The sequence below is a fragment of the Triticum dicoccoides genome, chromosome 4B (genome assembly GCF_002162155.2).
Source record: "Triticum dicoccoides isolate Atlit2015 ecotype Zavitan chromosome 4B, WEW_v2.0, whole genome shotgun sequence".
Classification (NCBI taxonomy): domain Eukaryota; kingdom Viridiplantae; phylum Streptophyta; class Magnoliopsida; order Poales; family Poaceae; genus Triticum; species Triticum dicoccoides.
The window spans coordinates 337,421,298-337,493,386 of NC_041387.1; positions in this window are offsets into that span (position 1 = coordinate 337,421,298).

Here is a 72,089-nt window from a genome sequence, read left to right on the forward strand (position 1 = left end):
GAAACATAAGCCGGAGCACATAACAAAATTTGTCACCTCAAGGGGAAGTTAAAACAACTCCAGCCCCCGAGCCTTCTAGCTGCCTGGACCCATCAAAGTGAATAGTCCAATATGTGTTATCTGGCTTCTCCTTAGGTGCCTGCAATTCTGTCCAATCATTGATAAAATCCACCAAGGCCTGAGACTTAATAGCGGTATGTGGCATATATTTCAAACCATGAGGCCCGAGCTCAATAGCCCACTTGGCGACTCATCCTGTGGCCTCCCTATTCTGGATGATGTCTCCCAAGGGGGCACAACTTACCACAGTTATAGGATGACTTTGGAAGTACTGCTTCAATTTCCAGTTTGCCATAAACACTCCGTAAACAAGTTTTTGCCAATGTGGATACCTTTGTTTGGACTCAATGAGCACCTCACTGATGTAGTAAACCGGCCGTTGAACCGGATGCTCCTTGCCAACTTCCTTACGCTCTACCACAATGGCAATGCTGACGGCTCGTGAATTAGCAGCCACATATAACAGTAACGGCTCCTTATCAATGGGAGCTGCAAGGACCGGTGGCTCAGACAACTGTCTCTTTAAATCTTCAAAAGCAGCATCAGCAGCATTACTCCAAACAAAAGTGTCAGTTTTCTTCATCATCTGATACAGCGGTAGGGCCTTCTCACCTAACCGGCTTATTAACCGGCTTAAAGGAGCAACATGGCCCGCCAGTCGCTGAACATCATTGATGCACGCCGGTTTAGCCAGAGAGGTAATCGCCTTGATCTTCTCTGGATTAGCTTCAATGCCTCTGTTTGAGACCACAAAACCCAAGAGCTTGCCTGCAGGTACACCAAACACACACTTGGTCGGGTTAAGCATCATCTTATAAACCCGGAGATTATCAAAGGTCTCTTTCAAGTCCGAAATCAAGGTTTCCTTCTCTCTGGACTTCACCACGATGTCATCGACGTAAGCATGAACATTGCGCCCAATTTGATCGTGTATACAGTTCTGCACACATCGTTGATAAGTCGCCTGAGCACTCTTGAGACCGAACGGCATAGATACATAACAGAAGGCTCCAAACGGAGTGATGAAAGCCGTCTTCTCCTGGTCCTTAACTGCCATTTTTATCTGATGATAACCAGAGTAAGCATCCAAAAAACTCAAACGCTCACAACCCGCCGTAGCATCGATGATTTGATCAATACGGGGGAGAGCGAAGGGATCAGCCGGACAAGCTTTGTTTAAGTCCGTGTAATCCACACACATCCGCCAGGTGCCGTTCTTCTTTAGCACAAGCACCGGGATAGCCAACCACTCCGGGTGAAAAACTTCAATGATAAACCCAGCCGCTAAGAGCCGGGCAACTTCCTATCCAATAGCTTTCCATCTCTCTTCGTTGAAACGTCGAAGAAACTGCCTGACCAGCTTATACTTCGGATCAATATTGAGAGTGTGCTCAGCGAGTTCCCTCGGTACACCCGGCATGTTAGAAGGTTTCCATGCAAAGATGTCCGGTTCTGACGGATGAACCCGATGAGTGCGCTTTCCTATTTAGGATCCAAATTGGTACTGATACTGAATTGCTTAGAAGAGTTGCCTAGAGTAAAGTCAACAAGCTTCGTCTCAGCGGCCGATTTAAACTTCAACGGCGGGTCATGCTCTGTAGTTGGCTTCTTCAGGGAGGTCATATCCGTCGGGTCAACATTATCTTGATAAAATTTTAGCTCTTCCACTGCACAAGCAGACTCGGCATAAGCCGCGTCGCCTTCTTCACACTCCAAGGCTACCTTTCGACTCCCATGCACAGTGATGGTGCCCTTGTGACCCGGCATCTTGAGCTGCAAATAAACATAACACGGTCGTGCCATGAACTTAGCATAGGCCGGCCACCCAAACAGGGCATGATACGGACTCCTGATTTTAACCACTTAAAATGTCAATTTCTCAGCCCTGGAGTCAAACTCATCTCCAAAGGCAACTTCTAGTTCTTGCCAACTGGGTAAGCCGACTTACCAGGAACCACTCCATGAAAAACAGTGTTTCATGTCCTAAAATTCTTATCAGTTAACCCCATGCGTCGAAAGGTCTCATAATAGAGGATATTGATGCTGCTACCTCCGTCAATGAGTACCTTAGTGAATTTATATCCACCAACCTGAGGCGCTACCACCAAGGCTAACTGACCCGGATTATCAACCCGTGGAGGGTGATCTTCTCTGCTCCATACAATGGGCTATTCTGACCAGCTCAAATAACGAGGAACCGTCGGCTCAACAGAATTCACGGCCCTCTTATGAACCTTCTGATCACGTTTGCACAAGCTAGTGGTGAACACATGATACTACCCGCTATTCAACTGCTTCAGATGGCTTTGATAACCCGACTGCTGCTGCTATTGTTCTCCTTGGCCAGATTGCTGTTGATTATAGTTGCCTTGATGTCCCTGAAAGCCGGAGCTTGAACCGCCACCCAGGCCATGAAAACCACCCGCTCCTGAGCCGCCGCCTGACCCATGATTGCCATCAAACATGTTGGAATTCTTGAAAGCCTTCATGATCGCACAATCTTTCCATAAGTGGGTAGCGGGTCGTTCCCGGGTGCCGTGTCTCGGGCAAGGCTCATTGAGTAGCTGCTCAAGAGATGGGCCTGACCCGCCAGATCTAGGGGGCGGTTTTCCCTTACGTCTCTGATTATTACCCCGCGCATTGGCATTAGCCACAAACTCCGGGTTACCCTCCGCCTTACGCTTATTGCCTCCTTGATTCATCGGGTTATGCTATTGGCCCTTTCCATTGCCGTTCTTCTTTCCCTTCCTTGTCTTTTCTTCATCAGACGCGGGATCCTTGGTACTATCAGAGTCGGCGTATTTGACTAAAGCTGCCATCAGTGTACCCATGTCGTTGCACTCACGCTTAAGGCGCCCCAGTTTCTGCCTCAGCGGCTCAAAGCGGCAATTCTTCTCCAACATGAGGACTGCAGAGCCGGCATCCATCTTGTCAGATGAATGTATTATCTCCTTGACCCGGCATACCCAATGAGTCATGGATTCACCTTCCTCCTGTTTACAATTTGTCAAGTCCACAATCTCATAACTTTCAATCCATGCTCCGGGCTGTAAGTCGGCCGTGTAATTCGGTACCTTTTGAGGTCCCTTGAAGTCTTTGGGCAAACGTACATTACGCAGAGCCGGTACCAAACCAGGAACACCGCCGGTTCTAGTAGCTACTCCCATCTCAAAGGAAGTCGTCGGATACTCTGGGAAGTCTTGATGAGCCGTCTGTTGAGCCGCTAGCTGAGCCGCCTGCTCGTTCTCCTGATGCACTCGGTCTTGCACCGGATTATAGCCACCGGGTTGGTTGCGGCGCTGGGCGTTGCTTGACAAAGCTTCTGACTCCATGTGCCTGCTATAACTCAGACTCCGGTTTTGACGAGGCGGTGCTAACCAAGGCGGAGGAGTTGAATGAATCATGTCCCGGCTGTAAGAATAAGTTTCTTGCTGAGCCAGGGCCGTCTGGAGAAGTTCTCTGACCCTCCGGGTCTCTACCGCTGTCGGGTCATCACCGTCCACTGGGAGAGCCTCCAAGCGCACCGATGCTGCGATTAAATTCTCCATGGGGTTGGAAAAGTGACCCGGCGGTATCGGCACGTAACGGGGCGGTGCCATACTCCCATGAGGAGGTCCCATCTCCCGAGACTGAGCCGGTCCTCCTGTTCCGGTTGTCATAAACTGATTTGCATCTGGCAGGTTACTTGGGCCGGCTCCGGGTGTAGCAAAAAGATTCTGAGGATCATAAATCGGAGGTAAACGGGACTGGGATTTCTGATGTGTCCTCCTCATCACCTCGTTAGACGCGTTTAGGCTCATCGTGAGCTGGTAGGCTTCTGACTGTAGCCGCTGTACCCGCGCATCCAAAGCCGCCCGTTCTGCGGCTAACCTGGTGTCCTCAGCTGCCAAGGCCTCCTTGGCCCGAGCTATCTCCTCGCGCACCCGTGCCACCTCCGCGTCATGCTCATCCTTATTTGCAGGAATAACTGTGGCGGTTAACAGCGTCGTAAGCTTGTCCATGAGATTTATCAGCACCTGAGCTGGCGGGTGCACAAGGCCTCCTGCCCCGGCTGCTCCTGTCCTGGACGTTATTGCCGTAGCGGCTGTAGAGTTTTGGCCGGGTTGAGTCCCAGCAATGAAGACTCCTGCCCATCTCGGCGGCTCATAGGGGTCCGGAATACTAGTGCCATCGGAACAGCCCCCAAGCACGTCGTCTTGCACTTGGTACAGCGAATCTGTTGAACCGGCGGATGAATCACCGTTCGAGAGGACGACCGTCTCACCACCATCTTCAGATCCTTCAGAAAGTTCCTCTCCATGGATGCAGCCCATGAAGGCACGCTTCATGACGGGTTGAGCTCAGGCCTTTCTCGCATGCTGAGCCATCTCGATGAGGTGGGTGCAGTTGTCCGGCTCAGGGCCCGGCTCACCAATCCGGCTGATGAAGACATGGATTCCGTCGAAGGGACCCGGTACCCGTACTCAATTGAGCCGGCGTCGGGGCCCCAGCCTTCGTCGTCGATGTAGATCCTTCCGCGACGACTCTTGGTCATCCGGCCCACTACTTATCCCTTGAGCCCTTCGGAGTTACCCTTCAAGAACTCAAATCCACCATGCGCTGGCCCCATGGTGGGTGCCAACTATCATGGAATTATCACGTCAGATGTCCTCGTGAAAGGACTTAGTTGTGGAGCCATCGCAACTAGGAAGCTTGAAGGGGTTAATCGGGACAAAGGACACGAGAGGTAGTTCGTCCCCTTACAGTGAAGGTAAAGCCTACGTCTAGTTGGGTTGGTATTGATTGATGTTTCGATGACCAGGGAGCGAGATACGATATGCCCGGCTCTCGATGAGTTATTTCTTTCCCTAAGTCGTCAGCAAGTCACCCCCTTATATACACGGGTGGATGCCCTGAGGCCTACAGAGTACCGGCCGGCTCATAGACAGTGTCCGGCTCGGTGACTAGTCAAATCTACCTTATGTTACAAGTCATACCATTATGGCAGTTTACTACTACGGGCCTTAAGCCGCCTGTGGGCCTTAGACACTGATATGAACCGCCATCTTCATGCTTGGTCTTGGGCTTCTTCTGATGAGTCTTCTTTGCGTAACCTGGCCCCTCCTGGGCGGCTTACACAAATAGTTATATCCCCAACAAGCCCCGAGGAGGAAGTGTCCAGACTGCAAAGCGATGTTATAAAGGAACTGGCAAAGCTACACGAGCGTGCCCGGAAGGCCATGAAGAATATGGCCAAAGCCTTATGGCCCGTCGATGTCCCTCCAGAAAGTATGGAGGGGTTGGCAGATATATTCAAGGGTGCTCGGCGTTGCTTCGAGCTGTGGAAGACGTCTGCATGCCGTGAAGGTGCACGAGAGGCATGGGCCATGGTGAAGACGCGCTATACCGGACTTGATCCGAACCATATGGCCCGAGTTGGACCACAAGGACCTGATGGGAAGGAAATTCCTGTAAGCTTGGTATACGACCAAGTGATGACAACGACGAAATTTTCCCATCAAGATTGTAAATTAGATAGTCTGCTAGTTGGCGTAGAAATAGAGTAGGCGTTCGATGCTATGTAACAATGTACTTTATGACCGAACTTATCTCCAGACGAACTTTATAATTTTTTTGTCATCACAGACCTTTGGCTTCCACCTCCGAACCGAGAAGTTGGAGTGTTTCCATATACCACGTCTAACTAAGAAACATTTAGTATCTTTGGAAACCAGGCAATCAGGTCATATTGCTCGAACAGACAAAGTAGTTGGGGAGTTATGTTATATTACTCTTTAACATAAGAAACATCTTCCAAGAAAAATAGTTCGGTTAGGGGTTCCTTTCCTTGGGCTAGGCTCGAATCTGAAGTACAGGCAGCCAATTTGATATTATTTTTTTTCAGAAACAATCTGTTGTATATGTGTCGACCAATTATTCCATTAAGAATGCTAGCTTTCGGCTTCACTCGTCTAAGGTACAGGTCCGGATAACCCGGTTGTAACAATAGCAGAGGTACTCCCTTTACACCCTAGCCGAACAATTGGGAACGTAGGGTATAAACATAGGAGCAAGGCAACCCATCTTGGCAAAAACTTAAGTCATAGAGGTGCATAAAATGGCAGAAACAACAACCATTATGGATGAAAGGAGCTTGTAAGCTTTTCAATAAAATGCTTCTTTAAAAGAAGCCCCCATGTATGGTGGGGTGTATACATTTAAAGATGTGTACCCCCAACATCGCGGTCGATCTGAACATACATTTGAGAAGAATAGGGAAAAATTAAAAAGGGAGAGAAAAGAGAAAAAACCTAGTGTAAAATAAACCTAAGGAGGCCGAACTATGCATAAAGTCTTCGGAGCCGGGCAGTGTTCCATGGATTCAGCTCAAGGGTATTATCCTCTGCATTGCGAAGGCGATAGGCTCCTCCAGTAAGGACTTCATCTATGATGAAGGGCCCCTCTCATTCGGGTTTTAGCTTATCCTTTTTCTTCTCAAGGAGGCGTAGAACAAGTTCGCCGACATTGTATGTTTTAGCCCGCACTTCTCTCCTTTGGCCTGGCCTGTTGTTGATCGAATGCGGAATGGGCCTTAGCAACGTCACGCTCCTCATCGAGTCCATCTAGGTCATTCTGCCGATCTAGTTTGGCTTCTTTCTCTTCGTACATGCACACTCCAGGTGAGTCATGAATAATAAGCAGAGCAATATGACCTCTGTGCCGTACACCATAAAAAATGGTGTGTATCCGTTCGTTCGACTGGGCATGGTCCGGAGTCCCCAAAGTACGGAATTGAGTTCCTCAACCGAGTGCTTATCTGATTCTCGTAAAGAGCGCACTAGTATGGGCTTAATACCAGTCATGATCAAACCATTGGCCCGTTCGACTTGGCCGTTTGTTTGAGGGTGGTATACGAACGCATAGTCGAGTTTAATGCCCAACTTAGCACACCGGGTTTTTACCTCATCAGCTGTGAAGTTAGAGCCATTATCAGTGATGATACTGTGCGGGACACCATAACGATGGACTACTTCGGATATAAAGTCAATCACTGGTCCGGCCTCAGCTGTTTTTACTGGTTTGGCCTCTATCCATTTAGTGAATTTATCAACCATGACCAACAAGTATTTCTTTTTGTGGCTTCCCCCTTTAAGGGGTCCAACCATGTCAAGCCCCTAGACTGCAAAGGGCCAAGTAATTGGGATTATTCTTAATGTGGTGGGAGGCATGTGGCTTTGATTGGCAAAAAGCTGGCAACCCTCACAACGTTGGACAAGGGCTTGAGCATCTGGTCGGTCCGTGGGCCAGAAAAACCCTATCTGGAATGCCTTACTTAAGAGGGCTCGAGCTACGGCATGATGACCACTGAGGCCAGCATGTATTTCTGCCAAGAGCTGCCTTCCCTCTTCTTCGGAGATACACCTTTGAAGGACTCCGGTAGTACTTCTTTTATACAGTTCACCCTCATGCACTTTAAAGGCTTTAGAGTGTCGAACTATGCATCGAGCCTCGTTTTGATCATCGAGGAGCTCTTGCCTATTAAGGTAGGCCAGGAATGATTCGGTCGAGGGAGCGATAACCGCCATGATCTCATGACAGAGGGTGTTATCTCGATATCCGGTCCCCCGACGGTGTCTGCATTGTGTTCGTTGGCTGGGGGTGTGATCAGATCCATATTGCCTTCTTCGCTCTCACCCTGCCACACCACAGATGGCTTAAAGAGCCTTTCCACAAAGGTGTTGGGTGGCATAGGGTCGCGTTTAGCGCCCATACGAGCGAGGATGTCTACTGCCCGATTACTCTCTCAAGCGACATGATGAAATTCTAGTCCTTCAAACCGAGCCGATATTTTTAATATGGCGTTTCGATACGCCGCCATTTTGGGTCCTATGCGTTGAACTCCCCATTGACCTGGGAAATTGCGAGGTTGGAGTCACTGCGCACCTCTAGGCGTTGTATACCCATGGAGACAGCCATGCGAAGACCATGTAGCAGCGCCTCATATTCGGCTGCATTGTTGGAACCCGTATACATACTTTGTAGTACACAGCGGATTGTGTCCCCAGTGGGGGATGTTAGGATAACACCAGCCCCCAGTCCAGCCAGCATTTTAGAGCCGTCAAAGTACATAATCCAATTGGAGTATGAGCTATACTCTTTGGGAAGTTCGGCTTCCGTCCGTTCAGTTATAAAATCGGCCAATACCTAGGATTTAATAGCCCGGCATGGCTTGTATACGATTTCGAACAGTAAAAGCTCGATGGCCCATTTGGCTATGCGGTCAGTGGCGTCCCTATTATTGATAATGTCATTGCGTGGTACTTCGGATGCCACTATGATCGAGCACTCTTGAAAGTAGTGTCGCAGTTTAAGGGATGCCATGAAGACTGTGTAGGCTATATTTTGGTAGTGGGGGTATTGTGATTTGCAAGGTGTAAGGACCTCTGATACGTAATAGACAGGTTTTTGGGTGGGGAAATTATGTCCTTCTTCCCCTCATTCGACGACGAGCACAACACTAACCACTTGGTTAGTCACCAGAATATATAACAATATGGGCTCTCCAACACCTGGTGCAGCTAGGATTGGTTTGCTTGCGAGAAGAGTTTTAATCTCTTCCACACCGGCTGTGGCAGCGTCCGTCCATTTGAAGTTGTATGTGTGTCGTAATAACTTGTAGAGTGGTAGCACTTTTTCTCCCAATTTGGAGATGAAGCGGCTTAAGGCTGTGATGCAACTCGCTAACTTCTGGACTTGCATTAGGTCTGTTGCTATGGCCAATTGTGACAATGCTCAGGTCTTGGCTGGGTTTGCTTCAATTCCTCTAGGGGAAACGATGAACCCAAGCAGCTTTCCCGCCGGAACTCCGAAGACACATTTTTCTGGATTAAGCCATATGTCGTATGTTCGGAGGTTGTCGAAGGTGAGGCCAAGATCGTCCACAAGCGTCTCGACGTGCTTTGTCTTGATGACCACGTCGTCCACATATGCTTCGATAGTTTTGCCTATTTTCTTTTCCAGGCAAGTTTGAATCATGCGCTGGTAGGTAGCCCCAGCGTTTTTGAGTCCGAAGGGCATAGTGTTGAAGCAGAAGGGACCATAAGGGGTGATGAACGCAGTTGCTGCCTGGTCTGATTCCTTCATCTTAATCTGATGGTATCCGGAATAAGCATCGAGGAAACGCAACGAGTCATGCCCTACGGTTGCGTCAATTATTTGGTCCATGGGAGGCAATGGGAAGGGGTCTTTGGGGCAAGCCTTGTTGAGGTCCTTGAAATCGACACAAGGGCGCCAGGATTTGTCCTTCTTTGGTACCATAACCAAGTTGGCCAACCAATCCGGATGTTTAATTTCCCTAATAAATCCAGCCTCTAACAATTTGGTTAGCTCTTCTCCCATGGCTTGATGCTTGGGTTCGGAGAATCGCCGTAGTGTCTGCTTCACGTTTTTGAATCCCATGATTATGTTAAGAGTGTGTTCGTCCAGTCTTCGTGGGACGTCAGGCATCTCTGAAGGGTGCCAGGCAAAGATATCCCAATTCTCTCACAGGAATGTTTGTAGGGCGGCGTCCACTTCCGGATCCAGCTGTGCTCCAATAGATGTTGTTTTATTAGGGTTCGTCGGGTGCACTTGGAATTTTACTATTTCCTCGGCTGGTTTGAAAGAGGTGGATTTGGATCTCTTATTGAGGATCACATCGTCCCTATACACCATGGACCGTAGGGTGGTTAATTCCTCCACCGCTAGGGCTTTAGATAGTGCCGCGATGGCCAAAGATGCAGTTTTGTTTTCGACACGAAGGACTTTGTCCGGGTCGCTCGAGATTGTCATAATTCCATTAGGACCGGGCATTTTAAGTTTCATATACTCATAATGGGGTATGGCTTGAAAGCGTGAGAAATTGTCCCGGCCAAGGATGGTGTGATATTCGCTGTTGAAGGGGACCACATGAGAGAGCAACTTTTCGGATCTATAGTTCTCAGGCATGCCGAACACCACATCCAGTTTAATTTTTCCCGAGCAGTGTGCCTCTCGACTAGGGATAATACCTCGAAAGGTGGTATTGCTTTGCTCGATGCGTGATCTATCCATCTGCATCTTATTGAGTGTATCCTCATAGATGAGGTTAAGTCCACTGCCGCCTTCCATGAGCACTTTAGTAAGCCGAAAACCATCAACGATGGGGTTTAGCACTAAGGCAGCGGGTGCTCGGACTGACCGCCTTTGGTTCGTCTTCGGTCGTAAAGGTTATTGTCGTGTCGTTCCATGGCCTCGGTGCGGTGACTTGATGGACTTCGGCGAGGTTGCGAAGCGCCCGTTTACAATGATTGTTCGAAGAAAAGGTCTCAAAGACTGTGAGGACGTTAAAGCTGTCCTTCTCCGGTGAGTATATCTTTGGAGTTGTGGCGAGGATGGCCTCTCCACTTTTTGCTACTTGTCAGAGTACCTAGCATGCTCGGAGGCTATGTGTTAGGACTGTGTGCGGAGTGGCGTGAATCGGGCAGGGCTTGTCCAGCAGTTCATCAAAAATGAACCTATGTCCTGTGAAGGGTTTGTTCTTCCTGCCCATGGACTGGTGGTCGGGTGACCCGCCAGGATGTATTCGTTTGGTCCGGGCCGCACACTGCATCAAGGAAGTAGGCTCTAGTTGAGTTTTCTAGGCCCTCCATGTGCTTTACATTGCACAGTACTTTCGTACTACTTGCGATAATTCTGTGAAACTCTGTATGTGGCGACGGCCGAGGGCAATCAATATTCCTTCGTCGGTGCAGTTGCGGTGGAAAACTGAAACTACGTCGTCATTTGAGCAGTCTTTGATCCTGTTTTTAACAAGCAGGAATCTGGCCCAAAAGTGGTGGACCATTTCTTGAGGCTGCTGCCGCACATACATCATTTCTTGAGGCTGCTGCCGCACATACATCTGGTCATATATATCTGGGGGACCTGAGTTGCTTGGAGAATATAGATTGTGGTGGGTGGGTGGATTAAATTTTGGATCATGCCCCACATCTGTGTTTGGAGCCAGAATGGTTTCCGAAGTGATGGGTTCAGGTCCGGTTAAGTGCAAAGGCTCTGGCAATCCTAAACTTGAACCAGAGTTTGGAGGGCATAAGGTCCCGTCCAAAGGGGAAGTATCCGGCTCAGGGGATTCGGGGACCCAAACATACTTAGTTTTCAATATGGGGAGGGAAGTGTATGTGGCTGGTTCCTCAACGACCGCCACGAAGTGGGTGATCGGCGGGTGATTAATTTCCCTCTGGTCGGGCTTGAGCCCGATATGATCATAGTCCGTTGAGACCCCCAGGGCGGCGATGCGGTCCAGCAGTTTGTTTAAAGATGAAACATTTGCCGGATCCAATTTTCCAGAGTACTTAGGGCCAATGCGGGGACGATGTCCGGCGGCCATGGAGGGAGTTGCATGCTCGACGGCCACGCATGCCCTTATGGTGAAACCACCGAACTAGAGGGTCTGCCCTGAGCTAGGCACCCTCCAAAAGTGATGTTGTTGTTGACGACTAGGTGAGCCATAGATCGCTTTTTGCAGATGGCAAGGCAGAGCTCTCATTGAAAGCACCAATGTCGGTGTCAAAACCGGTAGATCTCGGGTAGGGGGGCCCAAGTTGTGCGTCTAAGGATCAATGGTAATAGGAGGCCAGGGGACACAGTGTTTACCCAGGTTTGGGCCCTCTTAAGGGAGGCAAAACCCTACTCCTGCTTGATTATATTTGACGAGTATGAAGATTACAAGAGTTGATCTACCTCAAGATCGTAATGGCTAACCCTAGATGTCTAGCCTATGAGAATTCCAATGACGATGAAGAAGTTAGCCTCTACAGACTAACCCCTCAAGTTTATATACACACCGGAGGGGCCTAAGGTTTGTACAAGGTCAGTTCATCAGGGAAGGAAGCTTCCAGACTCTATTCTTGTCGTCCACGTATTGAGAAGTTCCACCTGGACACGGTGGATAATCTTCAGCTTGATCTTCTACGGCCCATCCAACCCGGACCATACTCCTGGGCCAGACACCTGAGGACCCCCAAATACAGGACTCCCTCAGCCTCGGCTCCCGCCAAGGAGGAAAGAAAAGTTAAGAAAACGGGCAAGGACACTGACAAGGACCCCAGGAAGCATGCCACTTTAGAATGCGCTACGCCCAGCAGTGACTTGCCAGAGAGTTTGGCTAGCAGAATATCTAAGGCTGCCCCTCCAGCAACCAAGAAAGTTCCGGCGCAGCAGGATGGCACTAATGATACTTTCACCATTAGTGCAACCCTTAATGACAAATAGAAAAGCGCGCTCGTTACCTACCTACGGGCGAATGTCGATGTGTTTGCCTGGCAACCATCTGACATCCCCGGTGTTCCCAGGGAAGTAATCGAGCACCACCTTGTTGTCTGTCCTCACACCCGTCCCTTCAAGCAGAAAGTTAGGAAGCAGGCCTTGGAGCGGTCGCAGTTCATTGCTGAGGAGATTAAGAAGCTTGAGGCAGTAGGTTTAGTCAGAGGAGTACAGCATCCAACTTAGTTAGCAAATCCAGTTGTGATACGCAAGGCAAATGGGAATTGGAGACTTTGTATTGACTTCACTGACCTGAACAAAACTTTTCCAAAGGATCCCTTCCCCTTGCCATGCATTGATTAGATTTTTTACACCACCTTAGGATGTGATTTGCTCTCCTTCCTTATTGCATACTCTGGTTACCATCATATCTTCATGGCCAAGGAACACGAAAAAAAGACCGCCCTTATTACCCCATGCTACCTCTTGAGCACTACGTTGGTTTTCCCTTGAAGAGGAAAGGGTGATGCAGCAAAGTAGCGTAAGTATTTCCCTTAGATTTTGAGAACCAAGGTATCAATCCAGTAGGAGGCTCCTCAAAAGTCCCTCATACCTACACAAACAAACAAGAACCTCGCAACCAACGCGATAAAGGGGTTGTCAATCCCTTCACGGTAACTTGCAAAAGTGAGATCTGATAGAGATAATAAGATAATATAAATATTTTTGGTATTTTTATGATATAGATTGGAAAGTAAAGATTGCAAATAAAGATAGATGGAAAACTTATATGATAAAAGATAGACCTGGGGGCCATAGGTTTCACTAGTGGCTTCTCTCAAGATAGCATAAGTATTACGGTGGGTGAACAAATTACGGTCGAGCAATTGATAGAAAAGTGCATAGTTATGAGAGTATCTAGGCATGATCATGTATATAGGCATCACGTCCGCATCAAGTAGATCGAAAAGCTTCTACATCTACTACTATTACTCCACACATCGACCGACTCCTGCCTGCATCTAGAGTATTAAGTTCATAAGAACATAGTAACGCATTAAGCAAGATGACATGATGTAGATTGATAAACTCAAGCAATATGATATAAACCCCATCTTTTTATCCTCGATGGCAACAATACAATACGTGCCTTGCTGCCCCTGCTGTCACTGGGAAAGGACAACGCAAGATTGAACCCAAAGCTAAGCACTTCTCCCATTGCAAGAAAGATCAATCTAGTAGGCAAAACCAAACTGATAATTCGAAGAGACTCTCAAAGATGACTAATCACACATAAAATAATTCCAGGGAGATTCAAATATTTCTCATAGATAAACTTGATCATAAACCCACAATTCATCGGATCTCGACAAACACACCACAAAAAGAGTTACATCGAATAGATCTCCAAGAAGATCGAGGAGAACTTTGTATAGAGATTCAAAGAGAGAGAAGAAGACATCTAGCTAATAACTATGGACCCGAAGGTCTGTGGTAAACTACTCACAACTCATCGAAGAGGCCTTGGAGATGATGTAGAGGCCCTCCATGGTCGATTCCCCCTCCGGTGCAGCGCCGGCGAAGGCTCCAAGATGGGATCTCGTGGATACAGAAGGTTGCGGCAGTGGAATTAGGTTTTCATTGTGCTCCTGGATGTTCTCGGGGTACGTGGATATATATAGGAGGAAGAAGTAGGTCGGTGGAGCCACGAGGGGCCCACGAGGGTGGGGGGCACGCCCACCCCCCTATGGCGCGCCGGGCACCCTCGTGGCCGCCTCGTTTACTTCTTGATGTCCACTCCAAGTCTCCTGGTTTGCATTTGTTCCAAAAAGATCGCTCCCGAAGGTTTCATCCCGTTTGGACTCCGTTTGGTATTCCTTTTCTTCGAAACACTGAAATAGGCAAAAAAACAGCAATTCGGGTTGGGCCTTCGGTTAGTAGGATAGTCCCAAAAATTATATATAAGTGTAAAGTAAAGCCCATAAACATCCAAAACGGGTAATATAATAGCATGTAACAATCAAAAATTATAGATACGTTGGAGACGTATCAAGCATCCCCAAGCTTAATTCCTGCTCGTCCTCGAGTACGTAAATGATAAAAACAGAATTTTTGATGCGAAATGCTACCTAGCATATTTCTCAATGTAATTTTCTTTATTGTGGCATGAATGTTCGGATCCAAATGATTCAAAACAAAAGTTCATATTGACATAGAAACAATAATACTTCAAGCATACTAACAAAGCAATCATGTCTTCTCAAAATAACATGGCTAAAGAAAGCTATCCCTACAAAATCATATAGTCTGGCTATGCTCTATCTTCATTACACAAAGTATTTAATCATGCACAACCCCGATGACAAGCCAAGCAATTGTTTCATACTTTAGTATTCTCAAACTTTTTCAATTTTCACGCAATACATGAGCGTGAGCCATGGACATAGCACTATATGTGGAATAGAATGGTGGTTGTGGAGAAGACGAAAAAGGAGAAGATAGTCTCACATCAACTAGGCGTATCAACGGGATATGGAGATGCCCATTAATAGATATCAATGTGAGTGAGTAGGGATTTCCATGCAACGGATGCTCTAGAGCTATAAGTGTATTAGAGCTCAACAAAAGAAACTAAGTGGGTGTGCATCCAACTTGCTTGCTCACGAAGACCTAGGGCATTTTGAGGAAGCCCATCATTGGAATACACAAGCCAAGTTCTATAATGAAAAATTCCCACTAGTATATGAAAGTGACAACATAGGAGACTCTCTATCATGAAGATCATGGTGCTATTTTGAAGCACAAGTGTGGTAAAAGGATAGTAGCATTGTCCCTTCTCTCTTTTTCTCTCATTTTTTTCCTTTCTTTCCTTTTTTATTTATTTATTTGGCTTTTCTCTCTTTTTTTGGCCTTTTTTATAAAGTCTGAAGTCTCATCCTGACTTATGGGGGAATCATAGTCTCCATCATCCTTTCCTCACTTGGGACAATGCTCTAATAATGAAGATCGTCACACTTTTATTTACTTACAACTCAAGATTACAACTCGATACTTAGAACAAAATATGACTCTATATGAATGCCTCCGGCGATGTACTGGGATATGCAATGAATCAAGAGTGACATGTATGGAAGAATGATGAAGGTGGTTTTGCCACAAATACGATGTCAACTACATGATCATGCAAAAGCAATATGACAATGATGGAGCATGTCATAATAAACCAAACGGTGGAAAGTTGCATGACAATATATCTCATGATGGCTATGGAAATGCCATAATAGGTAGGTATGGTGGCTATTTTGAGGAAGGTATATGGTGGGTGTATGGTACCGGTGAAAGTTGTGCGGCACTACAGAGGCTAACAATGGTGGAAGGGTGAGAGTGCGTATAATCCATGGGCTCAACATTAGTCATAAAGAACTCATATACTTATTGCAAAAATCTACAAGTCATTGAAACAAAGTACTACACTCATGCTCCTAGGGGGATAGATTGGTAGGAAAAGACCATCGCTCATCCCCGACCGCCACTCATAAGGAAGACAATCAATAAATAAAGGGTGTTTTACATCTGTGTCCCTAACTCGAACCCACTACTCACATTTGCCCCTAATTCGAAAGCCTTCTCAAAAATGCCCCTCTGCCATCATGTTCCCTTATAGAATTGCCCTTCCGTGCCATTTCTGTCCAGTCAAGGCTGTTTGACTGGTAAGCAGCTGTTTCTTTGACATTTTTTCCCCTTCGTCCTTACACCTGGGCCCAGGTCACCGGTTCACTCTCTCCCCCTCTCATTCTCTCGCCCGAGCCGCACGCTCTCTCTTTCTCCCCCAAATCGCCTCCCGCCATAACCCTAACCCTAGCTCGCTCGATCCAGTCGATCCCAACTCCTAAGGCTCGATCTACTGATGGCGGCCATGGTGGAGCTTCGGATTTGACTCCATGACGCACTCTACTACGGCGTGAAGGAGACACAGGTGACGGGATGGATGGGGACAGCAGTTGCGGCGGCGACGAACGAGGGAGCACACTGCAGCTATAGAAGAATGCTTTGGCGGGGTAAGTATCTCTTGTAATCTGCTGCAGTCTCATGCCATTTGTAGTTCGATTTGTTCTTGTAGTTTAATTTGTTGACCTAGTTCATAGTGCTCATGGTGTTGGGATCTGTCTCTGTTTTCCATGGTCATCGTAGAATGGACCCCGATAGAGCAGTTGGGATGGATTGTAGAATGGAAACCACACTTCTAGCTAGTGCTGGCACAAAAGCATCCAACGCATGATTCTCTTTTCCTTTTGTTGCTGACAATCAATGGACTTTCAATCAGTTTAGATCTGCCATATCTGCTAAATATCCATGGGGTCTATATGATGCAGCGGAATTCAGGTACTAGGACATTGACAAATCTGCATGGGTCCCTGTCCAATGTGATGATGAGCGTGGTATCATGTTTGCAATACATTATTCTTTCCTTGCTAAACTAGAAATCTGTGTCACACAAAGGGAGAGAGGAGAGCCAGAGAGCAGAGGAACAAGATCTCAGTCTAGGTCTACAGGTAAAGGTAGAACTAGCCAATCAAGGCGCAGAAAAATAACAGCTCATAGTGGAGGCAGCAGTTCCATGCAGGCACCAGGAACACCTACTGTAGAAGTTCCTAGGCATGCAGGTCCCTCTAATAATAAAGATTCAGGTGACCCATACACTGAAGAGGGACTACCAGATGATTGGCCAAGTGATGATGAGGATGAAAGGTTGTTTCCACAGTTTGTAACAAGGAAGAAGGGCAAGGAGAAAGATGATGAGGGGGAAGATTATGTTCGACCCCCTGAAGGCATGCTTGGTGAGGCAGGTGAAGATGAGAAAGAGGAGGACAATGACATGGGGTACTCTAAAACATCTGATGAGGAAAGACCAGATGTGCAATACAATAGAGATAACCCTTCTTCGAAAGAGGGAACAATATTTTCCAGTGCTTTAGACTGTAGAAATGCCCTTGCAACCTTCTCAATAAAGACTCAAAGTGAATTTGTGATAGACAAGAGTGACAGTACTAGGTTGACAGTGCATTGTGCTTATAAGAGGTGTCAATGGAGGATGCATGCCTCCTTTATGAGACACAACACACTGTTTTAGGTATTAAATATAGCAACTAACAGTGCATTTGTAGTTAGCAGCATTGATACTGTATTTTGTTTGTTTGTTGCAGCACATAGGTTCTGACATGTTTCTGAACTATCATGGATGAAGGTTAAAGAGAACAAGACTACTCATACATGTCCCAGTGTCAACAGGAGGAAAAGATTGAGGTCAGCTAAGAGTAGATGGGTTGTTGATGCTGTGAAGACCTGGATTTTAGAAGATTCAGAAGTGGGACCAACAGAATTGCAGAAAAATTTGAAGAAGTATGGCCTGGTAGTTCCAAATATGAGAGTATTCTATGGGAATCAAATGGCACTTGACAATATCTATGGTAAGTGGGTTGACTCTTTCAGTTATTGTATACCTTCAAGGCAGAAGTGAAAGCACAAGTGCTCCCTAGGTGGTTTTGGTAATTAATGTCAACATATCTCTTGTTGGACTAACACTTTTATCTAGTATATTTTAGATAAGTTCAACATTGGAGTGGCATGGACTAAAGGATGTGGGAACTCCTTCAAGATGCTAAGGACAAAGGATTGGCTAAAGCTTCAAGCTCAAGACTCTTCATTTTACATTTCAGTGATCCAAGATCACATTGAGTCTATAGGAAAAACCAATACTATCAAGGAGGGATGAGGTGTTCCTTAATGAGCCTCTTGCTTCATGTGCTTTGTGATATGCTCCAAAACCCTCAACCACTTCCTCACATCCACATATGTCCTAAACCTAAAGTCAATCTCGGCCCCACTGATTCTTTCTATCCGGCGCCACCGAGTTTTGATGTCTTAGCCACTGCCACAAACGCTAGGCAAATCGGTCTCACCGATAGGGATCTCGGTCTCACCGAGATGGGATTGTAATCTCTCTGTGTATGTCCATTACCAAAATCAGTCTCACCGAATTTGTGTAATCGGTACTACCGAGATTACAATGCAAACTCTCTGGTTAACCTATTACCAAAATCGGTCCCACCGAGTTTGAGTAATCGGTCCCACCGAGTTTGCCTGACCAACTCTCTGGTTAGATAATTACCAAAATCGGTCTCACCAAGTTTGTGTAATCGGTCTCACCGAGATTACGTTATGCCCTAACCCTAATCATATCGGTCCTACCGAGTTGCATTTCGGTCCCACCGAAAATCCTAACGGTCACTAGGTTTACTAAATCGGTCTGACCGAGTTTATTGATTCGGTCCCACCGAGATTGGTAAATTGTGTGTAATGGTTAGATTTTGTGTGGAGGCTATATATACCCCTCCACCTCCTCTTCATTCGTGGAGAGAGCCATCAGACTAAACCTACACTTCCAACGTACCATTTCTGAGAGAGAACCACCTACTCATGTGTTGAGGCCAAGATATTCCATTCCTACCATATGAATCTTGATCTCTAGCCTTCCCAAGTTGCTTTCCACTCAAATCATCTTTCCACCAGATCCAAATCCTATGAGAGAGAGTTGATTGTTGGGGAGACTATCATTTGAAGCACAAGAGCAAGGAGTTCATCATCAACGCACCATTTGTTACTTCTTGGAGAGTGGTGTCTCCTAGATTGGCTCGGTGTCACTTGGGAGCCTCCGACAAGATTGTGGAGTTGAACCAAGGAGTTTGTAAGGGCAAGGAGATCGCCTACTTCGTGAAGATCTACCACTAGTGAGGAAAGTCCTTCATGGGCGACGGCCATGGTGGGATAGACAAGGTTGCTACTTCGTGGACCCTTCGTGGGTGGAGCCCTCCGTGGACTGGCGCAGCCGTTACCCTTCGTGGGTTGAAGTCTCCATCAACGTGGATGTACGATAGCACCACCTATCGGAACCACGCCAAAAACATCTGTGTCTCCAATTGCGTTTGAATCCTCCAAACCCTTCCCTTTACATTCTTGCAAGTTGCATGCTTTACTTTCCGCTGCTCATATACTCTTTGCATGCTTGCTTGGTATGTGTTGTGAATGTCAAAATTGTGCCTAAACTCCACTTAAACCTTAAAAAGGCTAAAAACTGCAACTTTTGTACTTAGTGTCTAATCACCCCCCCCCCCTCTAGACACCTCTTCTCAAGGTCCTACAAGTGGTATCAGAGCATTGGTCTCCATTGCTTTGGTTTAATCACCGTTGGAGGAAGATGGATGAGTCTACTTTGGGGAGTCTTAGACATAGAGTGCCTATTCTTGATGGGGAGTACTTTCATGAGTGGAAAAATGAGATGCTTGTAATTTTCAATCAATATCATTTGAACAAGTACATTGCTAGTCCTTGTGCACCTTGTGTTGATCCTATGCATCCTACCCTTGATGAGTCTATTGACATGATTAGGAATGTTAGAACTGTTAATCTTATCACTAGAGGCTTGCCCAGAAACTTGATTACAAAACTGCCTACTCTTGAGTGTGCCTACACTATATGGAAATTTCTTGAGGAACGATTTCCTGATTATTCTTTGAAAAATCTTGATGAAATTCTTCATAAGTCTATTGCCTTGAGTAAGATGAATTCTAGTGATCCTATGTTTGGTGATCGTCTATTTGAGCTTACAAACCTTATGCGTGCCAAAGGAAATGTTGGTATTATTAGTGATATTATTTCCGAAGCTATAAAAATTCATAGACAAGATCATTGTCAAAATCACTCTAACGAATCACCCTCTCTAGGATTTGATCCACCACATGACGATGTCGAACATGGATACTATGATGAGGATGATGATAGTGACTTCGATCTTGATGATGCAATGAGACATTTTGGTCTTATGGCAAATCTTTGGGGATATATGTCAGGAGGAAAGGAATGGGTCCTTGACAGTGGATGCACCGATCACATGACCGGAGATAAAGACATGTTTCGTGAGCTTGCTGATAATGATAGTCCTCGAAAGTATGTCACCTTCGGGGACAACTCAAAGGGTAAGGTGGTTGGCCTCGGTAAGGTGGCCATCTCACATGATAGCTCCATTCAGAATGTCATGCTCGTTGAATCTCTTGGATACAACTTACTTTCAGTAACTAGACTTGCTGACTTTGGTTTCAATGTCTTATTTACTGAAGTTGATTGCCAAGTGTTTCATCGAGGCATTCATAAAATGGTCTTTACCGGTATACGTAGAGGTGATCTTTACATTGTTGATTTCGCTAAAAAGGCCCAACCTAAAACTTGCTTCATTGCTAAATCCTCAAAAGGTTGGTTATGGCATAGACGACTAGGTCACGTTGGCATGAGAAACCTTGACAAGCTTATTAGAGGAAATCATATCCTTGGAGTTAATGATGTCATATTTGATAAGGATAGACTTTGCAGTGCCTGTCAAGTAGGTAAAAAGGTTGGAGGAAGGCATCCCATGAAGAACATCATGACCATGAAGAGGCCACTTGAGCTACTTCACATGGATCTCTTTGGTCCCAACTCTTACAAGAGTCTCGGTGGAAATTCTTTTGGTCTAGTTATATTCGATGATTTTTCCAGATTTACCTGGGTGTTCTTTCTCGATGATAAATCGCAGGTTCAGAAGATCTTCAAAAACTTTGCTAGGAAGGCTCAAAATTAGTTTGAAGTGAAGATCAAGAAGGTTCGCAGCGACAACGGAACAGATTTCAAGAACGCAAATGTGGACACCTTTCTTGACGAACAAGGGATTTCACACGAGTTCTCGGCTACGTACACACCTCAACAAAATGGAGTTGTTGAGAGGAAGAACCGGACGCTCATCGAAATGGCGAGAACGATGCTTGATGAGTACAAGACGCCGAAGCACTTTTGGGCAGAAGCGGTTGAGACAGCTTGTCATGCAACAAATCGCTTGTATCTTCACAAGCTACTCGGCAAGACAACATACGAGCTCCTTACCGGTAACAAACCCCAAGTTGGATACTTTCGAGTATTCGGCTCAAAGTGCTACATTCTTGATAAGCATTGTCGTTCTAAATTTGCTCCTAAGTCTCATGAAGGTTTCCTGCTAGGTTATGGCTCAAACTCTCACACATACCGTGTCTACAACAATTTCACCCGAAAGGTTGAAGAGACGGTAGATGTGAAGTTTGATGAATCTAACGGCTCGCAAGTAGAGCAACTGCCAATTGATGTAGGAGACAAAGATCCTTCGGAAGCAATCCAAGACTTGTCTATTGGCAAGGTTCGTCCAACGAAGGTGAAGGAGAGTACCTCGTCCGTCCAAGTGGAAGCTTCTACTTCACGACAAGGTGAACCAAGAGGTGATACGGAAGCATCCACAAGTGGGACACACCAAGATGAAGAAAACGAGGAAGTGCATCAAGATGAACGTCAACAACCTCGTTCTCCACCACGACAAGAGAACGACAACGCCAACAATGAAGAAGGCCAAGAAGAAGAACAAGATGAATAAGATGTTCAATGAAGATCCAAGCAAAAGCTTTCACGAGTTCGAGCAAGAATTGCTAAAGACCATCCCGTCGAGCAAATCTACAATGATATTCAAACCGGGAGAATCACTCGCTCTAAAACTCGTTTAGCTAACTTTTGTGAAAACTATTCTTTCATCTCTAGCATTGAACCTATGAAGGTCGAAGAAGCGTTGGAAGATCCGGATTGGATAAATGCTATGCATGAAGAGCTACACAACTTTGAGAGGAACCAAGTTTGGACATTGGTTGAGAAGCCCGATGACAACCACAACATCATCGGTACCAAATGGGTGTTTCGCAACAAGCAAGATGAAGATGGACAAGTAGTTTGCAACAAAGCATGTCTCGTCGCCCAAGGCTACACACAAGTCGAAGGTTGAGAGGAGAATTGAACATCATTGATGCTTCAAACTTGGAGTAGAAACTCCATTGGATACATGCAAGACATGAGCTTATGACTAATCCTTGATATTTTTCTTACGATGAAAATCTTACGTCTTGGATATATTTGTATCTTGCATGCTATCTAACCCTTGTAGGTACTTGGTTGAATCTAATTCCATGAGATTGTAATCTACTCATATCATGAGCAATCTCTACATCACCAAGTCTCCACAAAGGTGGTTGAAGACAAGGGAGCACGAAACCACTCAAACATATCCTTTGACAAATTCTATGTTAAGCTTCATGATAGTCATTTTTTTATACACAAGTGCTCTTCCTTGCAAGAACTAACCCATGTAGGTAGATGGACTCAAATTCCAAATGGTGCTCCAAATTCTTGATAAGCTACATCAACCTCGAGCAACTCACACAAGTTCAACTACATGGACAACACCACCAACCAAGGTATGTCGTTCCATCCTAGAGAAGCTTTACTCCAAGTTATGAGCTAAAGCAACTCGACAAGATGAGAATACATCAAGATGCTTCAACGAAAAATGGCAACCCCATTTTGAGCTTAAACGATGAGTATGACCTATGATCAAGTGATCTCACTTGACTCCTAAGTCAATATACTCTAACATAGGTGACTTCGTTGCCGACCATCTCTAGATGAAGTTCCCTTGTGTTTTCTTCTGTGTTTTTGCATTTGATTCATGCATATGTGTTTCCCCTTTCAAAAAAACTTCATCTAGATTTCTTTCTGTTTGCTCTGCATTTTCTGCATCCAATTCCTTGCATATCATTCAGTAAATTCTTTGCAAATCTTTGTGAGATCTTTGTAGTCTAGTGAGCTGAGGTGAAAAGTGTTTTCCCTGCGATGAACTCGGTTACACCGATTTGTTATTTTCGGTCCAACCGAACACTTTCGGTACCACCGAAGCATACCACTCGGTGCCACCGATTTCACAACAGGAAAAACAGTTTGCCACTTATTCTGTGTTTCTTCTAATCCAGCTCCACTCAATGAATCTTCTCCTTTACAAGCATCACATTTTTACCATTGCTTTATGTTGTGACTCAAGGATCAAACCCATTCACGTCAAATTCCAGAGTGAGAGAGAGAGAGATACATCTTTATCAAGCCCTTCTTGGAAATTGAAGTCAAAGGGGGAGAGAGAGATCACATCAAAGCTTATCATTTAGAGAGAGAGATCACATCTCAGAGGGAGAGAGAGAAGATCCTTCAAGAGGAGAGAGAGATCTCCAGGGGGAGAGAATACTAGTAGAAAGTATTTCTCAAGGATCCCAGATGCTTGGTGTTCAAGAGGAGAGATGCCACATGTCTTCTTGAGGGGAAAGGCATGTTCATATGTGCTTATTTGCATTAGCTTGCATTAGCTCTGTTCTTTATATCTTTCAGCTCTGATTTTTTGTTCCCTATCTTCTCCCAGTATCCCATGTTAGATTCAGGGGGAGCAAGACATCTAAGGGAAAGAAATCATTTAAATTCATTGCATATCTTTACTCTTGGGGAAATGTCCAATCAACTGTAGTACTTAGTACTCACTCTCTACATGTCATCCCAGTCTTGGTATTCTTGTGGTTTCTTCTGTTTGCTCTGGCTAGTAGATGTATCTGTGTTATCTAACCCTGTTTACACAGGTTCATTCCATCCTAAGCCTACTCAAGACTACAAGGTAAGCATATGCATCACAATCATGTGCATGAGGAATTCTTGCTGATGTACATACTGTTTGCAAGAAGGACTCATGGGCATGAAGGTATTTCCTTTAATATTTTATTGCTCTAATGCATATGGCCAAGATACATGTAACATATTTCCTGCTCTATCATGGTTATGCTCTCACATGCTTCTATATTTCATATTCACATGATTGCATACATGTAGGGGAGCCTATGCTTGTTACATGTCTTTCCAAAGCTTTACTTGCTATTCTTTATATCCTTATCTAAAGCTTTGATGTATGTTGTCATGAATTACCAAAAAGGGGGAGATTGAAAGCACAAGTGCTCCCTAGGTGGTTTTGGTAATTAATGTCAACATATCTCTTGTTGGACTAACACTTTTATCTAGTATATTTCAGATAAGTTCAACATTGGAGTGGCATGGACTAAAGGATTGGCTAAAGCTTCAAGCTCAAGACTCTTCATTTTACATTTCAGTGATCCAAGATCGCATTGAGTCTATAGGAAAAGCCAATACTATCAAGGAGGGATGTGGTGTTGCTTAATGAGCCTCTTGCTTCATGTGCTTTGTGATATGCTCCAAAACCCTCAACCACTTTCTCACATCCACATATGTCCTAAACCTAAAGTCAATCTCGGCCCCACTGATTCTTTCTATCCGGCGCCACCGAGTTTTGATGTCTTAGCCACTGCCACAAACCCTAGGCAAATCGGTCTCACCGATAGGGATCTCGGTCTCACCGAGATGGGATTGTAAACTCTTTGTGTATGTCCATTACCAAAATCAGTCTCACCGAGTTTGTGTAATCGGTACTACCGAGATTACAATGCAAACTCTCTAGTTAACCTATTACCAAAATCGTTCCCACCGAGTTTGAGTAATCGGTCCCACCGAGTTTGCTTGACCAACTCTCTGGTTAGATAATTACCAAAATCGGTCTCACCGAGTTTGTGTAATCGGTCTCACCGAGATTACGTTATGCCCTAACCCTAATCATATCGGTCCTACCGAGTTGCATTTAGGTCCCACCAAAAATCCTAACGGTCACTAGGTTTACTAAATCGGTCTGACCGAGTTTATTGATTTGGTCCCACCGAGATTGGTAAATTGTGTGTAATGGTTAGATTTTGTGTGGAGGCTATATATACCCCTCCACCTCCTCTTCATTCGTGGAGAGAGCCATCAGACTAAACCTACACTTCCAACGTACCATTTCTGAGAGAGAACCACCTACTCATGTGTTGAGGCCAAGATATTCCATTCCTACCATATGAATCTTGATCTCTAGCCTTCCCAAGTTGCTTTCCACTCAAATCATCTTTCCACCAGATCCAAATCCTATGAGAGAGAGTTGAGTGTTGGGGAGACTATCATTTGAAGCACAAGAGCAAGGAGTTCATCATCAACGCACCATTTGTTACTTCTTGGAGAGTGGTGCCTCCTAGATTGGCCAGGTGTCACTTGGGAGCCTCCGACAAGATTGTGGAGTTGAACCAAGGAGTTTTTAAGGGCAAGGAGATCGCCTACTTTGTGAAGATCTACCGCTAGTGAGGCAAGTCCTTCGTGGGCGACGGCCATGGTGGGATAGACAAGGTTGCTACTTCGTGGACCCTTCGTGGGTGGAGCCCTCCGTGGACTCGCGCAGTCGTTACCCTTCGTGGGTTGAAGTCTCCATCAACGTGGATGTACGATAGCACCACCTATCGGAACCACACCAAAAACATCCATGTCTCCAATTGCGTTTGAATCCTCCAAACCCTTCCCTTTACATTCTTGCAAGTTGCATGCTTTACTTTCCGCTGCTCATATACTCTTTGCATGCTTGCTTGGTATGTGTTGTGAATGTCAAAATTGTGCCTAAACTCCACTTAAACCTTAAAAAGGCTAAAAACTGCAACTTTGGTACTTAGTGTCTAATCACCCCCCCCTCTAGACACCTCTTCTCAAGGTCCTACAAGAAGTGGAGAAAGCATCTCCTAGCAGTGTAGTTAGCATTGATAAACACACTGTACAGTACAAACTGAATGGGAAGAGTAGACAGAAAGAGTGCTTTAGACAGAATGAGTGAGATTGATCAGTATGTGCATGAGTAATTTTCTGTTGCTAGGTACAATGCTACTTGTGCTGAAAATTTGCCAGCAATGGAGGGCAAACAACAGTGGGATGTGGTGGACCCTGGGTTTAAATTGTCTGCTCCATTGCAAAACAGGGCCCCTGGTAGACCTAGGAAGACAAGAATTAGGGCAAAATCTGAGGGAAAAGGACTTGGAGGAAGGAGAAAGAAATGTGGCAGGTGTCGAAGGCTTGCGCATCGTGCCACTCACTACAAGGAATCCATTGACCCAGGTTTTGGGGAAGAACAGCACCGGGGGGCTGAAAATGCAGCAGATGAACCGTTAGATGCTAAAACTGATGCTGAAAATGCTACAAAGGTGGAAACTGATGCTGAAAATGCTACAGAGGTGGAAACTGATGCTGAAAATGCTAAAGAGGTGGAAACTGATGCTGAAAATGCTAAAGAGGTTGAACCAGATGCTGCCATTGCTACAGATGCACCAACAGTGTCATCAGCTGTAAGGTGCAATTGCTACAGATGTTCTCATTTCAATTTTTGCATCATTTAATGTTCTGTTTTTTTGCTTCATTTAATGTTCTCATTTCAATTGTATCCCAAGAAAGAACTACAAAAAGGCAGCTGACAGAGGAATGTCACCAGCCAAGAAGAGGCTCAAGTATGCACCTGATGCTACAGTAGGATCTGTAACTGGAAGCAACCAGCTAAGTAAAGAAATGAGCAAAACTGTCACCACAAGGAGGAGTTCAAGGCTCTTAACTAACCCTGCTTGCAACACCGGGAGCAAGAAGATGAAAGATCTGTGAACTTGTTAGCTGCTATGTTAAGTGTGTTGTTTTTGTTGTTTAAGAACTATTTGTGAACTTGTTAGATGTTATCTTAAGTGTGATGCTGAAATTATGAACTTATGTAATGCTGAACTTGTGAGATGCTATCTTGAATGTGCAATGCTATTATGAACTTATGCTATTTATGAGATGCTATCTTGTGAGCTGCTACTTTTAAATATTTTGTGAGCTGCTACTTTTAACACAACAGATCATTTGGTCAGCTGCTAGTTTGATTTGAGCTGCTACTTTCAAAATGCCAAGCAAGATTCTTCAGTCATTTCCAAATAGAAGTATCACATCATTTCCAAATCACAACATTGTTCTGGGATAATACATTCCAAACTAAGCTCCATCAAAGCATACACTACAAACAGAAATCCATTTAGTATGGATTATTAGACCCCCCCAGAAACAAATGTGGCCAACATGCTAATACCAAGAACTATGATAAATCCCCAGGCTTGCATAACCTCGTTCCTCTTCTTCTTCTTCAGCTTTAGTTTCTTGTTCTTCTCGGTTAGATACATCACCCTCCTCTCTAAATAATGAGCTTTTAGCTAGCTCTTCTCCAATCCTGCATGAAGCTCCTCAAATGCACGACCAACATGTTCGGTCGATGGCGGGTCAATACAGACAACCCAGTCACATTCATCAGGAAGCTGCAAAATCAATGATCGAATTAGAAAGAGGAGAAAGAGCATAATCAAGTCAAGCATTCAAAAGCAAAAACACTTACATCAAGAGGGCAGCCGAGAAACCTTCTGCCGGAGCTTGTTCCTCCCCAGGCGACGCGACGAGCAGGAATAAGCCCGTGGCCAGGGCACCGCCGCGACGACCGAACCTCAAGGCCACAGAATGTCAGATCGGGCATGTAGAACTCCGATTGAAACTGAACTATCCTGATGCCATCAACCTATTAGCAAAGGGCAACCCAAATTGATGAACCCTAATTCCGCAATATCGCCCAAATCGAGCCTGAAACTTACATTGGCGGCCACCGACAAGGTCGTAGAAGACATGCCCGCTGTGCCCGATGTACCCATCGCTCACCACGCCGTGCCTGACCTGCCCCTCTCTCTTCGACCGCGGCAGAAATGCCCGATCCAGTTCTTGCTCAAAAATGCCCCTGTCGTCGCGAGGAAGAAGAAAGAGGGGAGAGAGAGTGAACCGGTTAGTTGGGCCCAGATGTAAGGAAGGAGGGGCAAAAATGTTAAAGAAACGACACGTTAGCAGTCAAACAGCCTTGACTGGACGAAAACGGCTCGGAGGGGCATTTCTATAAGGGCACATGATGGCGGAGGGGCATTTTTGAGCAGGCTTTGGAATTAGGGGTATATCTGATTAGGTGGTTCAAGTTAGGGATAGAAATGCAAATGGCCCATACATAAATTATGCTCCAACTTCATCACAAAGTTGTTCACCTTACGTGCATGTTGCGGAAATCACTAACTTCAACATAGGTATTCCTCAAATTCACAACTACTTTACTAGCATGACTCTAATATCACCATCCTCATATCTCAAAACAATTATCAAGCATCAAATTGATCATAGCATCCAATTCAATTTCTATGATAGTTTTTATTATACCCAACTTGGATGCCCATCATTCTAGGACCAATTTTATAACCATAGCAAATACCATGTTGTTCTATGAGACTCTCAAAATGTTATAAGTGAAGCATGAGAGATCAACAATTTCTACAAAATTAAGCCACCACCGTGCTCTAAAAGATATAAGTGAAGCACTAGTGCAAAAATTATTTAGCTCAAAAGATATAAGTGAAGCACATAGAGTATTCTAATAAATTCCAAGTCATGTATGTCTCTCCCAAAAGGTGTGTACATCAAGGATGATTGTGGTAAATAAAAAGCAAAGACTCATATCATACAATACGCTCCAAGCAAAACACATATCATGTGGTGAACAAAAATATAGCTCCAAGTAAAGTTACCGATAGACGAAGACGAAAGAGGGGATGCCTTCCAGGGCATCCCCAAGCTTAGGCATTTGGTTGTCCTTGAATATCTTGGGGTGCCATTGGCATCCCCAAGCTTAGGATCTTGCCACTCCTTATTCCATAGTCCATCAAATCTTTACCCAAAACTTGAAAACTTCACAACACAAAACTCAACAGGAAACCTCATGAGCTCCGTTAGTTCAAGAAAGAAAAACCACCACATAAGGTACTGTAATGAACTCATTCTTTATTTATATTGGTGTTAAACCTACTGTATTCCAACTTATCTATGGTTCATACCCTCCGATACTAGCCATAGATGCATCAAAATAAGCAAATAACACACCAAAAACAGAATCTGTCAAAAACAGAACAGTCTGTAGAAATCTGTAACTTCCGAATACTTCTGGAACTCTAAAAATCTTACCAAAATAGGAAGTCCTGGGCAATTTGTTTGTTGATCTACTGAAAAAGAATCAATGCAAAAGCACGTTTCTGTGATTTACTAAAATTATTCTTGTGCGTGCAAAAGTTTCTGTTTTTCAGCAGAATCAAATTAACTACCACCGTAGGTTATCCTATAGGTTCTACTTGGCACAAACACTAATTAAAACATAAAACCACATCTAAACAGAATCTAGATGAATTATTTATTACTAAATAGAAGCAAAAAAAGCAAGGAAACAAAATAAAATTGGGTTACCTCCCAACAAGTGCTATCGTTTAACGCCCCTAGCTAGGCATAAAAGCGAGAATAGATCTAAGTATTGTCATCTTCGGCATTCAATTCATAAGTACCTCGCATAATAGATTCATCAGGTAATTTGAATTTCTTTCTAGGAAAGTGTTCCATGCCTTTCCTTAATGGAAATTGGAATCTAATATTCCCTTCCTTCATATCAATAATTGCACCAATCGTTCTAAGGAAAGGTCTACCAAGAATAATAGGACATGAAAGACTGCAATCTATATCAAAAACGATAAAATCTACAGGCACATAATTCCTATTTGCAACAATAAGAACATCATTAATCCTTCCCACAAGTTTCTTAATAGTGGAATCCTCAAGGTGCAAGTTTAAAGAGCAATCATCAAAATCATGGAAACCTGGCACATCACATAAAGTTTTCGGAATCGTGGAAACACTAGCACCCAAATCACACAAAGCATAGCATTCATGATCTTTAATTTTAATTTTTATAGAAGGTTCCCACTCATCATAAAGTTTTCTAGGTATAGAAACTTCCAATTCAAGTTTTTCTTCATAAGATTGCATCAAAGCATCAACGATATGTTTGGTAAAAGCTTTATTTTGACTATAAGCATCAGGAGAATTTAACACGGATTGCAACAAGGAAGTACAATCTATTAAAGAACAATTATCATAATTAAATTCCTTAAAATCCATGATAGTGGGTTCAATGCTATGTAAAGTTTTGACCTCTCCAATCCCACTTTTACCAAATTTAGCATCAAGATCTAAAAACTCCGAATCATTGGGACGCCTTTTAACTAAAGTTGACTCATCTCCAGTCCCATCATTATCAAGATTAATATTGAAAAACAAAGATTTAATAGGGGAAACATCAATAACTTTTAGATCTTCATCATTATTATCATGGAAACTAGAAGAACATGCTTTTATAAAGCAATCTTTCTTAGCACGCATCCTAGCGGTTCTTTCTTTGCACTCATCAATGGAAATTCTCATGGCTTCAAGAGACTCATTGATATCATGCTTAGGTGGAATAGATCTAAGTTTCAAAGAATCAACATCAAGAGAAAGTCTATCAACGTTCCTAGCCAATTCATCAACTTTAAGCAATTTTTCTTCAAGCAAAGCATTGAAATTCTTTTGAGAGATCATAAATTCTTTAACACTATTCTCAAAATCAGAGGGCATCTTATTAAAATTTCCATAAGAGTTGTTGTAGGAATTGCCATAATTATTAGAGGAATTACTAGGAAATGGCCTAGGATTAAAGTTTCCTCTATACGCGTTGTTACCAAAATTATTCCTACCAACAAAATTCACACCATAGATTCATTATTATTCTCAATCAAAGTAGACAAAGGCATATCATTAGGATCAATAGGAGAACTCTTAGTAGCAAACAATTTCATAAGTTCATCCATCTTTCCACTCAAAACATTAATTTCTTCTATCGCATGAACTTTCTTATTAGTAGATCTTTCAGTGTGCCATTGAGAATAATTAACCATAATATTATCAAGGAGTTTCGTAGCTTCTCCTAAAGTGGTTTCCATAAAAGTGCCTCCTGCGGCCGAATCTAAAAGATTTCTAGAAGCAAAATTCAATCCGGCATAAAAATTTTGTATGATCATCCATAAGTTGAAACCATGTGTAGGGCAATTGTGAATCATTAATTTCATTCTTTCCCAAGATTGGGCAACATGCTCATCATCAAGTTGTTTAAAATTCATAATATCGTTTCTAAGAGAGATGATCTTAGCGGGAGGAGAATACTTAGAGTAAAAGCATATTTGCACTTATTCCATGAATCAATACTATTTTTAGGCAAAGATGAAAACCAAGTTTTAGCATGATCTCTAAGTGAAAACGGAAATAACTTCAATTTAACAATATCATTATCCGTATCTTTCTTATTTCGCATATCACACAAATCAACAAAGTTGTTTAGATGAGTAGCGGCATCTTCACTAGGAAGGCCGGAGAATTGATCTTTCATAACAAGATTTAACAAAGCAACATTGATTTCACACAAGATTCAGCATCATTAAGAGGAGCAAACGGAGTGCTAAGGAAATCATTATTATTGGTATTGGAAAAGTCACACAATTTGGTATTATCTTGAGCCATCGTGACAAGCAATCCAACACACAAACACACAAAAGGCAAGTGAAAAAGAGAGGCGAACGGAAAAGAGAGGGCGAATAATACGGCAAGGGTGAAGTGGGGGAGAGGAAAACGAGAGGAAAATGGCAAATAATGTAATGCGAGGGAGATGAGTTTGTGATGGGTACTTGGTATGTCTTGACTTGAGCGAACACCTCCCCGGCAATGGCACCAGAAATCTTTCTTGCTACCTCTTAAGCACGGCGTTGGTTTTCCCTTGAAGAGGAAAGGGTGATGCAGCAAAGTAGCGTAAGTATTTCCCTTAGTTTTTGAGAACCAAGGTATCAATCCAGTAGGAGGCTCCTCAAAAGTCCGTCGTACCTACACAAACAAACAAGAACCTCACAACCAACGCGATGAAAGGGTTGTCAATCCCTTCACGATAACTTGCAAAAGTGAGATCTGATAGAGATAATAAGATAAGATAAATATTTTTGGTATTTTTATGATATAGATTGGAAAGTAAAGATTGCAAATAAAGATAGATGGAAAACTTATATGATAAAAGATAGACCTGGGGGCCATAGGTTTCACTAGTGGCTTCTCTCAAGATAGCATAAGTATTACAGTGGGTGAACAAATTACTGTCGAGCAGTTGATAGAAAAGTGCATAGTTATGAGAGTATCTAGGCATGATCATGTATATAGTCATCACGTCCGCATCAAGTATATCAAAACGATTCTGCATCTACTACTATTACTCCACATCGACTGACTCCTGTCTGCATCTAGAGTATTAAGTTCACAAGAACAGAGTAACGCATTAAGCAAGATGACACGATGTAGAGGGATATACTCAAGAAATATGATATAAACCCCATCTTTTTATTCTCGATGGCAACAATACAATATGTGCCTTGCTGCCCCTGCTGTCACTAGGAAAGGACATCGCAAGATTGAACCCAAAGCTAAGCACTTCTCTCATTGCAAGAAATATCAATCTAGTAGGACAAACCAAACTGATAATTCGAAGAGACTTGCAAAGATAACTAATCACACATAAAAGAATTCAGAGGAGATTCAAATATTTCTCGTAGATAAACTTGATCATAAACCCACAATTCATCGGATCTCGACAAATACACCGCAAAAAGAGTTAGATCGAATAGATCTCCAAGAAGATCGAGGAGAAATTTGTATTGAGATTCAAAGAGAGAGAAGAAGCCATCTAGCTAATAACTATGGAATCGAAGGTATGTGGTAAACTACTCACAACTCATCGGAGAGGCCTTGGAGATGATGTAGAGGCCCTCCATGGTCGATCCCCCCTTCGGCGGAGAACCGACGAAGGCTCCAAGATGGGATCTCACGGATACAGAAGGTTGCGGCGATGGAATTAGGTTTTCGTGGTGCTCCTGGATGTTCTCGGGGTACGTGGATATATATAGGAGGAAGAAGTAGGTCGGTGGAGCCACGAGGGTCCCATGAGGGTGGGGGGCGCGCCCACCCCCCCTAGGGCGTGCCGGGCACCCTCGTGGCTGCCTCATTTACTTATTGATGTCCACTCCAAGTCTCCTGGTTTGCATTTGTTCCAAAAAGATCGCCCCCGAAGGTTTCATCCCGTTTGGACTCTGTTTGATATTCCTTTTCTTCGAAACACTAAAATAGGCAAAAAAACAGCAATTCGGGCTGGGCCTCTGGTTAGTAGGTTAGTCCCAAAAATAATATAAAAGTGTAAAGTAAAGCCCATAAACATCCAAAACGGGTAATATAATAGCATGGAACAATCAAAAATTATAGATACGTTGGAGACGTATCACCCCATGTGGCACGTACTGCTTTGTATGTATGCCTTTCGGGCTAAAAAGCACTGGTTCCACGTTTGCAAGGGTCGTACAGATTGGTTTCGAACCTCGGCTGCACAGGAACATTGAAGCACATATGGATGATATATTGGTCAAAACCAAGGACAAGTCTACACTCATTGAAGATTTGGAAGAAACCTTTGCAAATTTGTGGAAGATCAACTTGAAGCTCAACCAAGAGAAATGTGTGTTTGGTGTTCCATCCAGCATGCTCCTTGGAATCTTTGCATCTCAGCGAGGGATAGAATCCAGCCCTGACAAGATCAAGGCAATAGAACAGATCCAAGCTTCGAAGAACGTTAACGATGTGAGGTGTCTGGCTGGCTGTGTTGCAGCACTAAGCAGGTTCATTTCAAATGCTGAGCGTACCCTGCCGTTCTTCAAAATATTGAAGAAGGCCAGTCTAATGAAATGGACTCCAGAGGCCGAGGGTACGCTAAGCTATTTGAAAGCGTACCTTTCCTCTGCTCCAACCTTGGTCGCAACAAAACCAGAAGAGCCGTCGCTGTTGTATGTGGCAGGAACAAACCAAGTGGTTAGTGTTGCCCTGGTGGCGTAGAGAGAAGTGGATAGCGAAGAAACTACTACGGCAAAACCACTCGGTGATGAACCAACTTTATCCCCGGCAGAGCCTAATGGCGACAATGAAGGGGAGCCACAAATCGGTGCTGATAAGCGGAAGGCGTTAGCAAGAAAGAAGATGGTGCAGCGACCAGTTTACTTTGTCAGCTCCCTCTTGTAGGGGGCTAGGTCAAGGTATTCTAGGGTCCAAAAGTTAATCTTCGACCTCCTTATGGCCTCGAGGAAGTTGCGCCATTACTTCCAATCTAACGAAATCACAGTTGTGACCCGCCTTCCGCTGCAGCGTATCTTGAGGAACACCGAGGCCACCGACAGAATAATAGAATGGGCTCTGGGACTGTCAAGTTTTGCTTTGAAGTTTGAGAGCACAACAACTATCCAAAGTAGAGCACTGGCATAATTTATTGCAGAATGGACACCAACGCCCGATGAAGAGGTTATGGAAATTGTCCTCACCAGCAAGGAGGCCCCCAAGGAATGGATCATGTACTTTGACGGTGCTTTCTCGCTCCAAGGTGCTGGGGCAGGAGTGTTACTCGTTGCACCCATCGAAGAACACCTCAAGTACATTATTCAAATGCATTTCCCCATGGAAGATGCCACCAACAACACAACAGAGTACGAAGGACTCCTTGTGTCAGTGCAACAAACCCCAGGCGTGTGTTGCCCGGACTGTACACGGGCTTAAGAGCAAGGTTGCAGCATCCAAGACAAGGCCAAGCAGAATAGATAGCTCTTTGAGAAATCAAATGGTGGATCAATAAGACCAAGACCAACCAAATAAGCAAGATGTCACTATGGAAAAACCTCCCTTGCCGGGCAAGCAAGGCTGGCGAGGTCGAGGTTATCCCAAACACAAGTCTCAAGACTCCCCCGGCAGGCTTGCCGGGGGCGCCAAGGGCAGATTACCCCGCCAAGGCTACACCACTCCAACTCACAACAATGCAAGTCACCCATCGGTGGGGTGTCGAGCCCCCAAGTGATTAAGTTGTTGTTATTTGGCATGTGGCAACCATTTCCGAGGAATAACACCCCTAAATGATACCCGTCTAGGAGACGTGTCACGCAGACAGGCGAGGAGGTAGCTGCATGGCACGGCAAGGCTTGCCGGGCTACACCCACAATGTGACACTAAGCGGTGCATTTAATGCGCCTTGTCCTGTCTGTAGAGTTAGGTATGATAACACTGTTTGCTATCCAATCAGTACGTAATGACTGATTTGCCATTGTGGTGACCCCTTGAGCTATAAAAAGAGGGCCTGACAACCTTAAAAAGAATTCGGACCCCTGTACACTCATACGCGCGTAGCTGCTCTTGTCCCAAGGCGACTTTCTCGGGCTAGAGCGATGCGTCTCCACAATGGTCCTTTCATCAATCCAGCAAAGCAGGAGTAGGGTTTTACGCCTCGCACGGCTCGAACCTTGGTAAAAATTGCTCGTGTCATCACTGTCGTGCTGCTTGACGCTCTCCACTCTTTGTGCAATGTGCTTTTCCCCCTTGACGAACCACAACGGGCCGATGGTCCCATAGGTAGCCGTGTTATACCACGCCATCTCTAGTGGGCCGGGTAGGGGGAAGCACTTGCGTGAACCACTGGGTGTAAGCAGCGCGTCATCTTCATCATCATTTTCTTTACCAATGGCTTCATCATCCATGGAGCCCAAGAAAAAGCGCGGTGATACGGCTCTCGCCCCTCCACCTCGAAGGCCCCTTCGCATGCGTCCATTGATGTCGTGGGGGCTACGGGGATGCATGGGGACATGGACACTACGGGGGACGTGGACGCTGCAGGTGGCGTCGTCACCATTCCCCCTACGGCTGTAAAGGGAGTGGGAGGCACCGGAGAAGGACAGCGTTAACAGCATCCCAGCGACCGCGCTCCATAAGATATGGGTGGAGAGATTATTCCATCTCCACCTCTCCACCCCGCTGAAGGATGCAGCTACAGCGATGGCGCTTGCTCTGGGGCGAACCGCAATGCTCTAGCCGCCCCTGCAGTGGGTGCGGCTACAGGTCACGCGCCACCCCCAGGACAAGCTAGCCGAGACGATGCACCAAATGGGGTCAACAATCCCCAAGCGAATCCACCTCGTCGCCACGCCACTCTAGCAAACGACTCACGGCGACGAGAGCATGGCGCCGGCAGTATCGACACCATCAGAAGCCAGGCGACGTCACGATCTACATCATCGTCTATGTCAAGCACCGCTTCGGAAGCCATGGTGCGCGCCCAAGTCCTATTGAGATTTCCACCAGTGGCCGATCAGATGGATGAGTGGAGAGCCACCAATCAAGGCTTGATTGGTTTTGTTGAGGCGGGAGGATCACAGCGGGGAGTCCCGCCATGGCCTCCACATGCGGTGACAATGGCCCAAGCTGATGGACGTACCGAAGAGGCCACCCCCATGGTGCAATCCCCACCGAGGCAACCAGCACAGGGGCCGCAGCGAGAGCCATGTGACCAAGTACCCGACGATGTATCAATGGCTTCATCTGATCCTCGGGCACGTCGAGACCAGCGACGAGTCCTGGAAGATAGGCGGAGGGAGGACGCGCGCGTCACCATCGAACAACGCCGTGAAACGTGCCGCCAGTCTGGTAGGCACAATTGCCCCGACGTCAACGAGCCCATGCCCGGTGGAGACGGATACCTTCATTTCGAGGTTGGGTGCCCCACCTTCACTCGCGAGCTGCGGCAAGTCTGTTGGCCGTTTGCCCATACATTCAAGCCAGAGATACCAGAAAAGTATGATGGAAGATTGAACCTGGCAAAGTTCTTGAGCATGTACACCATCACAGTTCAAGCCGCCGGAGGAAGAGATGAGAAGGTATTCGCAAACTACTTCCCTTTGGCACTCAAGCCAAACGAGCGGTCGTGGCTCATGCACTTGTCGGAGAACTCCATCTCGACCTGGGCTGACCTATGCCATGGATTTGTTGGCGCCTTCATGGGCGGCCATCAAGAACCAGAGTGGTCCAGCAACTTGCAGCTCCTTCCATAGAAGGAAGGGGAAAGTTTGCAGAAGTACATGCAGAGGTTCAGCCGGGTGCACGGGAACATTCCAGACATCCACCTGGCAGCTATGATAGCCGCATTCTAGTCCAACGTACACAACCACAAGATACATTCCAAGATGAACGTCCGGTTGCCCAAGACTGTGAATGAGCTATACACTTTGGCGGATATGTGTGCCCGAACAGAGGAGGGGAGGCGACTCCCTAGCGAAGAAGATGGCATCGATGTTGACTCAGAGGATGACGATGACGCCACCAATCAGAAGAATAAGAAAAAGAAACACAACAAGAAGCGCAAGGATGAAGTAGTGTTGGATTTTGAAGGATCGAGCACTCCTAGTACCGGCAAGAAGGCCAAGACCAAGGCTCCCGGCAAGGAGGTTGCCGCGTGCACTGATTGCCGGGAGGCTGCGGTTGCCGACAAGGCTGGGAAGGCTGATGGGTCGTGTTGCAAGATCCATCGGACCAAGAACCACGATCTTCAAGAGTGTCATCAGGTTGAGCAACTCGTCAAGAAGCAGAAGGCTGAGTACAAGAAGTGTGACAAAGAGAGAGATCAAGATGGCGTTGGCGGGAAGAGCCGAGGCGGCAGAGGAGGTCTCCCAGGCAAGGCCCCACAGTATCAAGGGAAACCTGCCAAAGGCCATGAGAAGAAGGTGTTGGAAATATGCCCTAGAGGCAATAATAAAAGGGTTATTATTATATTTCCTTCTTCATGATAATTGTCTTTTATTCATGCTATAACTGTATTATCCGGAAATCGTAATACACGTGTGAATACACAGACCATAACATGTCCCTAGTGAGCCTCTAGTTGACTAGCTTGTTGGTCAACAGATAGTCATGGTTTCCTGACTATGGACATTAGATGTCATTGACAATGGGATCACATCATTAGGAGAATGATGTGATGGACAAGACCCAATCCTAAACATAGCACAAGATCGTGTAGTTCGTTTTGCTAGAGCTTTTTCAATGTCAAGTATCTCTTCCTTAGACCATGAGATCGTGTAACTCCCGGATACTGTAAGAGTGCTTTGGGTGTACCAAACGTCACAACATAACTGGGTGACTATAAAGGTGCACTACATGTATCTCCAAAAGTGTCTGTTGGGTTGACACGGATCGAGACTGGGATTTGTCACTCCGTATGACGGAGAGGTATCTCTGGGCCCACTCGGTAATGCATCATCATAATGATCTCAAAGTGACCAAGTGTTTGGTCACGGGATCATGCATTACGGTACGAGTAAAGTGACTTGCCGGTAACGAGACTGAACGAGGTATTGGGATACTGACGATCGCGTCTCGGGCATGTAACGTACCGATTGACAAAGGGAATTGTATACGAGGTTGTTCGAATCCTCGACATCGTGGTTCATCCGATGAGATCATCGAGGAGCATGTGGGAGCCAATATGGGTATCCAGATCCCGCTGTTGGTTATTGCCCGAGAGCCGTCTCGGTCATGTCTACGTGTCTCCTGAACCCGTAGGGTCTACACACTTAAGGTTCGGTGACGCTAGGGTTGTATGAATATGAGTATGCAGCATACCGAATGTTGTTTGGAGTCCCGGATGAGATCCCGGATGTCACGAGGAGTTCCGGAATGGTCCGGAGGTGAAGAATTATATATAGGAAGTGATATTTCGGCCATCGGGAAAGTTTCGGGGTTGCCCGGTATTGTACCGGGACCATCGAAAGGGTCCCGGGGGTCCACCGGGTGGGGCCACCCATCCCAGAGGGCCCCAAGGGCTGAAGTGGGGAGGGGAACCAGCCCATAGTGGGCTGGTGCGCCCCCCTTGGCCCACCCCCTACGCCTAGGGTTGAAATCCTAGGGTGAGGGGGCGCCCCACTTGCCTTGGGGGGTACTCCACCCCCTTGGCCGCCGCCCCCCTTGGGAGATTGGATCTCCCAGGGCCGGCGCCCCCCTTGGGGGCCTATATAAAGGGAAGGGGGAGGGGGCAGCCAGACCCTGAAGTTCTGGCGCCTCCCTCCCCCTGCTACACCTCTTCCTCCTCCGTCACGTTCTTGGCGAAGCCCTGCCGGAGTGCTGCTGTTCCACCACCACCACGCCGTTGTGCTGCTGCTGGAGCCATCATCATCAACCTCTCCTTTCCCCTTGCTGGATCAAGAAGGAGGAGACGTCATCCGCTCCGTACGTGTGTTGAACGCAGAGGTGCCGTCAGTTCTGCGCTAGGATCTCCGGTGATAGGATCACGACGAGAACGACTACTTCAACCCCGTTCTTTTGAACGCTTCCGCTCGCGATCTACAAAGTGGTATGTAGATGCATCTCCCATGACTCGTTGCTTAGATGAACTCATAGGTGGATCTTGGTGAAACCGTAGGAAAATTTTTAATTTTCTGCAACGTTCCCCAACAGTGGCATCATGAGCTAGGTCTATGCGTAGTTCTCTATTGCACGAGTAGAACACAATTTTGTTGTGGGCGTAGATCTTGTCAACTTGCTTGCCGCTACTAGTCCTATCTTGCTTCAGCGGTATTGTGGGATGAAGTGGCCCGGACCAACCTTACACGTACGCTTACGTGAGACCGGTTCCACCGACTGACATGCACTAGTTGCATAAGGTGGCTGGCGGGTGTCTGTCTCTCCCACTTTAGTTGGAGCGGATTCGATGAAAAGGGTCCTTATGAAGGGTAAATAGAAGTTGACAAAATCACATTGTGGTTATTCGTAGGTAAGAAAACGTTCTTTCTAGAACCCAATTGCAGCCACGTAAAAGATGCAACAACAATTAGAGGACGTCTAACTTGTTTTTGCAGCAATTGTCATGTGATGTGATATGGCCAGAAGTTGTGATGAATGATGAATGATATATTGTGTTGTATGAGATCATGTTCTTGTAATAGGAATCACGACTTTCATGTTGATGAGTATGACAACCGGCAGGAGCCATAGGAGTTGTCTTTATTTTTTGTATGACCTGCGTGTCATTGAAGAACGCCATGTAAATTACTTTACTTTATTGCTAAACGCGTTAGCCATAGAAGTAGAAGTAGTCGTTGGCGTGACAACTTCATGAAGACACAATGATGGAGATCATGATGATGGAGATCATGGTGTCATTCCGGTGACGAAGATGATCATGGAGCCCCGAAGATGGAGATCGAAGGAGCTATATGATATTGGCCATATCATGTCACTACTATATAATTGCATGTGATGTTTATTATGTTTTATGCATCTTGTTTACTTAGAACGGCGGTAGTAAATAAGATGATCCCTTATAATAATTTCAAGAAAGTGTTCCCCCTAACTGTGCACCGTTACTAAAGTTCGTCGTTTCGAAGCACCACGTGATGATCGGGTGTGATAGATCCTTACGTTCACATACAACGGGTGTAAGACAGATTTACACATGCAGAACACTTAGGGTTAACTTGACGAGCCTAGCATGTACAGACATGGCCTCGGAACACAGAGACCAAAAGGTCGAACACGACTCATATGGAAGATACGATCAACATGGAGATGTTCACCGACGATGACTAGTCCGTCTCACGTGATGATCGGACACGGCCTAGTCGACTCGGATCGTGTAACACTTAGATGACTAGAGGGATGTCTAATCTGAGTGGGAGTTCATTATAATAATTTGATAAGATGAACTTAATTATCATGAACTTAGTCTAAAACCTTTGCAAATATGTCTTGTAGATCAAATGGCCGCCGCTCATGTCAACATGAACTTCAACGCGTTCCTAGAGAAAACCATGCTGAAAGATGATGGCAGCAACTATACGGACTGGGTCTGGAACCTGAGGATCATTCTCATAGCTGCCAGGAAACAATATGTCCTAGAAGGACTGCTAGGTGATGCACCCGTCCCAGAGAACCAAGACATTATGAATGCTTGGCAGTCTCGTGCTGATGATTACTCCCTCGTTCAGTGCGGCATGCTTTACAGCTTAGAACCGGGGCTCCAAAAGCGTTTTGAGCAACACGGAGCATATGAGATGTTCGAGGAGCTGAAACTAGTTTTCCAAGCTCATGCCCGGGTCGAGAGATATGAAGTCTCCGACAAGTTCTATAGTTGTAAGATGGAGGAAAATAGTTCTGTCAGTGAGCATATACTCAAAATGTCTGGGTTGCACAACCGCATGTCCCAGCTGGACATTAACCTCCCGGATGAGGCGGTCATTGACAGACTCCTTCAGTCGCTCCCACCAAGCTACAAGAGCTTTGTGATGAACTACAATATGCAGGGGATGGTGAAGACCATTCCTGAAGTATTTTCAATGCTGAAGTCAGCAGAGGTTGAAATCAAGAAAGAACATCAAGTGTTGATGGTCAATAAGACCACTAAGTTCAAGAAGGGCAAGGGTAGGAAGAACTTCAAGAAGGATGGCAAATATGTTGCCGCGCCTGGTAAGCCAGTTGCCGGGAAGAAGTCAAAGAATGGACCCAAGCCTGAAACTGAGTGCTTTTATTGCAAGGGGAAGGTTCACTGGAAGCGGAACTGCCCCAAATACTTAGCGGACAAGAAGGCCGGCAACACTAAAGGTATATTTTATATACATGTAATTGATGTGTACCTTACCAGTACTCGTAGTAACTCCTGGGTATTTGATACCGGTGCCATTGCTCACATTTGTAACTCACATCAGGAGCTGCGGAATAAGCGGAGACTGGCGAAGGACGAGGTGACGATGCGTGTCGGGAATGGTTCCAAGGTCGATGTGATCGCCGTCGGCACGCTACCTCTACATTTACCTACGGGATTAGTTTTATACCTCAATAATTGTTATTTAGTGCCAAGTTTGAGCATGAACATTGTATCTGGATCTCGTTTAATACGAGATGGCTACTCATTTAAATCCAAGAATAATGGTTGTTCTATTTATATGAGAGATATGTTTTATGGTCATGCCCCGATGGTCAATGGTTTATTCTTAATGAATCTCGAACGTAATGTTACACATATTCATAGCGTGAATACCAAAAGATGTAAAGTTGATAACGATAGTCCCACATACTTGTGGCATTGCCGCCTTGGTCACATTGGTGTCAAGCGCATGAAGAAGCTCCATGCTGATGGACTTTTAGAGTCTCTTGATTATGAATCATTTGACACATGCGAACCATGCCTCATGGGCAAAATGACCAAGACCCCGTTCTCCGGAACAATGGAGCGAGCAACCAACTTGTTGGAAATCATACATACCGATGTGTGCGGTCCAATGAGCGTTGAGGCTCGCGGAGGATATCGTTATGTTCTCACTCTCACTGATGACTTGAGTAGATATGGGTATGTCTACTTGATGAAACACAAGTCTGAGACCTTTGAAAAGTTCAAGGAATTTCAGAATGAGGTAGAGAATCAACGTGACCGAAAGATAAAATTCTTACGATCGGATCGTGGAGGAGAATATTTAAGTCGCGAATTTGGTACACACTTAAGAAAATGTGGAATCGTTTCACAACTCACGCCGCCTGGAACACCTCAGCGTAACGGTGTGTCCGAACGTCGTAATCGCACTCTATTGGATATGGTGCGATCTATGATGTCTCTTACCGATTTGCCGCTATCATTTTGGGGATACGCTCAAGAGACAGCTACATTCACTTTAAATAGGGCACCGTCTAAATCCGTTGAGACGACACCGTATGAATTATGGTTTGGGAAGAAACCTAAGCTGTCGTTTCTAAAAGTTTGGGGATGCGATGCTTATGTCAAGAAACTTCAACCTGAAAAGCTCGAACCCAAGTCGGAAAAATGCGTCTTCATAGGATACCCTAAAGAAACCATTGGGTATACCTTCTACTTAAGATCCGAGGGAAAGATCTTTGTTGCCAAGAACGGATCCTTTCTGGAAAAAGAGTTTCTCTCGAAAGAAGTAAGTGGGAGGAAAGTAGAACTCGATGAAGTACTACCTCTTGAACGGGATAGTAGTGCAGCTCAGGAAAATGTTCCTGTGATGCCTACACCAACTGAAGAGGAAAATAATGATGATGATCAAGGTACTTCGGATCAAGTTGCTACTAAACTTCATAGGTCCACAAGGACACGTTCCGCACCAGAGTGGTACGGCAACCCTGTCCTGGAAATCATGTTGTTGGACAGCGGTGAACCTTCGAACTATGAAGAAGCAATGGCGGGCCCAGATTCCAACAAATGGCTTGAAGCCATGAAATCCGAGATAGAATCCATGTATGAAAACAAAGTATGGACTTTGACAGACTTGCCCGATGAACGGCAAGCGATAGAAAACAAATGGATCTTTAAGAAGAAGACGGACGCGGATGGTAATATTACCGTCTATAAAGCTTGACTTGTCGCTAAGGGTTATCAACAAGTTCAAGGGATTGACTACGACGAGACATTCTCTCCCGTAGCGAAGCTGAAGTCCGTCCGAATCATGTTAGCAATTGCCGCATACTATGATTATGAGATATGGAAGATGGACGTCAAAACGGCATTCCTTAACGGACATCTTAAGGAAGAACTGTATATGATACAGCCGGAAGGTTTTGTCGATCCTAAGAACGCTAACAAAGTATGCAAGCTCCAGCGATCCATTTATGGGCTGGTGCAAGCATCTCGGAGTTGGAACATTCCCTTTGATGAGATGATCAAAGCGTTTGGATTTATGAAGACTTATGGAGAAGCCTGCGTTTACAAGAAAGTGAGTGGGAGCTCTGTAGCATTTCTCATATTATATGTAGATGACATACTTTTGATGGGAAATGATATAGAACTTTTGTACAGCATTAAGGCCTACTTGAATAAGTGTTTTTCAATGAAGGACCTTGGAGAAGCTGCTTATATATTAGGCATCAAGATCTATAGAGATAGATCGAGATGCCTCATAGGTCTTTCACAAAGCACATACCTTGATAAGATTTTGAAGAAGTTCAAAATGGATCAGTCCAAGAAGGGGTTCTTGCCTGTATTGCAAGGTGTGAGATTGAGCTCGGCTCAATGCCCGACCACGGCAAAAGATAAAGAAGAGATGAGTGTCATCCCCTATGTTTCAGCCATAGGATCTATTATGTATGCCATGCTCTGTACCAGACCTGATGTAAACCTTGCCGTAAGTTTGGTAGGAAGGTACCAAAGTAATCCCGACAAGGAACACTGGACAGCGGTCAAGAATATCCTAAAGTACCTGAAAAGGACGAAGGACATGTTTCTCGTTTATGGAGGTGACGAAGAGCTCATCGTAAAGGGTTACATCGATGCTAGCTTCGACACAGATCTGGATGACTCTAAGTCACAAACCGGAATGTGTATATGTTCAATGGTGGAGCAGTAAGCTGGTGCAGCTGCAAGCAGAGCGTCGTGGCGGGATCTACATGTGAAGCGGAGTACATGGCAGCCTCGGAGGCAGCGCATGAAGCAATTTGGGTGAAGGAGTTAATCACCGACCTAGGAGTCATACCCAATGTGTCGGGGCCGATCAAACTCTTCTATGACAACACTGGAGCTATTGCCCTTGCCAAGGAGCCCAGGTTTCACAAGAAGACCAGGCACATCAAGCGTCGTTTCAACTCCATCCGTGAAAATGTTCAAGATGGAGACATAGATATTTGCAAAGTACATACGGATCTGAATGTCGCAGATCCGTTGACTAAACCTCTCTCGCGAGCAAAACATGATCAACACCAGAACTCTATGGGTGTTCGATTCATCACAATGTAACTAGATTATTGACTCTAGTGCAAGTGGGAGACTGTTGGAAATATGCCCTAGAGGCAATAATAAAAGGGTTATTATTATATTTCCTTGTTCATGATAATTGTCTTTTATGCATGCTATAACTGTATTATCCGGAAATCGTAATACACGTGTGAATACACAGACCATAACATGTCCCTAGTGAGCCTCTAGTTGACTAGCTCGTTGGTCAACAGATAGTCATGGTTTCCTAACTATGGACATTAGATGTCATTGACAACGGGATCACATCATTAGGAGAATGATGTGATGGACAAGATCCAATCCTAAGCATAGCACAAGATCGTGTAGTTCGTTTTGCTAGAGCTTTTTCAATGTCAAGTATCTCTTCCTTAGACCATGAGATCGTGTAACTCCCGGATACCGTAAGAGTGCTTTGGGTGTACCAAACATCACAACGTAACTGGGTGACTATAAAGGTGCACTACAGGTATCTCCAAAAGTGTCTGTTGGGTTGACACGGATCGAGACTGGGATTTGTCACTCCGTATGACGGAGAGGTATCTCTGGGCCCACTCGGTAATGCATTATCATAATGAGCTCAAAGTGACCAAGTGTTTGGTCACGGGATCATGCATTACGGTACGAGTAAAGTGACTTGCCGGTAACGAGACTGAACGAGGTATTGGGATACCGATGATCGAGTCTCGGGCATGTAACCTACCGATTGACAAAGGGAATTGTATACGGGGTTGTTCGAATCCTCGACATCGTGGTTCATCCGATGAGATCATCGAGGAGCATGTGGGAGCTAACATGGGTATCTAGATCCGCTGTTGGTTATTTCCCGAGAGCCGTCTCGGTCATGTCTACGTGTCTCTCGAACCCGTAGGGTCTACACACTTAAGGTTCGGTGATGCTAGGGTTGTATGAATATGAGTATGCAGCTTACCGAATGTTGTTCGGAGTCCCGGATGAGATCCCGGACGTCACGAGGAGTTCCGGAATGGTCCAGAGGTGAAGAATTATATATAGGAAGTGATATTTCGACCATCGGGAAAGTTTCGGGGTCACCCGGTATTGTATCGGGACCACCGAAAGGGTCCCGGGGGTCCACCGGGTGGGGCCACCCATCCCGGAGGGCCCCAAGGGCTGAAGTGGGGAGGGGAACCAGCCCATAGTGGGCTGGTGCGCCCCCCTTGGCCCACCCCCTGCGCCTAGGGTTGAAACCCTAGGGTGGGGGGGCGCCCCACTTGCCTTGGGGGGTACTCCACTCCCTTGGCCGCCGCCCCCCTTGGGAGATTGGATCTCCCAGGGCCGGCGCCCCCCCTGGGGGCCTATATAAAGGGAAGGGGGGAGGGGGCAACCGGACCCTAAAGTTCTGGCGCCTCCCTCCCCCTGCTACACCTCTTCCTCCTCCGTCACGTGCTTGGCGAAGCCCTGCCGGAGTGCTGCTGTTCCACCACCACCACGCCGTTGTGCTGCTGCTAGAGCCATCATCATCAACCTCTCCTTTCCCCTTGCTGGATCAAGAAGGAGGAGCCGTCATCCGCTCCGTACGTGTGTTGAACGCGGAGGTGCCGTCAGTTCGGCGCTAGGATCTCCGGTGATAGGATCACGACGAGAACGACTACTTCAACCCCGTTCTTTTGAATGCTTCCGCTCGCGATCTACAAAGTGGTATGTAGATGCATCTCCCATGACTCGTTGCTTAGATGAACTCATAGATGGATCTTGGTGAAACCGTAGGAAAAAATTTAATTTTCTGCAACGTTCCCCAACAGAAGGAATGCGATGGCGGGAGTGATGAAGGAGATGAAGAGGAAACTAGTTAGTAGGAGTTCTAGAAGGCCACTCACGCCCTATGCATTGACGGAGGTGCATCCTTGCACTCCTCTCACCGCCAGCTTAAACGGTGGGTGCGTGAGGTCAATGTCGTAGAGCCAGCGGCCGATTCCGGGAAGCCACTCAAGTGGTCCCGCACGCCCATCATCTTTGATGAAGAGGATCACCCTGACCGCTCATGCTTAAACATCACTCTGGATAAATGTTTAAAACTAAAATAAAGGGCATGTGTTAACTACATGAGGCATAACAGGAACCAAATATAGCGTTCAAACTGGTATTGATGAAACTAAACTGCATAGTTCCGAATTTCACATAATGAACATCACATTGTGAATAACTGAAATAAACAAGGCATATACGATCACTATAACAACCAAATATAGCCACTAAAAATTAGACAGAGGCTCACCGCAACCAACCTAACAAGCAAATACAGATCTGCTTGAAAACTAGACAAATGCTCACTGCAACCAACCTAATAAGCAAATACAGATAAACAAGGCATCTGCTTGAAAACTGGACAAATGCTTACTGGAAACAACATAACAACCAAATACAGATAAACAAGGCATCTGCCTAAAAACTGGACAAATGCTCACTTCAACCAACCTAATAACCAAATACAGATAAATAAAGCATCTGCTTGAAAACTGGACAAATGCTCACTGTAACCAACCTAACAACCAAATAGAGATAAACAAGGCATCTGCTTGACAACTGGACAAATGCTCACTGCAACCAACCTAACAACCAAATAGAAATAAACAAGGCATATACTCATTATAAACAACCAAATATAGCCATTCATGAAACTGAAGTGGACAATTCATACTTAAACATCACATAGCCCTATTGCATAACTGAAATAATTAAACATGACACAATTGAAACACCGCATGGAAAAAGCTATGACAACAAAGTGTATGAGTTGGCTAGCTTGAAAAAGTAAGAGTTGCTGATAGGATATTGCCTCACTTGTCATGGATGGATCCTTCCACTTGGAAGAGCATAGAACCATGGTGCGCTCCTTGATGTCGCATATGGACTATTTCACCTTGGAAGAGCCGTAGTGGGTGCCCTTCTCGTGGTCGTGATCAATGAGATCTGACTTGGCAGCCGAGGATCCCAAGCCGCCGCTATAGAACATGTCCTTCAGAAATGACAAAATGGGCTCGATAACCCACAAGGAGTGCAAATCCTTGACTGTGTGGCAGAGGAGATCAGCTGCAGGGACTTCAAAGAGGTCGACGACGATTGAATCAGGGGTGTTGGGGATGGACCACTTAACCTGTAACATGGCCCGCGTGAAGCCGTCGCTGTCGACGAGCTTGATGTCATAGTCGGTTTTCCCGAGATATAGTAATACGTGAGCCCGCTCATGTGAAGCCTTTGGCATGGCAACATAGTCAACATCCTCGCTGGCTTCTGTAGCAAGGTGTTCCTCCAGGATTGACAGGTCAGCACAAACAATGGCCACCTCGCCATCATCCACCAGAGAGGCCACGATAAACCTATTTTGGGTCGTACGCTTGTCATGCTCCCCCGGATATGTGGTCGGGCTAAGGCTGTGACTCTCTGGAGTAGGGGATGTGCATCTGGAGGGGAGCCGTTGGGTAAACTGAACATTATTATCTAAGCTAGAAGGCATGGGTAGACCGGCAGGGGTTGGCAGCGGTGGTGGTGGCGAGCTACGGTTCGAGGAGGGAGAGGGGTGGGGGTGTGTGAGCTGTGGAGGGGGCGGGGTGGTCTTTGAGGATATTGTCGGTGTTTTGGATATGGGGGTACCCAGACTTGCCTGCCTGCGGCCCACTGTGTGGCTCCATCGACGGCCTGGTACGGCCCACCTTCAGCATCAACAACTCAAGACCCTCATGAGGGGCCAAGCCTCGTGATGCGGATGACGCCAAGACCTCCAAGGGGATCGGCCTGCTCAGGTTGGATCCCGAGGGCTGGAGAGTTCTATGCAAGGTGCACCTCACAAGGCTCAGCTGACGTGAGCCATGACGACCAAGGCCAGGCGGGCGCCAGCGGGCGCAGAGTACTAGTTTCCTCTTGGGTGCAAAGGAGGCAAGCAGCAGGCGCGGAGTCCTGAGGAATCAGCCAAATGTTTCCATTCTGGTGCAACAAGACCAAGACCACCAGGACGGCAGGACGGAGGTCGTCGCCGAGCCCACTGCAGCGTCACGACCTGATGATTTTCGCAGGCGAAGACCACTTTAGTCAGGATAGGATGTACTTCCTATCCCCCTTTAAATCTAGCCGTTGTGGGATCCCTTCCCGCCAACATTTGGGAAGAGGACCAAGGCCACTATAAATAGGACTTAGCCACCACCATAGGAGGGGATTGGATCCATTCTCACCCAACCGCCTCACCAGCTCTCTTGAGCTCAAGAACACCTCACCTCCTGAGGCTAGTTCATCCACTATACTAGTTCATCCTCAGACCTCGCGGCAGTCCACCAAAACACCGGAGTAGGGTATTACACAACAAGGTGGCCCGAACTAGGATAAACTGTTGTGTCTCTCTGTCCTTTTGAGCTCGACGCGCTAGGCTTAGAAGATCGCAAGTAGGCAGGCTGGGTAGGTTGGGATCTTCGCATGCACCCTAGAGTTCGAACCAATCAATGGTTTGTGGAACCTGAAATTCGACAGATATGCCGCGGCTAATGAAAGTTTTACTAATTGTTTGTGGAGATGGTGGTGGATGAGGGAGGCCGACAGTTCAAATGCATCGGCTACTATAATTTTACTATAAGATCGGTGGTGGAGGAGTGGGGGCGACGGTTGAAATATCGCGACTACTAAAATTTGGGTAAAGGAATTGAAGCGGGGCGAGAGCAACCAAGATTGCACATGATCCAAAAAGAATAATTATGTATGATAATAAGTAAAAGCCGCGTAACCACTATTTTTTGCATCGCTCAAGGTGGGTAGCTTTTCTTGAGATTTCTAGCTTGTTGGTTTATCGCACACGGTCCGTCCTAATTTTAAGACGCGGGCGTGGAATTAATCCTAAATATCCTGTACACATTATGATGTGGAGCATCCCATGGACATCACCATGTCAAGAGTCCATTCGGCAAGTGACACGTGCGACATGTACTTCACATACTTGAAGGTGGATCATCGCGTTTACACGTGTTCACTTGACCCCTTCGAGGGTGGTATACTACTTGACACTCCACACATGTGCATACACAGGTATTGTCGGAGCTTCACGGATGATGAGGAGGAGTACAAGCACCAAGGAAATACTACACCATCTATGAGAGAAGCATGGAAGAGGAGACGGAAGAAGACGGAGCTGCTGAAGCTACATGATCCAGACATTCAGAGCCGATAGCTCGGACATCCGGCATTCCCCCAGAAATTCGGCAGAGGAGTAAAATAGCGAAGACCATCACATGGCTGGACATTTGGCCAGTGCCCGTACATCTGGCGTCTCACGAGCAGCCGGACATCCAGCCCCAGCCTGGACATCCGGCGCCTGCCCGCATGCATGGACAGGGGCCGAGGCCCTTGTATCCCCCTCTCACTTACCCCTTCATGAACTTGCTTAATGGTTAAGGAAAAATCAATGGATATAAAGACCTGACATATGGAGAACTATGAAAGCCTTCGTCTTTTAATATTAGGTAAAGATGTACCTTATAGATCTATGTGTTTGTTAGTCTAGTGGATGTGTGATTGGCCTTGTTCTTGAGTGCTCTCTTGTGATTTCTTCCCGTTCTTCCCTGTGTTCTTCATGTTCTTTGAGGAATACCCCTCCAATTTGTGAAAGACCAGTGATAGAGACGAGGGGCCCAATATTTTTTGATGAGATGATAACTATCGATTTGGTGGAGTCAAGTTTGACGATCCGACTATGAACGTGCAACAATGTTGCGCCTTAGCAATCGCTAAACCAATCTCTTGAGGTTACTAACGATGCCGGAACCATGATCAGCCTGACCACGAAAGTCTATTCCTCCATGCAATCAAAGAACAAGCAAGAATATAATAATGCAATCTGAATATTGTGAATATATATGAAGTATTGATAAAAGTGGGGATCTAAAAGCGGTCTTGGTCTAGTCGTTGGACACAAACAAAGTACACGAAGTTGCAATGGCTAACTTTTAACTAAACAAATCCCTAGAAAAAGCTACTAGGTTGATCTACTTATATAGGAGAAATGGATGGCAGCCAAGGAGGTGGGAGGACGTCCCAAGGCAGCCTAAAACTAACCCTAGGCCATACAAGGCCCATGGGCCCAAGTGGAGGTGATGCAACACCTTTGGACTTATAGTTTGACTCGGATTCTGCTGCAGTGTTAGATTGTTTGATCAATATCTCAATGCTCCGGACAAATTTGAAAGTGAATCGAATTGGGTTGGAAAGAGTACGAAATCTATTTTCCAACAAAAAAAGAATCACCCATCAGAGTCCGGATGAAAGAGATCTTGTTGTTTTGAGTCGGGTATGTTTGTGCAGTCCGAATCTGAGACCAGAACATGACAAACTTGGACTCTATCTTCTCTTGGCCCAAAAGTGATGTGAGAGGACTTTTTGAACAACACCTAAACTTCTATTTTTCCTTATATTCATATGTGGAATGTACAAATGTCCCATACACCTGTAATTAGACATGGCACAAAAGTTTGTGAAGTATTTTTGTCCTCGATAAATAAATAAATTATTGCATAGTTTGCATTAGAAATCACCTCACAAATATGCATGTATGCAATATTTTTGGTCGTTTACAGGGTAGTCATGTCATCATCAATCGGCCCCTAGGGTTCCACCCTACATCATCTTGGTATCATGAGCCACGTTGATCACGAAATTGGAGTCCTCCCCTTCGTTTCCTAGCCTAATTTTGCTTGTTTTTGTCCTAATTCGAAAATCCCCACCATTTTTTTAAGATTTGTTGGTTTCATGAGATTTTTTTGATTTTGACCTATGGATTCGAAGTATTTCAAGCGGATCTAGCTTTTCCCCATCTTTCTCTGCATTTCCATCCATGAAATTCATCCAATTTTGCCATTGGAATCATCCATTTCCGCCCCAAATTGAGTTTACGAGCCCCAAATCAAGACCTGGATTTGTCACACCGGACATTCGGGCCACAGGTCGGACATCCAGACCATCGGGTCATACATCCGACTCCTGCAATGCAAAAAACGCGCAGGTTTCTGGACTGCCAGCCCCGGAAATCCGGGCTCCTCCCGGACATGTGACCCCTCGGATTTTAGCCAGCAGTCTTTCACCATTTCGGTCATAACTTTCACATCCGGAGTCCGATTTTCGTGTTCTTTAACTCATCGGATAGCTACTGAAATTCCCCATCCACCTAGATAGGTTCCAACACCATTTGACCCCATCAAAATTTTGACATTTTGGCATCTTTTCCTAGGTCCTCCACCATATCACCCGCATTACCACCATTCGACTTCCGCAACCTAACCCATTTTAATCCATATAGCATTTGTGGTGGCTTGAGTTGTGATTCGAGTCTCCTAAGGTGTTTCGACTACTTAGGGACAGTTACTTCTTCATCAACCACCACCATAACTTCTGCATAACCTTACACACCATACATTTTCACCACCTTAACCCAATTTTGTTAGAGATTGTTTGAGTTGTGGTTTGTGTCTTCTAAGGTATTTTGGCTACTTAAGGACGGTGACTTCAACTCCGACTCGCATAATCTACCACCTCCACTTCTGCATTGCCAACTCCGAAACCACCACCACTTTTTGCTACCACCATTTGACATTTGACGTTTGAGATTTTGAGTTCATGGATTTTCCTTTCTTAAGGTGTTTCGGCTAATTAGGAATGGTTGGACATCAAGAACACTACCACTCATCATCACCATGGATTCAACATCGACAACAACTACTTCATCATTATCCGTACTTGCTTATAAACAGCAAACGATCGACGGTAACCTCGACGACATCATTGTACATTCTCCCTTGCCATTGCATTGTTAACCCCCGAGCCAATTTTGCGTTACTTTCCTATCGAGACTAGCCATTTAAGCATTGTTGGGCAACCCTACTTGTGCACATTAGTGATACTTGTTCCGCATAGCTATCATAGCGTGTACATATCCACGTATCATCTCTTGTCTCATACATTGTTCCCACATATACAAAATTGCTATCTTGGTTTGAGCATTCCACATAGTGGCCATATCATATAAAAAACTTCTAAGAAAAGACAAAAATAAAGATCTTGTAAGAAAGAGCCATAGAATCATACCACATTTCATATCATAATTCATCATCGTGAGTACAACACCAGAAACCATACATACATAGCATAGTTGGGATAGAAAGTCGATACGTTTTGTATCTTCTAGGTTGTGCACAAGTTCATATCTCGCCTATTGATCAATCGTGCTAGCGTCTCTTTAGTGTTGTGCAACAAGAGCATTTTCCGGGGATTCCAAATTTTGAGCTCATTCCTTAGTTGCACGACCCCATTTTATCTATCTGTCTATGCGTTTCCATGTGCCATTCATTGCCATTGGTCTACTTGTTTCACATGCGCATTCGTGAATCTTTTTCAACATTATTGACTCTTACTAACAATTGCTTGAATTTTTTGCCACTTGTCCTAACCAAGCCACTCGATAAGCTTTACTTTGTAGGTGTGAGTGACAAAGTCCGGTACCAATTCCACTATTCTTTCATTTCACATTGAGTGAAATGGGATACATCCTCAACTTTGGGAAAAAGGTATATTGGTATTGTTTATCTCATTTCCTACTCACCTCTACTTGAGTCTTCTGATGGATAGGCAAAGCACATCTACTTTGGTCTACAACAACAATGACGAGTTTGATGCCATGAAAAACTTCATCGATACCAAGATGGAAGCTCGGATGGAGGAGCTCAAAGCCCGCATCAAGACCGGCAAGAGATCTCCCTCATATTTGAGAAGACGCTCAAGTGCACATGCTGCCGAGCTACCATCTCCGGTCACATCGGCATCGACACCATCACCAACGAGAACCTGAAGGTCAACAGCTCAACACCAACCACCGCTCTACGACTTCACCATCTACCTTGGCATCTTCACCAAGCGACTTCGAGGCATCTTCGCCGACAAGCACCTCAAGATTACGCTCAAGAGAAGCTCCCAAGCTCAAGGTCATGACTTTCATGAGATTCTACGACATTTACACCAACCACAAGATTCCTTTCTATGGGACTCAAGATCCCGAGGAGTATCTTGGGTGGGAGCACAAAATGGACAACTACCTCAAGCTACATCAAGTCCCCTCCAAAGATCAAGTGAAGTGCGCCACAAGTAACTTCCACGACTACGCATCAACATGGTGGCTTCACACACCTTCCAAGAACTTTGACATGAGTTGTCCCAATATGAAGAAGGCTTTGAGGCGAGAGTTTTTGCCTTCCACCTACACGGAACATCTTCAACGCCAATTGGAGAACACCATCCAAGGATCCAAGTCCATTGATGAGTACTTCAAGGATATGAAGAAAGCCTTACAATGAACCGGAGTGGATGACTCCATTCCGATGAAGTTCTACTTCATGATGGGATTGAACAACGACATCTCCAATATTGTCTTCATTGAAAACTACAAGTCCCTTGACGACAACTACATTGGTGCTCTCAAGGCATATTAAGACCACATGAAGGCCAAGGCTTCTCCACCCGAGGCACACTTCGCGACAACCAAGATCCACGACAACGAGCATGAGGATAGTACCACCATTACACACAAGCTCGACGAGCACCAAAACGACGCTCCCAAGTTCGACTTCATCGCCATCCCTCTTTGTGGCATTGATGATGCCGAATCTACCATGACTCTTTTTGAAGATGGCACGGCAACGACTATGACTATAGAGTCTCTGAAGGATGATGCTTCTAGCTTTGGAGGCAAGAGCGAGATGATTGAGCATGGGATTTTCCCTTCAATCATGGAGATGAGTGATGATGTGCCATCTTGGGCCTTCATCCACGATGATGGTGACGAGACGGTTGAGCATGAGATTATCCCTTCGACCACGGAGGCGTATAGTGATGAGTTGAGAGACTTGTGCCAGCATATTGAGAGTGAGAGTGAGCTCACCACTAGCCCCATATATGATGAGTTGCCCCAATTCCCTTGTGAGGAGAGCCACAACCCCCACCACTTGTGTGAGATGAGTGACTCCACCATATGTGACTGCACCTACTTTGAGGGAGTGAGTGAGCCACCACATAGAGAGAGTGTGATAGTTGATGGGTCATGTGAGTACATTTTTAAATCTAATGAGTTAACCTCTACCTCTATTGTGTCTTCTCATTTGGTGCTAGGTCCCATATATGATGACCCGCCGACCCTCGACGACTTCATCCTTCCTTTGGACAAGACAATGGCCATAGTGGAATATGATGCACCACCAGATGATTCCATCACAATGAAGATGTTGTGGGAAACCACGACCACCTATGGGGCCATCAGCCCCTTGTGGTTCGGCAGCGGGGATGAGCACATTGCACAAAGAGCAGAGAATGTAGAACAGCATGGAAGAGATCACACAGGCAGTTTTACCCAGGTTCGAGCCGCCGCGAGGCTAAAACCCTATTCTTGGTTGGTGGATTGATGAGAGGACCGTGGTGGAGACGCAGCGCTCTAGCCCGGCAGGGTTGCTTTGGGGCGAGGGTAGCTACGCGTGTATGAGTGTATAAGGGTCTGAATCCTTTTTGTGGTTGCCATGGCCCTCCTTTTATAGATTAAGGGGTCACCACAATGGAAAATTAGTCATTGTGTACTGATTAGATAGCAAACAATGCTATCATACCTAACTCTGCAGACAAGGCAGAGTGCATTAAAATGTGCCGCTTAGTGTCACATCATGGTGTGCCCGGCAAGCCTTGCCGGGCTGTTTGGCCACCTTCTTGTCTGTCTGTTCGACACGTCTCTCGACGGGTGTCATTTTGAGGTGATTTCCTTCAGAAGTGGCTGCCATGTGTCAAGAAACAGCCACCTAGTCACTTGGGGGCTTGACACCGCACCTATCGATGACTTGCGTTTCTTTGGGGTGGAGCGGTGGAGCCTCGGCGGGGTGGTCCACCCTTGGTGTCCTAGGCAAGCTTGCCGGGGCAGTCTTGAGATTTGTCTTCAGAGTAACCTCGACCTCGCCAGGCTCGCCTACCCGACAAGGGAGGCTTTCCCTTAGTGGTGTCTTGCTTCCCTTGGCTTGACTTGGTCTTCTTAATCCACCCTCTGATTTCTCAAAGAGCTATCTCTTCAACTTGATCTCGTCTTGGATGTTGCAACCTTGCTCTTTTACGACTATGCATGGCCTGGGAAACAAACCCAGGGTTTGTTGAACCGACATGAGCCCCTGGGCCTGGCCCGAACACGCTGTCGGGCGTCGTCGGGGTAGGCCCTATCCAGTGCACAGGCAAGAGGGTAGTAGTTGATTGTCCTTTGATATCTTCTTTGATTCTTCATTAACCTAAGCCCAGGTCAGTTTCCGGTTTTCCGCACGTCGCGTAACGCCAATTGTAGTGGGAGAGATAATGGGCCATGATTCGTGTGGTATCCCTGTCCCACGCTCACGGGGCAGTAACCGCCACCCCATTATCTTTCCCACTCCAAGCGCCTCCGCCACGTGTATTGCATGCACCGTGCAAAGTGGGTGGCAGATGCGGAGGGTGCGGGAATGAGCGATGTGGCAGAAAGCCACGCGTCGCAGATTGGTGCAGGGGGTCGGCCTTGATTCTTTGAGCCGTTAATGGTGAGGGGAAGCTGAATTGGTCGAACGGGGCGACCACATTCATGGAAAAATATAGCCCCCTGCCCCTCTCATCTATAAAAGGGAACATGGGGCGAGGCTTTTTCCACATACCCTTGTCCTTCCATTCTTGCAGCAGTCCTCGCCCACCATGGCGAGAGGTCGGGGGCGCGGCGCTGCTATAGTGGCGGCAACGAGAACTTCTGCTCGACAGCGTCTCCCTCCTCCCTCCGGAGATGCAGGGGCGGAGCCCGCCGCGAGAGGAGGTGGGAGGGGGTGAGGTCGTGGTCGTCGCGGTGCCCAGGGCAGAGGAGGACAGGGTGGCTCTCTGATTGTGCCCCTCCCCTGATGGAAGGCCATGTTGGAGACCAACCTCTAGAGTTCATCATCAGATTGTACAAGCCTCCGCGCGGCCGCCTCTGTCTCCCTACTCCATTCGCGAGGGTGATGGAGCTCGAACATCCACATGTGTTGAAGCTGTACATGAGGGGTTGCAGGAATGGCGGCATGTGGGTGGTTGTGGATGTGGATTTTCCTGCCCCTCATGTCATGTTCTTCCGATGCGGCCAGAAGACCTGTGATCGTGCCCATAGCTTGTTGGAGGGGCACGTCCTCCATTTTAAATTAATGGAGGCCGATCTGCTCTCCGTCAAGGTCTTTGGGTGCTTGGGTGCTCGCTTAGGGTGCTGCGCGGGGAGCTCGACCGATGAGGACATCTCCTCCTCGAGCGATAGCGATGATGAGGACAGAGACGGTGATGACGATGGCACCGACCAGGAGGACGATGACTCCGACTCCGGCTGAACACCAGCTGCACCGTCACCGTCAGGCGGCGGCACCATCATCTGCACCTGCACCCCTTTCCTGGCAAGGCGATTTGCCAGGGAGTTGGATGCAGAGGTGGGAGTGGTGCCCTGATACTTCTCCGTTATATCTATAATTTTTGATTGTTTCATGTCAATATTCTTCAACTTTCATATACTTTTGGCAACTTTTTATACTACTTTTGGGGCTAACATATTGATCCAATGCCTAGTGCCAGTTCCTGTTTGTTGCATGTTTTATGTTTCGCAGAAACTCCATATCAAATGAAGTCCAAATGGGATAAAAACGGATGGAGAATATTTTTGCAATATTTGTGACATCTGGGAAGAAGAATCAATGCAAGACAGTGCCCGAGGGGGCCAAGAGGCAGGGGGTGCGCCCCTGACCCTCGTGGGAACCCCGTAAGGTGGTTGCTGCTCTTCTTTGGCAGCAAGAAAGTTAATTTTCGGGAAAAAAATCATCGCGAAGGTTTCAATCCAATCAGAGTTACGGATCTCCGGATATATAAGAAATGGTGAAAGGGTAGAATCCGAGAACGCAGAAACAGAGAGAGACAGAGAGACAGATCCAATCTCAGAGGGGCTCTCACCCCTCCCACGCCATGGGATCAAAGGACCAGAGGGGAAACCCTTCTCCCATCTAGGGAGAAGGTCAAGGAAGAAGAAGAAGAAGGGGGGCTCTCTCCCCCTTGCTTTCGGTGGCGCCGGAACACTGCCGGGGGCCATCATCATCACCGCGATCTACACCCACAACTTCACTGCCCTCATCACCAACTCTTCCCCCCTCTAGCAGCGGTGTAACCCCTCTTTTACCCGCTGTAATCTCTACTTAAACATGGTGCTCCATGCTATATATTATTTCCCAATAATGTATGGCTATCCTATGATGTTTGAGTAGATCCGTTTTGTCGTATGGGTTCATTGATGATCGTGATTGGTTTGAGTTGCATGTTTTATTATTGATGATGTCCAATGGTGCTCTCCGTGTCGCACAAGCGTGAGGGATTCCTGTTGTAGGGTGTTGCAATATGTTCATGGTTCACTTATAGTGGGTTGCTTGAGTGACAGAAGCATAAACCCGAGTAAGGGGGTTGTGGCGTATGGGATAAAGGGGACTTGATGCTTTAATTCTATGGTTGGGTTTTACCTTAATGATCTTTAGTAGTTGCGAATGCTTGATAGAGTTCCAATCATAAGTGCATATGATCCAAGAAGAGAAAGTATGTTAGCTTATGCCTCTCCCTCAAATAAAATTGCAATAGTGATTACTGGTTTAGTTATCGATTGCCTAGGGACAAATAACTCTCTCATGGCAAAAATCTCTCTACTAAAACTAACTTAGTTGTTTCTTCATCTAAATAGCCCCTACTTTTTATTTACGTGTTCTTTATTATCTTGCAAACTTATCCAACAACACCTACAAAGTACTTCTAGTTTTATACTTGTTTTAGGTAAAGCGAACGTTAAGAGTGCGTAGAGTTGTATCAGTGGTCGATAGAACTTGAGGGAATATTTGTTCTACCTTTAGCTCCTCGTTGGGTTCGACACTCTTACTTATCGAAAGAGGCTACAATTGATCCCCTACACTTGTGGGTTATCAAGACCTTTTTCTGGCGCCGTTGCCGGGGAGTCATAGCGTGGAGTGAATATTCTCGTGTGTGCTTGTTTGCTTTATCACTAAGTAATTTTTATTTGATGTTCTAAGTTGTTCTCTATCTTTAGTTATGGATATGGAACATGAAATACAAAAAAAAATTAGGTGTACTTGCTACTCATGGAGATGGGGAACCTCCTAAAACCCTCGATGTTGGTTATGTGAAAAATATTATGTACTACTTTGATAATGCTGAGAAAACCCCATTCAATTATGTTATGGGAGACACGTTGGATCAACGTGAATACTTTAGGGATTATCGCTTGACACAAAGAGGGGAACTATTATGGGATCAAATTCATATGTTGCATTGGTATGCTCGGGAACTATGCTTGAGATATGATTATACTTGTTGCTCTAGGATGAAGGCTCCATACCTTCGCTTTTCATGCAAATTCTATGATAATAAAACCTTAGCTTCTTGTGCTAATGGTATATATGATTACTATGATGTGGAACAAATAGAAGAATTCGTTGCTTTTATGGGTGCTTTTGAGATTGAATCTTTGTTTAAAGAGTGTGAAAATTTTGATGATGCTGTTAACAGACCTGAAAACTTTTCTATACTTAAATATTGTTATGAGAATTATGAATACAATTCCGATATTGATGCATTTATTGAGAAAATCTCCGCTGTCCAAGAATTTTGCAGGAGTCTATGGAAGAAGGAATTGATGAAACTTTGAGCTCATTGGATGAAAAAGATGATGAGGAGAGCGAAGAACAAAAGGAGGAAGAGAGGATTAGCTACCCATGCCCACCTTCTAATGAGAGTAACTCTTCAACTCATACATTGTTTAATTTCCCTTCGTGCTTACCGAAGGATGAATGCTATGATCATTGTTATGATCTCGTTGATTCTCTTGAAATATCCCTTTTTGATGATGCTTGTGGCCAAGATGCCAATATGAATTATGCTTATGGAGATGAACTTGCTATAGTTCCTTATGTTAAACATGAAATTGTTGCTATTGCACCCACGCATGATAGTTCTATTATCTTTCTGAATTCTCCAGATTACACTATATCGGAGAAGTTTGTGCTTATTAAGGATTATATTGATGGGTTGCCTCTTACCATTGCACATGATAATTTTGACGAATGTGATATTCATGTGCTTGCTGCTCCTACTTGCAATTATTATGAGAGCGGAACTATATCTCCACCTCTCCATGTTTCCAATACGATAAAATTGCAAGAAACTGCTTATACTATGCATTGGCCTTTACTTGGTGTGCATGAATTGTTCTTTTTATGACATGCCGATGCATAGGAAGAGAGTTAGACTTTGTTGTTGCTTGATATATGTTACTTTGTGCTCACTACTAAATTGCAAATCATTGTTAATTAAAATTGGCTTTGATATACCTTGGGATCCGGGTGGATTCATTACTTGAGCACTATATGCCTAGCTTAATGGCTTTAAAGAAAGCGCTGCCAGGGAGACAACCCAGAAGTTTCAAAGAGTCCTTTATTTCTATTGAGTGCTTTTATATAGTCAAAAAAATAAAAAAAAATAAAGAGGGGAACCCAAAACTTTTCAAAAAGGAAAGTGAAAGTGAGAGAGACAAGCATTGTTGAAGTGGGAGAGCTCCTTGAACTTTGTTCATGCTCACGAAAACTTTGTGAATCTTGATTACAGAAAAATTTCATCAAAAATAATTATCCCCTTGTACAATTCCATTGTATTATAAAAATAATGAGCCAAGGTTTGCCTTTAGGAAGTTTACAATGCTGGTTGGTTTGTATGGTGTAGGACAGAAACTTTGGCTCTAGTGCGCGATTTTACATTTTTTACTGGAACGTCAAACAGTTATGATTCTTCTTGAATTGTCTTGCAATACAAATTGTATATTTTTCCTAATTTGTGTAGAATTGTTGGAGTAACAGAAGTATGGTGAATGTTCAGATTGCTACAGACTGTTGTGTTTTTGACAGATTCTGTTTTTGATGCATAGTTTCCTTGTTTTGATGAAACTATCAATTTCTATCAGTGGATTAAGCCATGAAAAAGCTATATTACAGTAGACACAATGAAAAAACAAAATATGAATTGGTTTGCAACAGTACCTAAAGTAGTGATTTGCTTTATTATACTAACAGATCTTACCGATTTTTCTGTGGATGAAGTGTTTGATCGAGGAGGTCTAGATATGAGGAAAAGGAAGATAGGCAAGAGCTCAAGCTTGGGGATTCCCAAGTCACCCCAAGTAAATATTCAAGGATACTCAAGCGTCTAAGCTTGGGGATGCCCCGGAAGGCATCCCCTCGTTCTTCAACAAGTATCGGTATGTTTTCGGATTTGTTTCGTTCATGCGATATGTGCAAGTCTTGGTGCGTCTTTTGCATTTAGTTTTCACTTTTATTTTATGCACCATGCTGGTATGAGATAGTCCATAGTTGATTTATAAAATTCTCATTGCACTTCACTTATATTTTTTGAGTATGGCTTTATATAATGCTTCAGGTGCTTCACTTATATCATTTGAAGTTTGGATAGCCTGTTTCTCTTCACATAGAAAACCGCCATTTGTAGAATGCTCTTTTGCTTCACTTATATTTGTTAGAGCATGGGCATATATTTTGTAGAAAGAATTGAACTCTCTTGCTTCAGTTATATGTATTTAGAGAGATGACAGGAATTGGTCATTCACATGGTTAGTCATAAAATCCTACATAAACTTGTAGATCGCTGAATATGATATATTTGATTCCTTGCAATAGTTTTGTGATATAAAGATGGTGATATTAGAGTCATGCTTGTGGGTAGTTGTGGATTGTAGAAATACTTGTGTTGAAGTTTGTGATTCCCGTAGCATGCACGTATGGTGAACCTTTATGTGATGAAGTCGGAGCATGATTTATTTATTGACTGTTTTCCTTATGAGTGGCGGTCGGGGACGAGCGATGGTCTTTTCCTACCAATCTATTCCCCTAGGAGCATGCGCGTAGTACTTTGTTTCGATGACTAATAGATTTTTGCAATAAGTATGTGAGTTCTTTATGACTAATGTTGAGTCCATGGATTATGCGCACTCTCACCCTTCCATCATTGCTAGCCTCTTCGGTATCGTGCATTGCCCTTTCTCACCTCGAGAGTCGGTGCAAACTTCGCCGGTGCATCCAAACCCCATGATATGATACACTCTATCACACATAAGCCTCCTTATATCTTCCTCAAAACAGCCACCATACCTACCTATCATGGCATTTCCATAGCCATTCCGAGATATATTGCCATACAACTTCCATCATCATCATATACATGACTTGAGCATTCATTTTCATATTGCTTTGCATGATCGTAAGATAGCTAGCATGATGTTTTCATGGATTGTCCATTTTTTGATGTCATTGCTACGCTATATCATTTCACATCCCGGTACACCGCCGGAGCCATTCATATAGAGTCATATCTTTGTTCTAGTATCGAGTTGTAATATTGAGTTGTAAGTAAATAAAAGTGTGATGCTCATCATTATTAGAGCATTGCCCTAGTGAGGAAAGGATGATGGAGACTATGATTCCCCCACAAGTCGGGATGAGACTCCGGACTTAATGAAAAAAAAAGGAGAGGCCAAAGAAGCCCAAATAAAAAAAGGGGGCCAAAGAAGCCCACCAAAAAAATGAGAGAAAAAGAGAGAAGGGGAAATGTTACTATCCTTTTACCACACTTGTGCTTCATAATAGCACCATGTTCTTCATATAGAGAGTCTCTTGAGTTATCACTTTCATATACTAGTGGGAATTTTCATTATAGAACTTGGCTTGTATATTCCGATGATGGGTTTCCTCAAAACGCCCGAGGTCTTCATGAGAAAGCAAGTTTGATGCACACCCACTTAGTTTTCAGTTTGAGCTTTCATACACTTATAGATCTTAGTGCATCTGTTGCATGGCAATCCCTACTCCTCACATTGACATCAATTGATGGACATATCCATAGCCCGTTGATTAGCCGTGTTGATGTGAGAGTTTCTCCTTTTTTGTCTTCTCCACACAACCTCCATCATCATATTCTATTCCACCTATAGTGTTATATCCATGGCTCACGCTCATGTATTGCGTGAAAGTTTAAAAGGTTTGAGAACATCAAAAGTATCAAACAATTGCTTGGCTTGTCATCGGGGTTGTGCATGATTTGAATATTTTGTGTGATGAAGATGGAGCATAGCCAGACTATATGATTTTGTAGGGATAACTTTCTTTGGCCATGTTGTTTTGAAAAGACATGATTGCTTTATTAGTACGCTGGAAGTATTATTATTTTTATGTCAAATGATAGACTATTGCTTTGAATCACTCGTGTCTTAATATTCATGCCATGATTAGACATATGATCAAGATTATGCTAGGTAGCATTCCACATAAAAAATTATCTTTTTTATCATTTACTTACTCAAGGACGAGCAGGAATTAAGCTTGGGGATGCTGATACGTCTCCGTCGTATCTATAATTTTTTATTGTTCCATGCCAATATTATTCAACTTTCATATACTTTTGGCAACTTTTTATACTATTTTTGGGGCTAACATATTGATCCAGTGCCCAGTGCCAGTTCCTGTCTGTTGCGTGTTTTATGTTTCGCGGAAACCCCATATCAAACAAAGTCCAAACGGGATAAAAACGGACATAGAATATTTTTGGAATATTTGTGACATCTGGGAGGGATAATCAACGCCGAGACGGTGCCCGAGGGGGCCACAAGGCAGGAGGGCGCGCCCCTGACTCTCATGGGAACCCCATAAGGCGGTTGATGCTCTTCTTTGGCCGCAAGAAAGCTAATTTTCGGAAAAACAATCATGGCGAAGGATTCAATCCAATCGGAGTTACGGATCTCCGGATATATAAGAAATGGTGAAAGGGCAGAATCCGAGAACACCGAAACAGAGAGAGACAGAGAGACAGATCCAATCTCGGAGGGGCTCTCGCCCCTCGCACGCCATGGGAGCCAAGGACCAGAGGGGAAACCCTTGTCCCATCTAGGGAGAAGGTCAAGGAAGAAGAAGAAGAAGCGGGGCTCTCTCCCCCTTGCTTCCGGTGGCGCCGGAATGCTGCCGGGGGCCATCATCATCACCGCGATCTACACCAACAACTTCACCGCCTCATCACCAAATCCTCCCCCCTCTATGAAGCGGTGTAACCCCTCTTTTACCCGCTGTAATCTCTACTTAAACATGGTGCTCAACGCTATATATTATTTCCCAATGATGTATGGCTATCCTATGATGTTTGAGTAGATCCGTTTTGTCGTATGGGTTAATTGATGATCGTGATTGGTTTGAGTTGCATGTTTTATTATTGGTGTTGTCCTATGGTGCTCTCCATGTCGTGCAAGTGTGATGGATTCCCGATGTAGGGTGTTGCAATATGTTCATGATTCGCTTATAGTGGGTTGCTTGAGTGACAGAAGCATAAACCCGAGTAAGGGGGTTGTGGCGTATGGGATAAAGGGGACTTGATGCTTTAATGCTATGGTTGGGTTTTACCTTAATTATATTTAGTAGTTGTGGATGCTTGCTAGAGTTCCAATCATAAGTGCATATGATCCAAGAAGAGAAAGTATGTTAGCTTATGCCTCTCCCTCAAATAAAATTGCAATAGTGATTACCAGTTTAGTTATCGATTGCCTAGGGACAAATAACTCTCTCATAGCAAAAAGCTCTCTACTAAAACTAACTTAGTTGCTTCTTCATCTAAATAGTCCCTACTTCTTATTTACGTGTTCTTTATTATCTTGCAAACTTATCCAACAACACCTAGAAAGTACTTCTAGTTTTATACCTATTTTAGGTAAAGCGAACGTTAAGCGTGTGTAGAGTTGTATCTGTGGTCGATAGAACTTGAGGGAATATTTGTTGTACCTTTAGCTCCTCGTTGGGTTCGACACTCTTACTTATCGAAAGAGGCTATAATTGATCCCCTACACTTGTGGGTTATCATGCCCTTGGCTCCTCCAGTAGCCTTCCAACTAGACCCCGGCAGGCTTCCTCGCAGGTTGTAGCTTCGTTCGCCCTGTCGCATCCTACTGGCGCTGGTGGTGGCGGCTGGGGGGTCATCCCCGTCGATCTCTTCACCATCACCTTCACCCGTGCCCTCCTGCTCCCACCAGGCTCCTTGTCAAAGGGCTTGACTGGGTCAGGCTGGGCTTCTGTCCAGGCGCTCCTTCTGCCCTCTTCGCCGCCCACCATAGTGCCTACGAGGAGAGGGACAAGAAAGGGCATCACGGGGTACTTATCTTTTTCAGTCTAAACTATGTAGGCACTCGCCAAACTTTAGTTTAAATTATGTAATCTTCTTTACCCATGTTTGCGCTGTAAGATCTTGTACTTGTTAATCAGCATATTAATGAAAAAGACAAGCCTTGTCGGGCACTTGTGCATGTAACATGTCCATGCAGAGGTGAAATGCCTCTATACATTCAAGTAAACAAGTTTACCCCAGCAGGCTATCCTACTGGCACCCTCAGTTTGTTGACGCGGAGCTAGGCCTGCCGGGCACAAATCATTAAGAGGGACCAACCCGCCGCCAAACTTCTTCACCGAAGGCCACTATAACCATCTAGACCGAAGCAACGTTCGAGTCAAAGGATGGGAGCACCTAAGTTTTGAACATGGCGAGGTTTTCATATGCACAAGTCTCTACTTACAAAACATGTATGGGTAAGAAAGAACTTATCTGAGGCTTGCCGGGGATCGCGGCGTAGGCTTGTCTTCTCTTCTCTCCTTCGGGAACAAGTCCTTGGTAAGAGCCGTGTAGCTTAGTGCAGATGAGAATGATGCCACATGCGATCTTATCTACATGAACATGCTATGCTCATGATATGCTTATGCATGCATGCAATTTTTCGGGGGGGCCCAGTGCTTTTTTTTATTTCTCTGTTGCTCAGGGTTTGCGCCTGGCTTTGTACAAGGGGTTACATGCAACATCGGCAATGCCTATACAAAAGGGTGGCTGCCTGGTAGGGCCCAATAGCCGCGCCTTAAGGGTAGAACTTACAGGGATGCTCAATGTTCCATGAGTTTTGGAATTGAATGACATCTCCGGTCTCCAGACGGATTGCGCCAGGTCCGGTGACTCGTACTACCTGGTAAGGGCCTTCCCACTTCGGCATCAATTTTTTTGTACCCTTGCCAGACTGAACACGCCTAAGGACAAGGTCGCCTTCCTCAAAACTCCGGGCACGAACCATGCGGCTGTGATAGTGACGCATGGCTTGCTGGTAGCATGCAGCACGCGTAGCAGCCCAGAGATGGTTCTCCTCAAGTAGCGCAGCATCATCACGCTGTTGCCATTCTTGCACTACTTCATCATAGTCAAGTACTCGAGGTGACCCGTAAATGAGTTTCGTGGGGATAACTGCTTCTGCCGCATAGACTAGGGAGAAGGGAGTCTGCCCAGTAGCTCGATTTGGTGTCGTCCTGAGGGACCAAAGAACCACCGGCAGCTTGTCAATCCATCGCCTGCCATACTTTCGCAGCTTATCGAATGTTCTCGTCTTGAGTCCTCACAGCACTTCAGCGTTCGCCCTCTCAGCCTACCCATTGCTCCTTGGATGAGCAACAAAGGCAAATGAGATTTTGCTTCGGAGGGCATGAACGTATTGCATGAAGGTGCGGCTCATGAATTGGGTGCCATTGTCGGTGATGATCCGGGCGGGGACCCCGAAGAGGCACACCAATCCTTAAAAGAACTTGATAGTTGACTGTGCGGTCACCTTTCTCACGGGCTCCACTTCTGGCCACTTTGTGAACTTGTCGATGGTGATGAACAAGAACTCAAAGCCCCGGTAGCATGGGGGAAGGGGCCCAAGATGTTGAGTCCCCAAACCGAGAAGGGCCATGATAAAGGGATCGTCTAGAGAGCTTGGGAAGGCTGATGGATATTCTTGGAGTGGAACTGGCAGGCTTCACATTTGATGACCAACTCAACTACATCTTGGAGGGTCGTGGACCAGTAAAATCCTTGCCAGAAGGCTTTTCCAACCAGAGCCCTCGATCCGATGTATGAGCCGCACATACCCTTGTGTAGCTCTGCCAACAGTTCCTTTCCTTCTTCCCGGCAAATGCACTTCAATTTTACACCGTTGGGCCTTCTTCTGTACAGCATGTCGTCAACGAACTGATACATACAGGCCCTCCGGGCTACTCTTTCAGTTTCTTCTTGCTCTTCGAGAATTTGTCCAGTTTGGAGAAAATGGATTATGTGTCGCGCCCAAGTTGTAGCCTGAGGCTCGACAACGAGGACTAGCGACACCTCCTCATTCGTGGGAGTGCATTCCTCGACTGCGGGGACCGGTGGTCTGGTGGGAGAGTGTAGCTCAGCGATCAAAGGGGAGTTGTTCCCGCCAAGCTCTCTGTCAGGGGCCTCGGGAGGCTTTGCCGGGAGAGGCTTGCCGGAGTCCAGTTTCCTCCTCTTTCTTTTTTTTGACACCTGAAACAGTAGGAGAGGCTCCTACTGTGTAAATTAATTAAAGTATCAAAATGTTCTTACAAGATCATAACCTTACATCCATGGCCATGATATAAAAAAGAGTGTTAGGTGGGTGAGTAAGGTAAAGGACTACCCTACGGATGTACAAAATACTCTAGGAAAGAGGGAACAAACCCTCTGTGACTCTCCTTGGCCCTATGAATAAGGAGGGAGAAGTCTTCTTTGAATCTAGTGGCCCACGATCTAATAGAAGGAGTAATGCCTCTAAAATGTTTATTATTCCTCTCTTTCCACAGGCTCCAAGAGGTGTAAAGGAAAATCTCCATGAACATTGGGTTGTTCCAAGCAGTTTTGGCTTCTTGGATCCAAAATAATCTATCTCCTTGTGTAGCCCAGTGGATATGCAAAGTGTCCCAACAAACCTTGCTGAATGGGCAGTGAAAGATCATATGCTCAAGAGTTTCCTCATCATTACTACCGCAGAGGATGCATCCATAGTTGTCTCCAATATTATAGCTTCTTCTCTTTAGCATATTCCTTGTGTTAAGACAATCAGAGAGAAGTAGCCACCCAAAGACTTTGATTTTCATTGTGGCGGAAGGTTTCCAAAGCCATTTGTAAGCTTTGTGAGCTGACACATCTCGAAAATAGAATTTGTAGTAACTTTTGGCCGTATAGACGTCAGACCCCCAGGCATAACACCACTGATCCCTCTCAACCTCATCAACCTGGTTACCAACATGTGTTGTGATTTCCTGGATATGTCTCAGCTCATCATGGGCTTGCATGGAGAGGGGAAGGTTGAAGGTTTCATTGAGATTTTGGCTCCCAAGAAAGTTTCTAACTGAGATATCTTCAAGTTTGATGTAAGAAAATGCACGTGGGTGTGATTCTGCTAGTACCTCATCAAGCCAAAGATCTTTCCACATGAGGACCATGTCCCCCGAGTGAACAACCACATGGGAGATGCCTCGATAAGCTGGAGTAAGTTTGAGAATGTCTTTCCACCAGAATGAACCACACGTGTCTGAGGCATGAGGGATTTTGTCCACATAGTAAGTAGACCAAATCAAGTCCACCCATGGCACATCCCAATGATTGTAGAATTTATGTAGGCATTTCATGAGCAATGCATCACTTTGGGTTTTAACGTCCAGAACCCCGAGGCCTCCACAATCTTTAGGGCGGCATACCATTTGCCAGGAGGCCAGAGAGTTGCACTTGTCTCCCTCACCCGTTTTATTTGTCCAAAGGGCTTTCCTTCTGATTTTGTCAAGAAGGTCAATGATCTTTGGCGGTAATTTCAGAGTGCACAACGCAAAGATAATTAAGGACGTGATGACAGAATTCAACAACGACAATTTGCCTCTGTAAGATATCATCGACAAGGTGGAGGATAGACGTCTTTCAACTCCACAGACTAGAGCATTAGATCTTGTACCGTTGGTTTCGAAGTACCCATGGGTAGGCCTAGGTAAGTGAAAGGTAGTTTTCCAATCACACAACCAAATATTTGAGCAATATGTTGAGCAGTGGCAGCATCACAATTCAGAGGAACAAGTGTGGACTTGTGGAAGTTGATTTTGAGCCCAATGGAAGTTGCATAATCAGTTAGAATTTGCTTGACTAAAGTAGCTTGATCAGCACAGGCCGGTAATAACATGATTGTGTCGTCAGCATACTGTATGACCGGATATTCTATTTGGTTGGGTCAATTGAAAGGCAGTTTCAAATCATTTCTCTTATAAGAATCATTTATAGCCGCTTGAAGTAGGTCAGCGGCAAGGACAAAGATGAGGGGGGACAGGGGATCCCCCTGTTGAACACCACATTTGCAATGGAATTGACGACCTGGTACTCCATTAAGGAGAACAGAGGATTTGCCCGAGGAGAAAATGTATTTGATCCAGCCCAACCACTTATCATTGAATCCCATGTCATGGCCTCATGTTCTATGGTATCGAACGCTTTGGCGAAGTCCAACTTAAGCAAAACAATTGGTTGCTTAGAGTTTTGGCATTGATACATATATTCAAATGCCCACGCAAGGCAGTCTTGGATGGACCTTTTTTCAAAAAACCATACTGGTTGCGGTGTATGATCTTCAAAATAACTTTTTGCAACCGACTAGCCAGGAGTTTAGTGATGACTTTAAGAAAGCAATTAAGAAGAGTGATTGGTCGGAAGTCATTAACTCCTTGTGGTGCGGCAACTTTGGGGATGAGAGTAATATAACCATCATTAATGCTCTCAAGATTGAGTCCTCCATCAAAGAACTGATCACATAAAGCATAGAAGTCTTCTTTTATTATGTGCCAACAAGATTTGAGGAATGAGCCATTAAATCCATCCGGTCCTGGTGCCCTGTCGGCCGGCATTTCTTTGATAACTAGGTCAATCTCCTGCCTTGTGAATGGTACAGTTAGAGCGTCAAGACCATCAACCCTCTTAATAATACTAGCAAGATTAAATTTCATCTCATGCTTGGATGAGGTACCCAGCCTTTTTTTGAAGGAATGAAATATGACAGACTCCTTGCTTGCCTGATCTTCAGCAACCGTGCCATCTTAGAGGGTGAGGGAGGCGATATTATTCCTTCTGCATCTTTCTGACGCCATGGCCTGGAAAAACTTGGAGTTCTCATCACCAAAACGAACCCCACGAATGGCGCACCTTTTCTTCCAATATTGTTTCTGGTATGATAGAAGTTGCAAAATGTGGGCTTTGAGGATAGTTCGAAAATTGGTCTCAGGAATGGTCAGCCTCCTTCTGTTTTCAATTCCATCCAAATCAGCCAAAGCCTTATTGGAGTTGTTAATGGCAATGGATAGGCGGGAGATGTTCTTGCTCCAACGTTTCAGACATTGACGCAAGTGCTTGAATTTTCTGCAGAGGATAGTTGCACTGTTGGTCGCTGTGACTGGCTTATCCCAAGCTGCTTGGACAGTTTCCATGAAACCAGGGTGCTCAATCCAGTACGGTTCGAACCGGAAAAGTTTACTCCGTGGGATTGTTGTTTTGATTGTGATAACACACAGGATGTGTTCTGACACAGGTTTACCTAAAGGTTTGACAATGGTATTGGGGTAAGCATGTGTCCAATTACAAGAAGTAAAGAACCAGTCAAGCTGTTCTAAGAGGGGATCCTGTTGCATGTTACTCGATGTAAAAGTGCAGCCCTTGATTGGCAATTCAACCAAACTTTGTGATCGTATGAAATCAATAAATGTGATCATATCATTTACATTTCCTCCCGGTTTATTACGGTTATCTGGGCTGCGGATATAGTTGAAGTCCCCCACGAGAAGCCAATCTTCATTAGTCGAAATATTTAAGGAGAACAACCAATTGGTATAAGTTGTGCGTGGGTCACCCTGGCAGGGTCCATAAATATTCACGAGAGTCCAGGATTGTGAGGATTGCGTGGATTGAAATCTGATGACCAGGGCAAATTCCTCTGAAGCAATAACCGTACCAGTAAAAACAGCACTATTCCAGATGGTGACAATCCCACCCGAAGCCCCATGCAAAGGAACAAAAGCAAACTGATCAAAACGACAAGGGCAACATGTTTTGATGAACGCATGATCAATAACAGGTTTCTTAGTTTCTTGCAGACATAAAACGAACATCCACTAGCAGCGATAGCATTAGACAGAGCTAAATGTTTGTCGCCAGAATTCAACCCGTGAATGTTCCAACATAAAATGTTCCAATTAACCAAAAGACCCATGAGACGCGAAACAGAAGTAAATTAAGCAGAGGAGGACGACCCCGCAGCAGGAGAGGCCATGAGCGCATCTTCAGTCAGCTCCTCCGCAGGAATGGCGCATTGCACGCCCACTTGCTGGATCACCTGGATAGAAGTGGGAGGAGGCACCTCATCATCCTCAATTTCCATTATAACAACGGAAGAAGGAGCCGCTGGAGTGCGCCTTGGTTTAACCTTGGATGCTTTCTTCTTAGTGTCAGAGAGAGCAGGGACTCGGAAGCCATCGTACTTCTTTGAGTGTGCACTGCGCCGAAGGCTAACTGCAGATTCAGGGACCTGTATTTTTACATGATAACTAGCAGTTGCATTGTTGTCATTAAGAGCCACCAAAGATTTGTCATCAGTAGGAGAAACTAACTGCAAAGAGGAATTGCTCGGCATGAGGGTAGGCATGGCATCCAGGTTGACAGCATCAATGATTGTCCAGCACTGCATATTGGTGATAGCATCAGCATTCTCACCAACGACTTGATGTTCTACAGTGACAATAAGTGAGCCATTGTGGTCAGACACCTGAACATGGACATTCAGGCTGTCTCTGAATCCCAGACCTGAACTCCAAGGACAGAAAGATGCCAAAATAGGCCTGACAGCCTGCATAAGAAAAGAGGAAATCTGTCTCGCTGGTCTAGCGTTATGAAGGAGCAGAGATGCAACCATGTTTCCCTGATCAGACCATGATAAATGCATACCAGAGTTATTGAGGGAGAGATCAATATGAAGTGTTGGAGCAGGTTGTGCAGGAGCCTTAGTAGCACTGACAGCGATAGAATTGTTGTTTCTCCACAGAGAATTCAGCAGGTTAACAGGTACTAGAACAAATCCATCAGAGTTAACACTGTAACTAGAGCTACTGTGCTGAGAGATAGAATCGTTCCAAGCCATGGCAGGTCTGTCTTGAATGTTGTTCTCTGGAAGCATACCGTCGGCAACCTGAAGGCCTTCACTTGCAAGCCATGCCTGAAAGTTATAGACCGCAGGTGGGGTGGGGGCAGGCCAAGCACCCCAGTTCGCCTGAAACTGCAAGTTTTTACCTTGATCAACCACGACATCATCAGCTTCACTGTTAGCAGCATTGTTGGCTAGATCAGCTGCCAC